The 72089-nt window shown below is 43.4% G+C and overlaps 1 protein-coding gene across 3 annotated transcripts; it reads left to right on the top strand.

Annotated features, from left to right (window-relative positions):
* Positions 1–31158: 31158 nt before the first annotated feature.
* Positions 31159–61031, top strand: LOC135879123 (mucin-5AC-like). Of its 3 annotated transcripts, XM_065404976.1 has the most exons (7): positions 31159–31347; positions 32298–32414; positions 49308–50393; positions 54485–54511; positions 56979–57058; positions 57754–57829; positions 58752–61031. In XM_065404976.1, exons 3-7 carry the CDS (start codon positions 49319–49321, stop codon positions 58766–58768), a joined length of 1275 nt encoding a protein of 424 aa, XP_065261048.1. In that variant the 5' UTR covers positions 31159–31347; positions 32298–32414; positions 49308–49318; the 3' UTR covers positions 58769–61031. The 3 variants fall into 3 exon arrangements, with proteins under 3 accessions (XP_065261048.1, XP_065261047.1, XP_065261049.1); XM_065404975.1 differs by lacking the exon at positions 32298–32414; XM_065404977.1 differs by lacking the exons at positions 32298–32414; positions 57754–57829.
* The last annotated feature ends 11058 nt before the right edge of the window (positions 61032–72089 follow it).

Raw genomic sequence — 72089 nt, 5'->3', positions numbered from 1 at the left:
TTTGGCTGAGTTCTGAATGTAGGAAGAAAAGCAACTATTTGGCCTCTATTCCATAAAGACAAATTGGAAACAGATATTACTAAATTTGGGGATTTTTAGCAGTCTAATAAGAAAAAAGATATTTTCCTGTGTGGTTTTTATTTTATTGATATGGAGGATGAGTTAGAAAAATATTAAAAGGCTTCAAAAGTGAATACCTACTGTGCTAAACTAATATATATAGTGCTGTCTCATCAAAAATGCCTCCCTTATGCCATTTTGATGGTGGTATTAAAGGCATAATCTCAGTCTCCAGGGCTGACTGAGTACTCTTCCTGGGAGAAAAGAGAGGCATTTGGCTACTAAGAAAAATAGTAATGGGTACACGCCAAGGTATCTGAACTAACCTCGACAGTCTGGCTGAGACAGAAAAGTCACCGTGTCTAAACCCTCTCTCTTAATTATATCCAGATTATGATAGGCTAAAAGTCCAGTTCACCATAGCACAGTGGAAAAGTATAGTTTAAAGATGCAAAGATTTGAAGATCTGGCAAGAGCACATTCACCTCTGGAAGGAATCGTATCCATTTCACCAAATTACTGCAGAGACTGAGACATTTTAATAGGACTCTAGTCCAGGTTTAGCCCAGTAAAAGCTACATTTTAAAATGACAAACTTAGGATAAGTAAATCCTATGCAGTTCTCATTCTGATAAAATGAAATTCATGTTGATTTTTTAAAAAACAATATAGATGCTTATTGGCTTAGTTAATCTTAATAATTGAAAGCATTGAGGCTCATGTTGGTATAATTTTCAGAATTACTAAATAACTTTTTGTTCACCATGGAAACCAGTTACTGGCAAATGTCAGGTTTGTTTTGAGCCATTTTAGATGGGTTGGTTTTTGCAGTTAACGGATATGCAATATCTGTTATGATATTAATAGAGTTTCTTCATGAAGTAATAGATAAAACTAATAACATTGTGGGGTTTTAGGACATTAATTATTAAAGTTTTAATTCCCCAAACTCCTCTTTGTTCAGAACTCCTATTGAAGTCAATGAGAATTCTGCATGTGGAGGCCTTTCAGGATCAGGCCCCTATGCATAAATTCCCTCTCTTCTGCCAATGGTGGATGGACCCTTGAAAAACACTGGAGATCTGACTGTGTTTGTTTATGTCTGACTGTGTTATAGTTTATGCCTCATTATCATTTCCAAAGGACAGTTCATTGACATTCTGCATTGCTAAGCTTTCTTTACACCAGTCCATCAGTCTGCTAGCACACACATCAAGGTTAAGAGACGTAATTTGCTGTATATCACACTAAACAGTATCAAAGATTAATGTTTTGATAAGGTGGAGAAGAAAGAGACCAGAGATAAGCAGCTTCTCAGAGGTTTGGAAATACCTATGACTTTAACTCTACTTTAAGCATGTGCTTGAATCCCATTGATTTGCTGAATCATAGTCCAGTTTGGTATGATGACTGGAAATCTGAAGATGGTTGCTCCAGATCAGGGGTGAGGAAAACTGAGGAAGCATGCACTTCTACTGCCCGTGCTGTATCTTTTCTGTGGGTAAACAGAGGCACCTTTCAAACAGCACTAAATTCACTTACAAACAAATTTGTGGCATCTGGCTATATAGAGAGCTGTCTGGCAGTATCAACAATACAGAAACTCTGTTATTGACCTGGAGAGGGGCAGCTGCAATTGACAGCTGAAGGCAGTGTTTGTACTTAGATACCACAGTGATAGGCATGGTATAAAAATCTAAAATAGATAGTTGCAAACAGGGGGCTCACCAATGGGCAGCATTCACCATTTCAACACCCGTTGCAAGAGGCGTGCTCATCCCTCATTCTAACAGGGACCACTAGTGCTTTTTACATCTGTTACTAACCACTATTTGACTTTTTGTCCTGTGAACGTTGTTCAACCGTGTTTGGGCCAATGGGGTCACCAGCGATTGACAACTGATGTCAGACACAGTAGTTCCTGTAATATAGACTCATCCCAACTGTGCAGTCACTAACAAACTCCCCTTTCTTTCTCTCTAGACAAGGTGAGCTAACCTTCTGTTTAGAGATTCTCCCGAAACAGAACTGTGTGAATGAAAGAAGAAATCATGACTTGGCAGAGAACAACAAAAAACATGAAGCTTCAAGACTTCCTGAAATGGTAGCATGTCGTTTACTGCTTATCAGTGCAGTATTCTTGCATGCTATATTCTACACAAGTGGAGGATTATTGAGTGAGAGCTTATGCTTTGCTGACAGGCTTTTTCTCCAACCAATCCTTATATGGCTTGTTGTTCCACTTACTTTTTTAGAGAAAGTTCCAGAGCCAGGTCACTGTTCCTCACTCTGGGCCTCCAAGGGTATGTCTAGATTGCAATTAGACATCCATGGCTGGCCCATGCCAGCTGACTCAAGCTTTCGGGGCTGTTTAATTGCAGTGTAGACGTTAGGGCTTGGGCTGCAGCCCCAGCTCTGGAACTGCCCCACCTCACAGGGTCACAGCCCAAGCCCAAATGTCTACACTGCAATTAAACAGTTCCTTTGCCCATGTCAGCTGACACAGGCCAGCAGTGCATTTTTAATTGCAGTGTAGACATACCCTAAGGCATACTCCAGGTGCAGACTTCATGTCTGCCATCCTTCGCTGGGACTTGGGGCTCTGCAGCCTGGCTGCCTTACACCTCCAAACCAGTGCTTCAGCCCTCACAAGCTTATACACATTCCCTCAGAGTTCCAACTCAGCACTGGCAGTCTGAGCAACTCAATTAACCCCTTCAGGGACAATATGTCAGGCAAGCAAGGAACCTCCTGAACCCAGAAACAGTCAAGTTGAAGCAGCAGTGGCAGGGGCTGGGGGCTTCTTAGGCAGCAGGGCCCACAGGGGCTGGGTGTGGGGTGGCTGGAGTGGGCTGGGTGTCAACATGGAGCCAGATGGGTCACTGCGCTCGTGTACAAAGCCTTGGCAGTGCTCACGGTGCCACCAGGTGCAGCCCCGAGCTGCTCGGCCTCCAAGCCCTGGCCATGCCCATGATCTAACTTGTGCTGGGAGTGGAGAGTGTTTGAGGAGGGGGAGGGAGCACTACCACTGCCCAGCAGCCCAGGTGTGGGCCACTTCCTGCGCCTCGGAGCCCTGGCTGGTCAACTCTTTCTCCAGGCAGCCCTGCCGGCCTCATCCCCTGCAGCCACCAATCTGTTGTCCTCAGAAATATGCTACTCTAGGCAGCTGCCCAGTCTGCCTATAGCTAGAGTAGCTTCTGTATTAGGCTAGGGGCCACATGAGACCCTTGAGCTTACTGATGCTTCAGTGGCCTAACTGATGCTCAGAACAGTTGTATCATGAACATTGAGGCTCAGTGTCTCCTCTCCAGGAACCAAGTGTCAGGCTGCTTGGGAGGTGGAGAACACATGTGAAAAAGATGTATTGTTTTCTTCTTTAAATACTTTTTGGGCAGAAGGGCCTTGGAGGAAGTCATTAAAGTTCCAGAGCCAGGTCACTGTTCCTCACTCTGGGCCTCTAAGGGTATGTCTAGATTGCAATTAGACATCCATGGCTGGCCCATGCCAGCTGACTCAAGCTTTCGGGGCTGTTTAATTGCAGTGTAGACGTTAGGGCTTGGGCTGCAGCCCCAGCTCTGGAACTGCCCCACCTCACAGGGTCATTATTCTGCTTTGAGCATCCAGAAGGGAAAGGGAAATGTTATGTATACCCTGTGTGTGTATCCTTTATAATGTGTCTAAGAAATCATCCTCCCTGGCCTGAGAAGCTTACAATCTAGAGAGAGAACACAAGATAAGGTATTGTTCTCACAAAGATATCTATTACTACTGCTTATTCCAGCAGAATGCAGGTGCTACTGCATTATTTCTTTGCATACCACTGACAGTGCATCTCAGTTCTAATCTCTCGCCCCTTGCTATTCCACCCCAGGGCTTCTCCTAAACTAGAAACTCAAGTGGTATTAAATTATGTGGTGGGTTTGTGGTGCATACAAAGACAGAATAAAACAAATCCATCAAATTCACCATCACTTGCGTCCTTAGACATGTTTCCAGAGGTGAAAAGCTAGTGTGCTAATACATTGAGTTACTGAGCCCAACAAGAGTGACTGTGTAAAAGTGGCAGTTTCTTGCTGAACCAATCTGCTATCTGCATTCATTCACAATCACAGCTGCTTGCAATAATGACTAATATAAAGTTTTACTATTTTTAAATCAGATTAGCCCTATGAAACCAACACAACTGGGAGAGGATGAGTGAGAGTCTAGTCTGGCTCTTACATCAGCAGAATTGTTAATTATGATCCAGTTGTAGATTCTTTATGTAGCCCCCTGGCCCTATTGAGGGCTAGAGAGAGACAGCTTCCAGCAGCTCACACAGACAATGAGCAGCACAGAGGCAAAAGATGAGGAACTGGAACTACCTGTGTTTGAGATGCAACCCAGCTGTGGGGGCTGAAACAGAGAAAAAGGAGAGGAGTTACCAGACCAGAGGCCTGACTGACATGCTAGGGCAACCAACTGCAGAAGTTGAACCCCGACAGCCTACACATAGCTGAAACCTGCCCAAAGATCTCCACTAGACATGGTGGACAGACATGGGGGAAGGGAGTTGGTTGCTGGGTATCAGCTTCCAGCCACAGAAAGAAGTGTAGCTCCTGAGTTGCTCTCTGCTCAGTATGGGAGAGAATTTCATATTATCTCTCAGCCAGAGATACCCCACTGCCCAGAAGCTACCCAGATCATAAGGGGTAACTGTCCCCACGCCCCATGAAATGCCTTGGCTATTGAAAGTATCAGATAGAGAGAGAAGCCAATTCTCCCAGTCTAGCAGTCACCTGCAAAGGGATAAAGCTTGCAGAGTCCGTATCTAGCAGAAGTCCCTCACTAGTTAGGCTTCCATTGCTCTGGAGGCCAAGGAAAGGCCAGGGTTTGAGACATCCAGAACCTACTCTGCTCAGTGAGAAGTCTGCCTGCTTCATAGCAAGATGACACAGCCAGTTCTTCATCCATTGTTTGCTCTCTGCACCTTCTTAGTTAGGAAAGGTCTCCTGGCTGAGGAAAGTCTGGCTCAGTGACAGTAGGTGCACAGCCTGGTGAGTGTTCATGCAGAGCTGAAAGTTTGTATAGGCATCACATTGCACACAAGCAATTGTCAGGCCTGTGACTTTTATGTACCTGTAACTGTATTTAATTTTTGGTAATACCTAAAGAGCTCCAGATATGGGGCAATGTGTATACTCCACTCACCTGAAACCTGCAGGTAAGCTCTAGGCTTGTGCTTGTTTTAAATCTCTGAGCATAGGTGCTTGAACTAGGGGTGCTGGGGGTACTGGCGCACCCCCTGGCTTGAAGTGGTTTCCATTATATACAGGGTTTACAGTATAGTTTAATGGTTCTCAGCATCCCCACTATATACATTGTTGCAGCACCCCATCTGTGTGGGATTTTGATTACTTTTTTTAGAAGGGATTTTTTATTTGGGGAGGATCTAATTGTTGTGAGTTTAATCTGTTCATTTATCTGTGCTCCTTGATTTCCCTTGCCTTTGCCTCCAATTCCAACCCTTATTCTGTCTTAATTTAACACAATAATCTGCTCATAGGCAAAGTTTTTTGTTTTTGTTTTGGATTTTTTCCTTCCTAACTCCAGGCAGTTAGTGATTGTCTTATGCCCTGAAGCACTGATATTCCTTGTACATTTTTACCCTGTATAATGTAACTGTGGATGATATTTTTAATCATTAAAATGTCTAATAATTGGTAATTCTTTTTGCAAAGCAAAGAACAAATATATATTTCAGGCTGCAACATAACAGCAAAAAGGAGTAAAATCCTTTGATTAAAAACAGAGATCAAAGTAAATCTATGCAGTAGGTACCTAAATGAAGCAAAGTATGTGTGTGAGGAGGAAGCCTTTTTTCTACAGCTGTGCATAGCTACTGCTGGTGCTAACCATTGCATTGCCATACACAGAAGCTTTTTGCTTACGATCCTAAGGCATGTCCTTTGTTTTTAACATTGTATTAATTTTATCGTTGGAATTTCTGGAAAATAAGTGGAAAGTACAGAATTCAATTACCATGTCCAGAAAACTTACAGGTCATTTTAGTTGTTCTCCCAGAGTCATGACTATATTGTTCGTTGAATAAATTTGACCCAGAGAAGAACCGATACTGTATATTACAAAAAGATGCAATTCTGCTTTGTATATATATTAATGAACAGGCACAGCTATAGATACAGCAATTATACAAGATCTTTGTCTAATTTGAAACAGTTTCCACAAGTCCAGTCATAATGCCACTAGGGTTTCTGGAACATGAAATTGTTCTCATAAGAGATGGTCAAAAATTTTCAATATTTGATGAAATTTCCAATTTCTGACTTTCAAATTTTGCACTTTGGGGAGGGGAGGGAACAGGAAATAAATGTTGAAAACAAGTTTACAGAATGTCGTCTTGTTCAAACAGCTTTACTTTTCACAGAGCGTTTTAATGGTTTAATGGACCACACTGGATATGCAGCAGTGTGGCTCAGAAAATCATTGACCATCGGTGAAATGATGAAAGGTTGCAAGGCATGTGCAAATTGACATATGTTTGCCGTGTTAATGGATCCAAAGTTTATGGCTTAGATCCATAGCTTACATAGGACTTGGCAAAAAACCGTCACAGTGATTGGCTAAGCAGGGAATTTAGAGTGTAAAGAAAGGACATAAGAGTTCTGGCACAATAGGATCTCAAGCCCTTCCTTACTGTATTCAGTTTTTCAAAATTGTGGCAATAGCAGAATTTCTTTGATTGGGGATTTCACAGATAGCTTTAGAAGGAATCTGTCACAGGTAATTTCTTTGTTAATCTAGATGCAGGTTGAGCAATCCATACCAGAAATGGTGTCCTGCTGCCTCAGTGAACCACTTAAGGGTATCATATCCTATCCTTTGAATACAGGAAAGAAAAATCACACTGTCCTAATCTTGCCTGTGTAACCTTTGAGTTGCTAAACTACCCATGACACATGGATGTTCTGAATATAATTTTAGCATGGAAGAAAATATAACAAACCCAAGATCCAGATTGCTACCAGAATGTGCAGAGCATCTGGCATTTTTAAATGTGACCTGCCAAGATTTCATAGCACAAGCAGTTTACTTTTGTTGGAAAGGCTGCATAACTGTCTAGAAAACTGAACAATGACTGAGATATGTTTCACTGCATGTCAGGGGTTAATTGTGTTCATGCTCTCTTCTGGTTTTGCCCGTGTTGTTCTGTTGTTTCCATTGCTACATGAAAATTTGAAGTGGGTGAAAGAGTTGTTCCGCTGTGACTCTGTGGCTCCTGTCTGTACCAAGAGTTTGCACTCACAACCATGTCTCATTAACAATTCTAATTTATAAAACATTAAAAATTCTAAAAGCAGATTAATCAGTTGCAACTTTCTGTGACAAATACCACAGCCCTTTTCCATGCAGAGCCACATAAAAGGACTTTGGATCAGAAATATGCATTAAATTAGGATAAAGTCTACTAACAGTTCCATGATCACCAGTGTAACAAAAATAGCACCCAGACTTTCTTATGCAATGGGTAGCCATAAATTTTGTGCATTTCCCCCAGCACATACACTATATTCTCCGTGTGGCACATTGATTTCCATTGCAATCTAGCAGCTACATTGTCTCTGGGCAGCCGTTCACTGGTCTGGGAGAATGTCCCTGCCTTGCTATCGGAACACAAAGTTATCTTCATTGTTATCTTCATTGCAGGCATAACACAGACTTGGTAGGAAAAAACATGGGGCCACATCCTCTGGACCTGCCATACTGCACTCAGTACATGGTCAGAAGACCCTGATCAGAAAAGTTCAGAGGGGTCTTTACGCCACCTTTGTGACCCCTTCCCCCAAATCGGGGGCCCAGCTGCACGGTCCAGTGCCTCGGGGTTGTCCTGACTTATGCAGGCTGAACAGGGTCCCCAAAAAGTTATTCTAGTAGCCAGGGACTTCCAAGCATAGAGTGCCTTGGCTAGGTCCCCTTTTTCTTGAACATACATCCTGAGCCAGGGACTGGGTGGGAAGTTACATCCATCCATACATACGTACTGCTACAGCACACAAGGAATCTCCAGTGGCTGAGGAAGCCTGCTTTAGGGCAGCTTTGCACTGCCAGGCCAGTACAAAGCAGCTAGAGTGGGGATGAGGATCTTGCCAGTTAATTTTTTTAAAACTGATTTTTCTCTTGAAAATCAGTTGGGTTCCATCCATGAAGAAAAAAGGATTCACAAAAGTCAATGCAAAACTTCGGACTATGCTGGATTCCGCCTTCCTTGGAGTAAACTCCCCCCTTAACCCACCCAGCAATATTGTTAACCTTTCCAGCTATACTCTTAGCCCAGCAGAAGAGTCTGTCCTATCTCGGGGCCTCTCCTTTTGTCCCTCCAGACCCACGAACATGATACAGTTCTGCGGTGACCTAGAATCCTACTTTTGACGTCTCCGACTCAAAGAATATTTCCAACATACCTCTGAACAACATACTAACCCACAGAATCCCCCCTACCAGCACTACAAAAAAAAAAAAGGATTCTGTGTGGACTCCTCCGGACGGTCGAAACAACAGACTGGACTTCTACATAGATTGCTTCTGTCAACGTGCAAAGGCTGAAATTGTGGAAAAGCAACATCACTTGCCCCATAACCTCAGCCATGCTGAACACAACGCCATCTACAGCCTCAGAAACAACTCTGACATCATAATCAAAAAGGCTGACAAAGGAGGTGCTGTCGTCATCATGAATAAATTGGAATATGACCAAGAGGCTGCTAGACAGCTCTCTAACACCACATTCTACAGGCCATTATCCTCTGATCCCACTGAGGATTACCTAAAGAAACTACACCATCTGCTAAAAAAACTCCCTGACAAAGCACAGGAACAAATCTGTACAGACACATGCCTAGAACCCCGACCAGGAGTATTCTATTTGCTACCCAAGATCCATAAACCTGGAAATCCTGGACGCCCCATCATCTCAGGCATTGGCACCCAAACATCAGGATTGTCTGGTTATGTGGACTCTCTCCTCAGACCCTACGCTACCAGCATTCCCAGCTATCTTCGAGACACCACTGACTTCCTGAGGAAACTACAATCCATCGGTGATCTTCCAGAAAACACCATCCTGGCCACTATGGATGTAGAAGCCCTCTACACCAATATTCCACACAAAGATGGACTACAAGCTATCAGGAACAGTATCCCCGATAATGTTACAGCTAACCTGGTGGCTGAACTTTGTGACTTTGTCCTCACCCACAACTATTTCACATTTGGGGACAATATATACCTTCAAGTCAGCGGCACTGCTATGGGTACCCGCGTGGCCCCACAGTATGCCAACATTTTTATGGCTGACTTAGAACAACGCTTCCTTAGCTCTCGTCCCCTAATGCCCCTACTCTACTTGCGCTACATTGATGACATCTTCATCATCTGGACCCATGGAAAAGAAGCCCTTGAGGAATTCCACCATGATTTCAATAATTTCCATCCCACCATCAACCTCAGCCTAAATCAATCCACACAAGCAGTCCATTTCCTGGACACTACTGTGCTAATAAGCGATGGTCACATAAATACCACCTTATACCGGAAACCTACTGATTGCTATACTTACCTACATGCCTCCAGCTTCCATCCAGGACACACCACACGATCCATTGTCTACAGCCAAGCTCTAAGATACAACCGCATTTGCTCCAATCCCTCAGACAGAGACAAGCACCTACAAGATCTCTATCAAGCATTCTTAAAACTACAATACCCACCTGCTGAAGTGAAAAAACAGATTGACAGAGCCAGACGAGTACCCAGAAGTCACCTCCTACAAGACAGGCCCAACAAAGAAAATAACAGAACACCACTAGCTGTCACCTTCAGCCCCCAACTAAAACCTCTCCAGCGCATCATCAAAGATCTACAACCTATCCTGAAAGATGATCCCTCACTCTCACAGATCTTGGGAGACAGACCTGTCCTTGCTTACAGACAACCCCCCCAACCTGAAGCAAATACTCACCAGCAGCCACACATCACTGAACAAAAACACTGACCCAGGAACCTATCCTTGCAACAAAGCCAGATGCCAACTCTGTCCACATATCTATTCAAGTGACATCATCATAGGACCTAATCACATCAGCCATACTATCAGGGGCTCATTCACCTGCGCATCTACCAATGTGATATATGCCATCATATGCCAGCAATGCCCCTCTGCCATGTACATTGGCCAAACCGGACAGTCTCTACGCAAAAGAATTAATGGACACAAATCTGACATCAGGAATCATAATACTCAAAAACCAGTGGGAGAACACTTTAACCTGTCTGGTCATTCAATGAGAGACCTGCGGGTGGCTATTTTACAACAGAAAAGCTTCAAAAACAGACTCCAACGAGAGACTGCTGAGCTGGAATTGATATGCAAACTAGATACAATCAACTTAGGCTTGAATAAGGACTGGGAATGGCTGAGCCTTACAAACATTGAATCTATCTCCCCATGTAAGTATTCTCACACTTCTTATCAAACTGTCTGTACTGGGCTATCTTGATTATCACTTCAAAAGTTTTTTTCTTACTTAATTGGCCTCTCAGAGTTGGTAAGACAACTCCCACTTGTTCATGCTCTCTGCATGTGTGTATATATATCTCCTCAATATATGTTCCATTCTATATGCATCTGAAGAAGTGGGCTGTAGCCCACGAAAGCTTATGCTCAAATAAATTTGTTAGTCTCTAAGGTGCCACAAGTACTCCTGTTCTTTTTGCGGATACAGACTAACACGGCTGCTACTCTGAAACCACATTTTTCAGTTGTAGGAGTAAGATCTTTCTAACTGAATGGTTTTTCCCCCCCCTAAAAATAAAAATCCAAAATGCTTTTACAACATGATGAAGGTGAAACTGAAGAGCAAAAAGATGAGCAAAATGGTTATGTGCATGAGATATTACATTTGTCGGATCTGCCATTGACTTCCCCTAGTTCCAGAGCCACATGATGGCTATATGAAGGAAATAAGCCTTCTTTATTGTAGAATTATATATATACACACACAAGGCTTTTTCAGAGCTCTAGACACATTCACCAAATAGTAAGACTGCAATAAACTAATACAATAAAAAATTCAGCACCTTCCCTGAAACCAATATGCAATGCCCTTGACTCCACATTCACAATCCCGCATCCCACCCCTCAGCTCAGCCCTCCATCTGCAAAAGCCTGAGAAAAGAGATGGGCTTTGCAGCATGCCCTGAACATCAACAAAACTGGGCGCTAAAGACCAAGGGGGAATAATTAGGGCCTGATCCAATGCCTTTTGAAGCCTCGTATTGTCTTCAATTGGCTTTGGATCAGGTCCTTAATTCATAATGAGTTATTCTGACTTTCAAGTTGTTAGTTCTGCAGAGATACTGGGCTTTAAACGATGACAGTGGGGTTAAGCTAAAGTATAACAATTGTTTAAAAGAAACTGGCTCTGACTCACTTTGTAGATCTGCAGGCATGTGGGGCCAGATTCTGGTTTGTATTCCAGCTTCTTTGCACTGCTTGAGTGGCACAGATGGGGGCAGAAAGCAAGCAGAGCTGAATTCCCTAGCTTGGGGAGCTCTCAGCTGGTGTGGAGCTGGCCCCTTCACCTCCCTCTCTCATACTTTGTCCCAGCCCAGGGGATAGGCTGAGTTTGGGTATGAACAGGGAAGTGATGTAGTCACAGCACACTGCGTTCTGGTTATGCTCAGATGGCACACGGCCATCTGATAAGGGGGATTATCAGGGAGAAGTTAAAGGAGTCTCCAAGATGCTCCAACCTGCTCCAAGGCTCAGTGTATGATCTCTGCCCCTTTAGAATCAAGGAATTGTAACCAGTTCCCTGATGGCCCTGCTTTTCTGAGATTCCTCCCTTGTTAATATTAGATCACATTAGGTCACACTATATCTATCTTTATATAATTGATACTCTTCATTCATGGACTGTCTCAGTATTAGAATGTATTTATTAAATATACTGGGACAGATTCATAAGTACGCTCCAAATGCTTTGTGGAGAGGTGCAAAAAAGGCTGAGCATGCCAATGAATCTAGCCCAATATGTTTTCTTTCAGTTAACAACTGTCTAGTACTTGCAGTGTTTAGGCTGTTACAGACTGCAGCTAGCATTGCATTTAACTACACCTTTCACATGAATCATAAAACAGATTTCCAATAGCTGTAGTATTAAATTTGTCTCCTTGAATGCAATGGAAAATGTGACTTTCATGCTTTTCTATATGTTTACAGCAGCATAAATAACACACTGATGTGAAGTGTTTTAAGTACAGCAATGGGCTACTTTAAACAAAGTAGTGAAAATATATAACTTACAGTGTCCAGTTGTTTTGATTTCTTTCAAGGGTAAGATTTCCCCTGTCTGATTTAACTTTTAACTTTGCATAACTTAAAAAAAAAATCTGTGTGTACTCTACCTCAAAGTGAAATGAAGTTCAAAGTAAGATGAAGGCTACATGATGAAAACAAGCATGAATAAAAACTATGTGGTATAGCTATTTGCTTGAATTTGTAGGGTTTATGGGTGTACCAAAATTTCAATCTTGGATTGCTATAGTGTCCAAGGGCTGTCAATTTTGTGACAAAGCAAGGTCTGAGTAGCTTCTTAAAGAAGGAGTAACTTTCAACTTACTGAGAGGATTTTTTGTTAGCTAGTACCATCTGATCCTAGTCAGAAGCCCACAAGTACAATAGTATTTTTATTACACTCCACCAGTTGTATATTGCTATGAAATGAATCATTGCTAAAAAGCCTATTCTAGAGTTGCATCACTATCATGTATTACATAAATACAGTTGGTTGATTTTTGCATACAAATGGATCACTTGTTTAATATTAAACTGTCAATGTGGTAGGTAGAAAACATTTTCTTCAAATTGATTTCCATCTTTTATAGTTGAAGGATGAATATAATTTCTTTAAAGAGTGTTTGTTTTCTGGTGTATGATATAGAGATATCTGAACATTTCCTGGCTCTTCCACACTCATGGGCCCTGGGGTATTTTGTCATAAGCACTGGTTCTAGAAATTCAAAATCATGAATGTATTAAAAGGTAGTGTTTTTGCTTAATCAAAAATGCAATCGGTGCTCTTGAATGTTCTGCTTCACTGAACCCTTCAGACACCACATATGGAACCAGTAAAGGAGTACTGTTTCTTCCCTGAAATGGGCCATGCTGTTTCATTTGAAACGACATGTGTTTCTGCTGGGTGTTCTGTGGTTCTGTCTCAACAACATTACTCAGAACTCAAATACAGCAGGTATCAGCCAAGGAGCTCTCAAGTATCTGAGGGACAAATAAATCATATTTCCATGAAACACCCATCTCTTTCAACTAGCTACATAACCATACTTTTAGACATTTAATGCTTGGAAGAAATAGTCTAAGCGGTTCACTCTTCTTAAAAATGAGAAGCCAAAGGGCTTCCAGTAAGAGCTAAATCAAAGTCACAGGAGTGAGGTTGAAGCATCTGTCTGAAATGCTCAAAAGCATCAGCATCAAACCCTTTAATTGTGTCTGTGGTTTTGGTGACCTCTAGTGTTCAATAGAGAGAATACTAGTTCAAGGTCTCAATTCCTGAGTTTTTCTTCTCGTCAAAATGAAATATAGTAACATGCCGTAGTGCTGTATCCGTGTTGGTCCCAGGATATTAGAGACACAAGGTGGGTGAGGTACTCTCTGAGTTGGTTTTCCAGGCTGGAAAGAGAGCTCTGCGTAAGCTCAAAAGCTTGTCTCTCTCACCAACAGAAGTAGGTCCAATAAAAGATATTACCTCACCCACCTTGTCTATATTGTAACATATTTTCTGATTACAGTACCATAAATCCTAATATAGTGAGAGGAAAATGTATATTTGGTATGCAGAATACATTAACTACTACATGAACTTCAGTAATTTCGCACTACAGCCTACATATATTATATTTGTGTTTTGGTTTACTTATTTTTGCTGTTTGCTGTTGTAAGGAGGTTGGGGTTTTTTATGGGGCAGAGGAAAGATATATATTTGGAAAAATATAAAGTCATCTTTTATGAAAATAAAAAATCATGGATTTCTAAAAAATCTAGTTCAAAATGTTGCCATATCCTCCTGAAGCATGTAGCGGAAAACAAATTAGACAGTGACACTTGTTTACATATAATGGTACTCACATTTATATTGTCTCTTTCATCCAAGCATCCCAAAGCGCTCCCCAAGCTTTACATACCTGGATCACTTCCCTTACTAGTGAAAGGGAGCCACTTCTGCAGTAGCAGAGAGATGCTTTCACGATCAATGCATAGCAACACTATACAACAATTCAAGATGGAATTGAAACTACAGAGGAAATGTAGGTAGGCCACATTGTTGTTAGCCAGTTGGAATTTAGCCAGGAAAATGTGGAGAGGTTAAGTCTCTTCTGTTACAAAAATATCCAGTGGTCAAGAACTCGAGATTTTAGGCATTATGACACCTCCAGCCACATAACAGTCCCTAACATAGGACCAGATTGACCTTTCCTATGGATAGAGACATAGAGAGGAAAACTCTCACCTCATGGATTTCCTTCCAAATTGTTTAATCAAATAGGGGGTGCCTCATTGGATCAAACTGCAGTTCTACCTCCAAAGCCCACAGATTCTCTGACATGACTAGAGGTAAGGGCCATCTATGCTGGCCCTGGAACCCGCAAACACTTCAGCAACATGACTCTACTGAACCCCCTTATGAAGTGATCCCTGGAATCCTCCTTAAAGTGGGGCTCCCCACTTCAGTAAAACATTAATAGCAATGAACTTTCCTTATGTGAAGGTCATCTCATAACCGCCTGCTGCATTGTTTCTGGCATTTCCCTTGGAAGCATCTGCCGCTGTCCACCCTTGGAGAAAGGATTCTGCACTAGATGGACAATCTGACAATTGTACAGTTAAAATAACAAAAAGCCAGGCAACGACAAAGATAAGGGGCCAGATCCTCAGCTGGGGTAAAATGTCACAGCTCTATTAATTACAACCGAGATACAACAACTTATACAAGTTGAGGATCTGGCCCAAGGTTCCAACTGCAATGTTAACTTAGCTGTCATGCATAATACACATCTGTCAACCTCAACAGAAGTATACTAACTCTCTTTAACAAGAAGGAGGGATAGAAAGTGGTACATATGGTGAATGCTGCTAAATTAATATCGTTGTTGGGACCTTGAAGGAAATCATGACTCCTATTAAAGTCAATAGGAGTTTTGCCATTCACTTCAATGATGTCAGGATTTCAGCCCTTACTGTTATTTTTTGACTTTGTGATTTTAACTGTGCAACCTTTGCACTGTGTTAGGGAGTGCACTGTTTTTTGGCCCATAATTTCCAAGATTGTGTTTTTGTCTTTTTAAGGAAGAAATGAACAAAGAGTAAAGAAAACAATTCCCCAAGACAAGGGTTAATGCATTTGCAAAACTTCCAAAGTCGGTCACTAGTTAATAACCAACCACCATTCAGTAAAGCTGGTTGAAAATTCTCTATCAAGGTTTTTTTTCTAATAAAACCTTGTTCTTTTAAAAACAAATTTTCAGGAAATTTTTGATTCATTCAAAATGTTTCAATTTGGGGGACAAAAGCCCCCCCAAAACTATAAATGTTACCAAAATGCAAAATAAATAAATAGTAATAAATAAAATAGATGTTTAGTTTTTTGTTGAAAAACTAGGGGATAGCTGTGAAAATTATTATTTTTGTTTCTTTTCAATTATTTCGTGGACAATATTTACCATTTTCCAACCAGCTCTACTATTTGGAATTTAAAACTTATCTGTAAGTAATGATGAAGGAAGTGGGACATAGTCTGGAGTGATAAAATAAATCCTGTGGCATAAGATGAAGAATGAGATATATTCTAGATACTGAAAATATACACTTTATATTGATGTAGGAGATGAAAGTATTTTACACTGTGTTAGCCCAAGGAGAAAGATGTTTGGATCTATATTTGGTTTAGGCTAGAATTCAAATTCAAGGCCAAACTACAACTAGGATTTTGATATTTGGTACTAAAAATCTTGCAAGATTTTGTTCCCAAATGATGGAAACCAGTTGTTCTGATGAGATTGCTATTATTTTGAGCTGTATTAAACTTTGATCTAGGAAACAGAGCCCTTCTGGTTTTGTATTCCATTCCATCTTCAATTAAAACTGCAATAAACATTACCCTAATAATTTATTAATTAGTCTCAACATTGCAGACAAGAAGTGCAGCATATAGAAGAAGTTTGAAATAAAAGTGGAAAAATATTCCATTTCATAAGAACATGGGATTGTTCAGATATGTCTCTTCTCAGATCCTTTTGAAAAAATGTGGTGACATCTGCCCACTTATATTATTAAGCTAGTGAATTAGCCACATATTTTTTTAAGTTAGCAGAAAAATGAGCCATTTTAAAATTACACTAATAGTCCTCTTCTGTCCATACAGTAACTGGCCCTATAAACCATATTTTATAGATCTTCTGTACCATAATTGTTTGTCTTTTATTTTGAAAATAGCTATAAGTGTATGATGTGGTATGAGTGTAAAAAAAAAAAAAATACAAACTGAGCTTTAATTCTACAGTGCCTCTCATTTCAGTAACCTCTCAGAGGGTTACAGGAAAACAGCCATCATCATTATGTGGCAAATGTCAGCTACCCACATTAAAAACAATGTTAACATAAGGTTTTGACGTGGCTTCACATTGAGTTTTGGTGGGTATGGCCCTGTCTACACTGGAAGTTTTATCTTTGCTAGGAAATTAATTTATTACAACAGAGGTCTGCAAATGCTTTCTGCCAATGTGGGATAAACAATTGGCTGAGTCAGTGTAGACGAGGCAAAACTGCTGTTTTAAAAACAGTAATAGAACATTTTTAAACTTGTGCCCCAAGAGGCTAATGGCCTAGCTTCAAAGGACTTTAATGTTACCGTTACTGATGAAACAACAAACAGCTCTTAGCTCGCTGAAAAACATCTTAGCATGTGTCAGAGCAAGAGAGTGCGGAGAGAGGGTGACAAGAAACCATCTGCCAGCAGTGTACACCAGGCCCAATCCATTTGCACCCTTGCAGACCATAAATGCCAAGTTAAAATCAATATGTCAGGTAAGTCCAAGCCAATTATATGAATTGATTTCTGATGTAATATGGTGATTATGGGCAGTGAATGTAAGCAATCTAGCCACAGCATTTAAATCAGTCTGCAGTTTACGTATGGGTTTAGCAAGAGAGGCAAAATAAAGTGATTTGCAATAGTCTAATAAAGAGACTATATAGTATTGGATGAGTGAACTGGTTTTATTTTAAAGTAATACGACCAGCTAGAATCTTAGCCCAAACACAAACCAGAACAATTTGCAAGGCTCAGAAACGTTAAGATAAATAGCTTGGTGCCCTACTTGATCCATGAATGTTCTGCCCTATTAGGCTTCTCCGCTACATCGAGATCACATACAATTCATGCTGGGCTCATACTATAGTAAGTCTCTGGGGAGATTGGACTTGTTGCTGTCTTTTAATATTGTGATCTTTAGTGGTTCTTTGGCATCAGAAAAACAGTACATTCTCTGGCACTTCTGACCCAGGAGCCAACTGCTATCCTCCTAAGGAGTCTAGAGAGTGTTAAAACCTTGAACTCGAGAAGCTTCTGCCTAATTCTCCCCTAAGTGAAGGGTTTGGAGGGGGGCATGGAAGGGGTAGGGTGTGGGATGTGAGGGAAGCTGACTTGCAGTAGAAGTGGATCCACAGATTCCCATGGATCCCTATGATGCATCCTCCCACCCAACCAGCTAACTGGCCTCCTTCCATTACCGCACAGCTCAAAAGGGAGCCATGTTGTTTTTGCCTATTTATCGGCACCCTAACCCCCATTCCCTGTGAGGGGCACAAAGTGAGAATTACTGTTAGTCCCATCAGCAGTAACTTACAAGTGGATTTTCATTCAATAAACCACCTTTTATCTAAAGTAGCATGCCATGGAGAGTGGCTGCTCCTCTGCTCTACCGTGGCTCAAAGCAGTAGAGGCCTGGCCCTGACAAAGTTAGAGCACTGGTATCTTCATGGCCTCTGAAAGGCAGGAGGGAATACTCAGTAGAGATGCTGCTCTACCCCTTCCACAGTTTTCAAGTTTTCTCTGCCATATTTTGTTGTTCTGAATAGAAGAGTATGTCCCCAAATTTGAAACGAGAAGCTTTCAGAACCTATCCAAGACATCCAGACTTACTGTATTATGGTTACCTTGGTGATGGTAACCTTCTGTTTGCCAGAAGCTGGGAATGGGTGACAGGGGATGGATCACTTCATGATTACCTGTTCTGTTCATTCCCTCTGGAGCACCTGGCATTGGCCACTGTCGGAAGACAGGCTACTGGGCTAGATGGACCTTTGGTCCAACCCAGTATGGCCGTTCTTATGTTCTTATGGTAACAGAACAGGGATTGCAGAATAAACGCTAAAGTTTAAATTAATTAAAATACATTAGGAAAAGGTTAAATCCAAGAGTGTTGCAGTCGTCATGAGAAAATATCCCTCAAAGATTTCTACTAAACATCTGGGAAATCTTAGCTTTAAAATAGTACAGCAGGCACAATGGAAAATCCTTGAGAGAGATGACAGCTCTGATTTCACATGTTTTTGAAATCCTGTATTTTGTTTGTTTTTCTTTGGAGTTTTGAATTTGACAGCCACGGATATCTTAAAATAAGTGACATGCTAGCTGTCAGCCTCTCCTTAACTTGGAGTCAATAGTGATTGAACCATATCAGAGCTTGGGGATGAAATGGGTACATATAAAAAAACATTCCTCCTTTTGCAAATTAGGCTTGGCACTGAATTCAAACTACTACATTCATTTTGTGAACTGAGATGAGTTGGGCCAGTTTAAGATAATCATTAGGGCAAGATCTCTGTGAGACTTTTGTTACATAAGCCAAAACTTTCACCAGGTTTGGGGGTTGGCATTGTTTTACTGAAACCAGCTTGGCAAATCTTTTGAATAACTTGAGCTATATTTCAGGCTTAGTTTTGATTGTATCTGGGCCTGTTTTCAAATCTTCCCTTTCCATGGGCAGTTGAGAAGGATCTATCATTTTGGGTGGCAGGCATGAGAAATTAGACTGTCTCACATTACTTATTAACTCTGCAAGCCAGTGACTGTCTTTTCATTACATTTGTGAGCAGTGTCTAGAACAATTGGGCACAGATCCTTGAGTGGGCACTACCGCAATACAAATAAATAATAATAATGATTTCTATATGAAACCACACCAAATCATTGGCTTCAGCTAAGTTTGGCTTTGAGTTTGGGGTAAGTTTGAATGCAAAATTCAAAGTGAAACTCATCAGGCATAACCCCAAGTTAAATGAAACAAACAAACAAACAAACAAAAAAGCATAAATGGTTCAAACCCATTGTGAACCACAGGACTGAGTTTTACACTGCTCCAGTTAGGGCTCTGTCCTTCTCTTCAAAGTGCAACATGCACAGTCTGTGTTTCCTGGAAAAGCAGAAACTTCTTATGTATGCTTAATATGGCTCATGAGGAATAAAAATGTGTCCAACCCTCATTCCAAATTGAAAGAAGAACCATATCTAAGCTCTTGGCTAGGTTTGCAACCATTTGTTGAAACTCCTTTCTTCTTCCCAAAAATCTTCCTCCAATAATTTTGCTGAAATCCCTCTTAGGGTCTTAGTGGAGCTGACAATCTCTGCTTGATCAACTCTTGTCCTTAGATCTCCTGAATCTGTTACTTCACAATGCATTCTGGGATACACTGACCCAGAGATCTCATGAACATGAAATTTGACTAGAGAAGTCAGGCAGAGCCCAGCAGGAAAAGCACCAGACCTGAGACGTAACCCAGAGTATTAAATTAATAAAGTATTTTTAGAAGAATTTGAGTGGTGCTTTAACAGAATACATTAAAACAATTTCTTAATATAATAGCCTCATGCTCTTCATGTAGAAATTATTTAATTTACAGGCACGGCTGTGAGCAGTACTCTGGGGACCTGATACTCCTCTCTTTTATGCTAGTTTCACATGAATGAAACTCCATTGACTTCAGTGGTGTCATTCCTGATTTACAATGGTGTGACTGTACTTACTATTGTTCAGTATTCTAGTTCTTTTTAAAATAATTCTCAGACAGGAACTTCTCTGGTTCACCCTTTACCATCTTCCATTTCCTTGCATGTTGGTTAAAGCAACGGCACAGAGAGAGACCTAAAATAAATGGGGCTACACGTGGGGTTATTCTCTGGTACAAAAAGTAGAGGTTGTTAAAATACATGGCAACAGTCCCCAAATCTGAAGTGGGACCTTTATTTGCCTCCAGCTCTCCTGAAGGCCCTTTTGTTTAATATGGGTTTCACAACTTAAGGCCAGCAAAGAGGGCAAGGAACCACTTCTCTCCACCTCCTGATCCCTCAGTTCTGGGTAGATTTCCAAGTGACAATCCACCTGGGAGTCGTTGCTAGTCAAACTAAACATAACTCCCTCTACATCAGAGGTGGGCAAACTATGGCTTTGAGCTCCCGGCCAGGGAGGCTAGCGCCCAGCACCTCCCCTGCTGTCCCCATCTCCCACAGCCACGCGGGCAGCACTCTGGGCTGCGGAGCTGCGGGCTCCTGCCGAGCAGAGCGGCAGCGTGTGTAGCTCCCACAGGGCGGCAAGGCTGCCAGACATGCTGTTCTGAGCAGCATGGTAAGAGGACCGGGGGGTCGGATAAGGGATGGAGGGCTCCAGGGGGCAAACAGGGGACAGGGAGTAGGGGGCGGTTGGATGGGGTGGAGGTTCTGGGGGGGCAGTCGGGGATGGGGAACAGGGGAGGTTGGATAAGTGTGGGAGTCCTGGGGGGCCTGTCAGGGGGCAGAGGTGTGGATAGGGGTCAGGGGACGGGGAACAGGGGGGTTGGATAGGCGTGGGGTCCCGGGGGGCCTGTCAGGGGCAGGGGTGTGGATCGGGGTAAGGGCAGTCAGGGGACTGGGAGCAGGGGGTTTGGATGGGGGAGGTCCCAGGGGGTGGTTAGGGGACAAGGAGCGGGGGGGATTGGATGGATCAGGGGTTCTGAGGGGGGAAGTCAGGGGGTAGGAAGTGGGAGGGGGCAGATAGGGGCCGGGGGCCAGGCACAGCCTTCCCTACCCGGTCCTCCATACAGTTTTGCAACCCCAGTGTGGCTCTTGGGCCAAAAAGTTTGCCCACCCTCCCACACAAAGGGAAGAGGGAAGCTTAGGGAACAGTGCAGAAAGCCTCAGCTTCTCTGTAGTTACTTCTGTGGGTGTCCCAAGATCTGTTTATTTCTGGAGCCAAATCCCACTGCTAGTTTCACAGGGGGGCAAACCCTGCTCTTCTATCGGAATGATTCTGAGGAAACTCAGTGTAGATATGCATGAAATTTTGTAGCCAACTATGGGGGGAAAAAACCCATGTAAAGAGTGCAAAAGAGCACAGTTTGTATGACTCAATGTGTAATAGCAGTCATCATAACCTGACCCACAGGGATTATTCTAGTGCAAAGGCAGTGGACAAGGATGGGAGTGAGGGGCTCACTTTACTCTTAAAAATGTGGTACATAGAAATCTGCCTTGCAATTACATAGCTACATACAGTACAGTTTCAAAGTTGAATGGTTGACACTTTTCTCAGTAATAAATGTCTCATTACCAATCTGCCACTAGAGGTCATTCTCCAACTCCAAATCACAACAGTAATGTAGGTGCAGCAATGTATGTGTGTTTTTTCCTTTGTATGCTGTCCAAAAGCGGCTCCCAAATCTGTCTGAACAATCTCATTTTGTTACAGAGCCAGGCAATCATTCTTCAGTTATCATAAAATGCAACCACAAATTTTGCTAAAGGGGTCTGTAGGCGTCCCTTCAAGGGGTCACCTTTGAGGCAGGTTTTTGGAGCACCATGGGGATACCTACCTGCTCTGAGGTTAAATAGACACATGTATTTTCAGGATTTTGTTGCTAAGCAAAGGAGTTCTAGTATTAATCTGTCATGTTTCATTAATAGTAAATTAATTTAAAATAAAAACAAATTCAATTACTTATTGTACAGGTTTCCCTTCACTATGGTCCAGTTTCTGAAGATATTTCTTTAGAGTTAGAGAGGAGGAGGACTCAACTATTTGGTGTCTGCTTTATAACATCCTATTGTCCATAGAGCAACCATTGAACATTCATCAGTATATCAGATCCCACAACCTAAGGTACCCTGGCGGCACCACATCTCCCCACTCTCCCCAAACAAGATTATTTTATATATTCATAGATTCCAAGGCCAGAAGAGATTATTGTGATCACCTAGTCAGACCTCCTGCATAATGCAGGCCATAGAACTTCCCCCAAACAATTCCTAGAGCAGATATTTTGGAAGAAGTTCCAAACTTGATTTAAAAGTTTTGAGTGACGGAAACTCCACCAGGACCTTTGGCAAATTGTTCCAGTGGCTAATTACTCTCACTGTTAAAAAATTTACTCCTTATTTCCAATCTGAATTTGTCCAGCTTCAACTTCCATCCATTGGAACATGTTATACCTTTCTCTGCTAGATGGGAGAGCCCATTATTAGCTATTCCTCATGTAGATACTTACAGACTGTAATCAAGTCACCCCTTAACCAATGTGGCCTTCTTCCTCGATTGTGACTTTTGGGGGATCTAATAAGGTGTTCTTCAATTATTCCCTATTATCATTCACATTTTTCTGATTAAATTCTTTCTCCCAGCTGATTGGCTCATAATTGTTTTCAGCTTTGTGAAATTGGCTCTATTAAAGTACCAGGTATATATATTACTGGTCTGAACTTTATTCTGCTTGCATGTTATAAATGTGATCAAGATAATTTGTACCTAAGCTACCATTATTTTTTAGTTCAGTGATCAGTTCCTCTCTATCTGTTAGTACAGGATCTAATAAAGAATTCCCCTGTGTTGGCTGCAACACTTTTTTGAGTTAGGAAATTGTCATCTATAATGTTTAACAATTCCAAAAATGTTTTAGTACTGGCAACATGAGACCTCTGAAGTTTTAGTCACAAAGAAGGCTACTTGTAGGGACTGGGAACAAACCACACAGCAGGGACTGAGTCCTAGGGCCTAGGCTCCTTGTGGTTGGGTGTTTTTCTTTGACTGGCTTACACTGGCAGCTCAGGCTTCAGGGATGGACTCCTAGGATGAAATAGTGACATCACTGAAGTCCATAGCAAAATTCCTATTGATTTCAATACAAACAGGTTTACACTACTGGAGAGTGGGGCCTTTGCTGTCCTATACCTCGGGCAACCAGCCTCCTTCCAGTTCCCAGGCTCTGGATCTGGGCTTGTGGCCAAAATTACTTCTGAATTGAAACTAAGTTTAGGTCAGGTGATCTAAAAGCTACTGATCTAGGCAATTTGCATTTACTTCTGGACTGTTTACAGTGTCTTAGATGGGAGGGCTGAGGAAATTGGAAGTGAGATAGGCAAATCCAGCCCACCTCAGTGTCCAGTACGGATGTTACAATCTGGTGGACTATACTCTCAGTCAAATTCCCAGTGGACAGCTATCCACATAACAATGAGTGCCCTTTATCTGACAGAGAACATCATATTACACTAGGATCTGCTACTATGGTCATTATTAAAGTAGGAAGCCGAGAATAATTCTCTGCAAAATCCCACAATAAGGGAAACCCCATCCCTGTAACATAAAAGCAAAGCAAAACGAGTGCAGTTCTATGTCATTTAGGATAGATTTTATTTGATATCAAAGATTCAACCCTTCAGTCCAAAATATTTTTTCTCAGGTGGCTCTTTGAAAAAAATTCCTCGAAAGAATAGTGGTGAAAGCAAAGAAGTTAGGTCTAAAGATATCACATGAAAAGTCAAAGCCAATGCCTAAGTGTGTTGAAAAGGCAAAGATATCCCTACCCAAATCTCAGGCGGCATTGGTGTGCATTGTACACTTCAAATACGTGACTAGTATCACTGCAAGGGACTCTCAACATCAGTTAGAGATCCAACATAGAATTGGACTTGCGACTGCTGCTTTCATGACATTCAGACACATCTGGAGAAACAAAGGTATTACCATGTAGTGTAAAATAAAATTGCTGCAGTCTTTTGTTGTTAGCCTCTTGCTGTATGCATGGGAGACATGGATGATAAGCAAACAGGACATTAAGAGGCTTTCTGCCTTTGAATTGAAATGCTGCAGGCAATGCATGTTAGCTATATCTCCTGCAGGACAAATGAAGAGATAATCGCCTGAATTTACAGCATAACTGGAGTGACACCTGACTTTGACTCCCTCGGGGAACTGATGGGTGGGATCCCCTGGGAGAATAACATGAGGGGCAAAGGAGTCCAGGAGAGCTGGCTGTATTTTAAAGAATCCTTATTGAGGTTTCAGGAACAAACCATCCCGATGTGTAGAAAGAATGGTAAATATGGCAGGCGACCAGCTTGGCTGAACAGGGAAATCCTTGCTGATCTTAAACACAAAAAAGAAGCTTTCAAGAAGTGGAAGATTGGACAAATGACCAGGGAGGAGTATAAAAATATTACTCAGGCATGCAGGAGTGAAATCAGGAAGGCCAAATCGCACTTGGAGTTGCAGCTAGCAAGAGATGTTAAGAGTAACAAGAAGGGTTTCTTCAGGTATGTTAGCAACAAGAAGAAAGTCAAGGAAAGTGTGGGCCCCTTACTGAATGAGGGAGGCAACCTAGTGACAGAGGATGTGGAAAAAACTAATGTACTCAATGATTTTTTTGCCTCTGTCTTCACGAACAAGGTCAGCTCCCAGACTACTGCACTGGGCAGCACAGCATGGGGAGGAGGAGACCAGCCCTCTGTGGAGAAAGAAGTGGTTCGGGACTATTTAGAAAAACTGGACGAGCACAAATCCATGGGGCCAGATGCGCAGCATCCGAGGGTGCTAAAGGAGTTGGTGGATGTGATTGCAGAGCCATTGGCCATTATCTTTGAAAACTCATGGTGATCGGGGGAGGTTCTGGATGACTGGAAAAAGGCTAATGTAGTGCCCATCTTTTAATAAAGGAAGAAGGAGGATCCAGGGAACTACAGGCCAGTCAGCCTCACCTCAGTCCCTGGAAAAATCATGGAGCAGGTCCTCAAGGAATCAATTCTGAAGCACTTAGAGGAGAAGAAAGTGATCAGGAACAGTCAGCATGGATTCACCAAGGGTGTCATGCCTGACTAACCTAATTGCCTTCTATGAGGAGATAACTGCGTATGTGGATGAGGGGAAAGCAGTGGATGTGTTATTCTTTGACTTAAGCAAAGCTTTTGATACGGTCTCCCACAGTATTCTTGCCAGCAAGTTAAAGAAGTATGAGCTGGATGAATGGACTATAAGGTGGATAGAAAGCTGGCTAGATCGTCGGGCTCAACGGGTAGTAATCAATGGCTCCATGTCTAGTTGGCAGCTGGTATCAAGCAGAGTGCCCCAAGGGTCGGTCCTGGGGCCGGTTTTGTTCAATATCTTCATTAATGATCTGGAGGATGGCGTGGAATGCACTCTCAGCAAGTTTGCAGATGACACTAAACTGGGAGGAGTGGTAGATACGCTGGAGGGTAGGGATAGGATACAGAGGGACCTAGACAAATTAGAGGATTGGGCCAAAAGAAACCTGATGAGGTTCAACAAGGACAAGTGCAGAGTCCTGCATTTAGGACTGAAGAATCCCATGCACCGCTACAGACTTGGGACTGAATGGCTAGGCAGCAGTTCTGCAGAAAAGGACCTAGGGGTTACAGTGGACGAGAAGCTGGATATGAGTCAACAGTGTGCCCTTGTTGCCAAGAAGGCTAACGGCATTTTGGGCTGTATAAGTAGGGGCATTGCCAGCAGATCGAGGGACGTGATCATTCCCCTCTATTCGACATTGGTAAGGCCTCATCTGGAGTACTGTGTCCAGTTTTGGGCCCCACACTACAAGAAGGATGTGGAAAAATTGGAAAGTGTCCAGCGGAGGGCAACAAAAATGATTAGGGGGCTGGAGCACATGACTTATAAGGAGAGGCTGAGGGAACTGGGATTGTTTAGTCTGTAGAAGAGAAGAATGAGGGGGGATTTGATAGTTGCTTTCAACTACCTGAAAGGGGGTTCCAAAGAGGATGGATCTAGACTGTTCTCAGTGGTATCAGATGACAGAACATGGAGTAATGGTCTCAAGTTGCAGTGGGGGAGGTTTAGGTTGGATATTAGGAAAAACTTTTTCACTAGGAGGGTGGCGAAGCACTGGAATGGGTTACCTAGAGAGGTGGTGGAATCTCCTTCCTTAGAGGTTTTTAAGGTCAGGCTTGACAAAGCCTTGGCTGGGATGATTTAGTTGGGAATTGGTCCTGCTTTGAGCAGGGGGTTGGACTAGATGACCTCCCGAGGTCCCTTCCAACCCTGATATTCTATGATTCTATGATCAAGATGATCAAACAAAGAAAACTTCAGTTTGTGGGACATGTGGGTTGAAGGAGCGGAGGAAGATTGCCAAAGCAAGTGTTGTAGGGGCTGGAGCCAGTGGCTGGAGATGCCCAAAGGGGGCACTCAATGTGGCTGACTGTGGGATGTGGGATGGTGTGTTTCTCACAGCTGTGTGAAGTCTGCCAAACGTGAAGGAAGACTGCTGGCCAATGACTCTCAGGTATTGTGTGTGTTGCTCATTGCGATGTGAGTCTATGGTACTTTGCACTATGAGATAATGTACACCTCTACCTCGATATAACGCAACCCGATATAACACGAATTCGGATATAACACGGTAAAGCAGTGCTCCAGGGGGTGGGGCTGCGCACTCCGGTGGATCAAAGCAAGTTCAATATAACGCGGTTTCACCTATAACGCGGTAAGATTTTTTGGCTCCCAAGGACAGCGTTATATCGAGGTAGAGGTGTATGTGCGTATGTGTTCCTTGAAACAGGAGTGCTAGAAATGCAGCAGTGTTCTATTCCTTTTAAATATATTGTGCCAAAGTGGAGGAAAATTATGAGTAAACAAAACAAAATAAAAACCACTTTGGAAGAAAGGAGATGCAGAAGGGCCCTGCACATGTGGAGGAAGGTTTATACAGTAGCATCCCATGGCATAAGCACCAGCCCCACCCCTCTGTGGCTCCTACATGGAATCTGAGCACCGTGGAGCTAGGTGCTAGCTAAGTGGATAGGGGGTGTAGTCATAAGACAGTCTCTAGGGTTTTTTTTTTTTTCTTGGGCAGCTCGGAGCAGAGATAACACCATAGCTTGACAAACTATCCAGAAGGTATGGTGGGTAGCAGGTGAAAGAAAAAACAGTGGCAGCGTGCCAGGGTAGACTGCTGTTCTGTCTGTGTGGTAGGGGTATTTTAGGGGAAACACATGCTGAGATCCACAAAAACTGGTTTTATTTTCCCTCATGGATCCTCAGCCTCTGCAAGAAGAGATGTCTATGCCCCTGCTGAGCATTCCATTCTGCCCCCAAATGTTCCTGGAGGGGATGATGTGACAAGCAATGACTCAAAAAAGTCTATGCAGTGATATGGATCAGTGTTTCATTTCACACAGGCCATCAGACCCACCAAGGAATCTGGCTCAAAAAAGGGAGCATATGTCCATTAATGCTGCTCATGGCCATGGTGTCCAATTGCTGGGAGAGATTTTTGTTATGGAACAGTGGGCATGAACATCTTACACAGGAGACTATCTCAACAAACAGTTTTGATCTTTGTGGATACCAGGGCTTTCATAGCATTACAACTGGAGATTCTATTATATTTAAACTTCAGTGAACAGCCTACTTCTTTGTGTCTTTCTGCACTTTTTCTGTATTCCCCTATGTTTGGATACATATTTTATTCCTATGTTTTCTCTCTTCATTTATATTTGGATGTTTTCTAAGTTCACAATAGGGAAATTGTTAAGCTGTAATAAAGTTAAAAAACACTAACCTGCTGGAGACTAATTAACTATAGATTTAGTGCATACTGGAAATTTTCTGGATGATTTGATTGCCATTTATTTTAATTATAGTAAAACCTTTTTAAGTGACCACTCGGGCAACAAAAATAGCTTGTGGCGGTCTTCTAATAAAACCTGAGCAGAACATATCCCATTATATCTGCAGATGTTTTGGAGCTGCCTCTTAAGACAGGAGGTTACCTAAAAAGAGTGGTCTTGTGTACTGGCTTCACAGTAGTTATCTAAAATCAAGCATAAACAAAATATAAACTAAAATGAAAGTGGTTTCTAATTTATGTACTTAGTTATTTGTACATTCATATTTTAGCTGTTGTCTTATGTCTAAACAGAAAATTTCAATGATGGTATTTTAAAAATACTAAATAGATCTATGTCTCATGTTATGTTAGCACTTAAAAATTTAACCTCAATATACTAAACTGTGGCTGAAATTTTCAAACTTTGTTCCCAGTGTTAGGTTCCTTAGTCTGAAAAATCTGCCGCTATTATTTAAAAGCAGATAATTACTTATAATGCTCTAGATGCAAGGACTCTGAAGGCAGATAGTTGAGTTATGACTATCTAATGTCCTCTGTTTTATTTTAAAAAATACAGACACATGTGCCAGGATGTCTCACTGCAGAGCTGGTGTTCTGACCTGAAAGAAATGACCTCAACACAAAAAGAGCAGTTGAGCACCAATAGTTATTTTGGATGCTAGAGAAGCTTGTTCTCCATTGAAAAGTTCTGATCATGTGATAGTACTGGAATCACAATGCCTGCTGGGATTCACAGACCTGCCCAGATTCGTTTTACCTAGGTTTGTTCGTTAACCAGAGTTACACACTGGAACAATGCAGACAAAGGTGACACTTTCCACTATTTAGTGGCATGGTTCCTTAGTGAGGAAAGAATAGGAATAAAGGCATGAGGTGGATTTATGCATTATTGAACTCCTCATTTATCCCATTTCTGCAAAGAGATTCATAGGAACACAGGGGTCCTTCCACACAGATTTCTTTTCAGGATCAGTGCCTGCTTTTAGCTTAGTCAATACACTCATGTACGGGGGTCACGTGTTCTTTACACGGGACAACACTGGTGTCAGGATGAAGTGCACATTTCAGTCATGTGTTTTGCTTCCAGTTTTATGATTATTATAAACCAAGCCTCCTCCTGCTGAATCCCCTGCCCATCACAAATGCCCAATGACATCAGCTGGAGCTCTAAGGCCCTAAATCCTACAAATCACTTAAGCATGTGCTTAATTTTGGGCACACAGATCAATTTGTGACCCTGTTAGTCCCACCGGTGAACATTTACTTTCATGAATAGTCCCAGTGAAGACAATGGATGCTACTTGTGTGGCTAACTTCTTACGAGTGGGAATAAGGGGCTTGCAGTCTGACCCATAATTAACCACGTTGATTACAATGGGACTGCTTATGTGCTTAAAGTTAAGCACATGCTCAAGTGCTTTACTGGATAGGGGCCTAAGTATGCCAGGAATACAAGGTCAGACACACCCTCTAATTCATCTTGCACTTGTGACCAGTTATTTACATAAGGATTTGTAACTGCTCAATAGAAGTTTACATATTTGAAAGTTTTATGTGTAAGAAATTTAATGAACATTAGCATTTTTGCACTAATTTTCCATGTAACTCTGATACATGAATCTCTTATGAAATTGTACATGTAAAGAATGAGATCCTGCAAAGTAATCTTGGTGGGAGGAGACTCCTAGTTCGTGTTCTGACTTCGGCTGGACTTTGCCAATTAGCAAGTGGTAATGATTACTTGAAGGATGAGGCCCTTAAATAGTATCACATACTGTAGAGGTAGCATTTTATGAGACGCCAAATAATCACTGAGACACAATTGCTTTTCTGTTCTGCATTTTGTAGCTGTTTGTTTTCATCCACTCTCACTTTATCAGTCCAAAACAGGAGCTCACAAGTAAGAGTCTCCAGCACAGTTCACGTGCAATTTTCAGAAATGACGTGAAGGAACATTTCTTGGAACATCTAATCCTGCATCACACATTTTTACTGGTAGTTGTTCCTAATGGCACTGAATACTTTTTTGTACCCTTTCCCCCAAGAGATCTTGGAGTCATTGTGGATAGTTCTCTGAAAATATCCACTCAATGTGCAGCGGCAGTCAAAAAAGCGAACAGAATGCTGGGAATAATTAAGAAAGGGATAGATAATAGGACAAAAAATATCATGTTGCCTCTATATAAATCCATGGTATGCCCACATCTTGAATACTATGTGCAGATGTGGTCGCCCCATCTCAAAAAAGATATATTGGAATTGGAAAAGGTTCAGAAAATGGCAACAAAAATTATTAGAGGTATGGAACGGCTTCCGTATGAGGAGAGATTAATAAGACTGGGACTTTTCAGCTTGGAAAAGAGACGGCTAAGGGGAGATATGATTGAGGTCTATAAAATTATGACTTGTGTAGAGAAAGTAGATAAGGAAGTGTTTACTACTTCTCATAACACAAGAACTAAGGGTCACCAAATGAAATTAATAGGCAGCAGGTTTAAAACAAATAAAAGGAAGTATTTCTTCACACAACACAACCTGTGGAACTCCTTGCCAGAGGATGTTGTGAAGGCCAAGATCATAACAGAGTTAAAAAAAGAACCTATTAATTATTTTCATGAAATGCGGAATATTTTGGAAGGGACTGTGGTCCAGTGATTAGCGCAAGGGACTGCAATTGTCTTGTTGTATGATCTTCAAAACATTTTACCTCCTTGGGCCCCAGTTTTCCCATCCTTAAAATGAGGCTAATTATACATATCCATAATTATAAAGTGCTTTGAGATCTATGGATAAACATCACTCGGTAAGTGTTAAATATCATTATATGGTCCTTATAATTTAAGCATTACTAAATGACTACACGGCTCAGAACCTGTTTTTACATGTGATTTTGCCATTCAGTTGGTAGCTTTATAACTCTCATAGGCTCTGCACAGTTCACTTTGAAATTCAGTGTATGAAATTGACTTCTGAAAGTTTCATATCCTGCATGATGTGTTAGCCATTTTCAGCAGATAATTTATTACTTGGCCTGCTTCTTATTGGCTGATTAGAACCTCAGGAAGCCACAGGGGCAGTGAGATAGCGAGTTTAGTCTGTTGCCTGTGGGTATAGAATCACACATAGCTTGCTGGTTGGAGGGAACAAAGCAAGGAGTTTTGGTTTGTTTTCTGGGTGTTTTTCTCTGTGGTTAGAAATGAAGATGTGCAAAACTATACTTCCTTGTATTCTATTATTTTCAGGTGAGTGAACATTTTTGTTCTTTTTACTTCTTTTCTTGTCAGTTACAAATCGCTTTTGCTTCAACTTGTCTCCTGATTTTATGTAGACATACCTAGATCCCTATTACATATGAGTTAAATATCAATAACATACTGATGTTTAACTGCTATGTATTAATATATTGTATTACTAGAACTATTGCTGCATATATAAGTAAGTGCATGTCATTTAGATATGAAGCACTTGTCTTCATGTTCCAAGAGCTTTGTCCCCCCCACTAAATTGTAAATCCCAAAGTGCTGTTGATCACAGTAGTGGGAGTTGTAGTCTCTTGCTGTGAAAAACCATGGTCTCTCCCTTTGTGAGCTTTCATGACTTTTTCCAACATCCTTACTACTGGTGTTATTAGGACTTGCTATTTTGGGAGTTTGCAAGGAGTATTTGGTGGGGGGAGGAGGGAGGCAGTGGCCCTGCCCTAAGCCATGTCTAATGAAAGAGTTTTAAATGCAATGCTCAAAACGTGATTGTATTTGGTGCAACTGAAAATTAAGTAGCCTTTATCCCCTGAATTTTAATCAAGTTTTTGCCTCCTTGATTTGATAGGGCAAGATCCTTCCATATGCTGTGTTGGTGCATATGAGGTGGAAAGGGAGCTTACTTTCCACCTCTTCCCTCACCCTACAAATGCAGTAGTATTGCAGGAACTCTACTTAGCCCTCTGATAGATGCTAGGAGGGGAGGGTGTCCGGCTGATGCACCAGACTAGCACATGGGAATATGGTCTCCTTTTTAGTGCACATACTGCACTCGAGCACGTGCTAGCTGAGAGTTCATGCTGTTCCTTTTCAAAGGAGTAGGCAGGTGCACCCAATTACACCTCCTTCAGGACTACCCCATGGAATTGTGTTCTGGCTAGCAGGATACTTGTGAAACAAGATGTGTGTGCCAGCACTCTTACCCTCCTTTGCAGCACTGACAGGACAATATTTTGCTCTAACTACTGAACAACATAAACAGACTGCAAATGGGTGTAGCATATTCTGAATCTGGAGATCCACAACTGTTATCTGGTATCTCAACTAGGGAGGTAAGTCCTTGCCTTCCCTTATTGCAATCTCATAGACACACCACTGTGGTCACCTTTTGATTAACTCTGTGAGTTATAAATGTGATATCTGAGGATCCTGAAATAGCTCAGGAAGAACTTTCTAAATGGGAAGACATCTCAGGCAAGGCAATAGGAGTTGATTAGCATGTACACTAGAGGATGCTATTTTTTTTACTTAACTGTCTATCCAAGAAACTTTGCTGCAACAACCTAGCCCCATAAGCCATTTCAGAATGTATAATTCATGTGTGGGACTTCACTTACCGCCATAAAGCATGGTTTGTTTTGTTTTTAATATCACGACTTAAATATTTTTAAGATGCATCCACATAATGTTGCAGCAATTTACAAAATTCCTTCCCTTCCATCACACTGGTATCCATTAAAAAGTCATATTAATGGGTTTGAGGCTTTTTGTTTTGTTTTTGTCATGAAAAAAGTTATACAGTACTTATTGACAAAGGAGAACAGTTCTGAATGTAATCATATGTTTGAAAGTGTAGAAAGATTTGGGGAAAGGGGTATTGTACATTAACCAATGTTTCCTAATTATATTGTACATATACTAACATAATTTTTCTCTGTTCCACCAAATGGGTGAGAAATAAACTAAGCTGTCTTCTGTGGCACATGTATATTTCATCAGTCACTTTATCTCAGAAGTTGAGTGCATTAACTGGAATCACTGCCCTCTGTCAGATTCCCATGTTGGAGTCAATGCTTCTGGTTTGGGAGGGTGACACTAAAATGGAGAAATTGACAAGATTCATAAAAAAACCCAGCACCACAAAAAGCCTGTAATGTATTGTCCAATGGGAATTTTTCCTTCTAGAAATCACTTTCACGTTGTTTTCTTGCACATTTTCCCCAGTAGAGGTGAAAAGTATGTTACCTAGCCTTATTAATGGAAATAGCACCTTGGCTACACTCTAGTAGTAATTTTGATGTCAGAATATTGAGAAGTAAACCTAAATGTACCTAAGATTTTATTTAAAAATGTATATTTGTTATTTCATTCTGTAACTGACTGGCAGAGTTCTGTTCTGAACTTCTGCCACTGAATGACTTTGTTGCCTTGGACAAGTCATTTAAACTTTCTGTCTGGGCCTGATTATCAACTTCCTTATACCAGTTTAGCTCCACTGACTCCAATGGAGATTTAAACTTGTGTAAATAAGAGAAAAATCAATCCCTCAACTACTACAGTGATAAGCATGGCACATAGACCTTCTCCGTTAATTACACCATCATAAAATGGAGTAATGACGTTTGCCCAACTTTTTTAAAGTCTTTGAGTTCTAGCTAATCTACTGTAACTGTCTCAGAGGTTTCTATAGCACCTATGACTACAGTATTTAAGAAACTCACCACATGAAAAGTACTAGATGAATGTAAACTATTATTAATTTGTGAGAAATATTTTGAGTACTTACTTAGCTTTAGAAGTGACATGCACCAAAACAGGAATCTGATTGTGGTCCCTGAATTTCCCCAAACATGGCAATACTTGTCAATAGCTCCAATGTTTGCAATGTTTACAATAAAAGTGGAAAAAGATGTAATTTATTATGTACAAAGAGTGGAAGTGAACTAAGATAACTTGCAGTATCAAGTTGTGATATTACCACAATGATGGCTAGATACCAGACACTGTTTTGTCTTATTGCTTAATTTTCCATTAGTTTGTAATAATGCACTGCACATATAATTCAGAGATATTGCCATGACTGAAGCATGCTAAAATGTAACAAAGCTCTCCCCAATATTTAAACTCAATGCTATGCCAATATGTGATATACATCAATATATTTTAAATTACATCCAAAAAACTATATTAAAGGAGCATTAAAATTGTAATGTCAAGCACTCAAAAATTAGGAAATACCAGAGTTCAGGTTACCTGCGCAACCTTAATTTAATTTAATTACATGATAACATACCCTTTTCCCCCTACCTCATTTAGTGAATGAGAAGTTACGCAATATTTCTTTTCATCGTCTTCATTGAATGTGTGGCCATTATTTAAATGCACTCCATTCAAAGCCTGCACTGAGCACAAAATGAATTTCCATAGGGACTTTTCTGTGGTACTCATCATTATAGTATCAGCGTGAATTTATTTTCACAACACCCCTGTGAGATTAATACCCCTGTTTTACACATGGGGAACTGAGCGATTAAGGCCAAAATTGTCAAGTACCCACCAATTTTGGGTCCCCAGCTTGAGATACCTAGGACTTGATTTTTCAAAGTACTTAGCATTATATAGCACTTTATATGTTCTAAGCACCGCTCCCATTGACTTCAGCTGTGGTCATAAGTGCTCAGCACTTCTGCAAATCAGACCCCATGAGTCACATTGGGCACCCAGAAAATGAGGAACACACTATTAGTGACCACCTGTGAAAAAATTAGTTTAAATGACTTCTCGAGCATCACATAGGAAGACAGGGATAGAATCCAATTCTCTAGGGTGGTATTCAGCTTCCTTAGCTATGAGACCATCTTTTCTCTTCTGGTAATCTCCTGCTTCATTCACCTTCCCAATTCTGCAACAAGAGGCCAGGGTGTTACAGACAACAGCTTCATTCACTATACAGCTCTGATTCATCTTCTGCTCCCCTCCCAACTCCTTCTCCCTTCCCCTCTCTGCTCCTATCTGACCCCCCCTGGTCCTGACCCACTACCTCTCGGTGCATATATGCCCCTCCAGATCCCTTCCCTCTGCTCCTGTCTACCCTCATCAGCTCCTGACCACCTGCCCCTCTGCTTCTTCCCACCTCTGGCCCCTGCAACCTGCTTTTCAGCCCCCACAGCATTCCTCACCCTTCTTCACTATTCCATTCAGGCCCATCTCCTTCTCTTCCACTCTGCTTGCTTACCATCAGGGGAAGCATTAAGGCTGTGCTTTCATTAGGAAAAAAGATGTGTTCTTAACTTGAGCTCACTAACTTGAGAGATAAAATTCTAGGGAAGACACAAGTTTTTACTGTTTTTACACGTTAACAGGTCGAGTTAAAGACTAGAACCTCACCTAGTAATCATAACTTCTCTTGGATATATAGCATAACTTTTAGAAAGGGATCTAGTCTTCATTTAAAGGAAAGGGATAGAAAATAAGACAGAAAATATAACACCGCTATATAAATCCATTGTGCATCCACACCTTGAATACTGTGTGCAGTTCTGGGCACCCCATCTCAAAAAGGACATAGAAGAACTGGGAAAGGTTCAGAAAAGGGCAACAAAGATGATTGAGAGTATGGAATGGCTTCCATTTGAGGCAAAACTAAAAAAATTAGGGCCGTTCAGCTTAGAAAAGAGACGACTAAGGCGGGATATGGCAGAGGTCTATAAAATTATTAATGGTGTGGAAAAAGTGAAAAGAGAAGTGTCATTTACCCTTTCCCACAATACAAAAGCCAGGGGTCACCTGATGAAATTCATAAGATGCAGGTTTAATACAAACAAGAGGAAGTACTTTTTCACATAACACACAGTTAACCTGTGGAACCCATTACCATGTGTTGTTGAGATGGCCAAAAGTATAACTGGCTTCAAAAAAGAACTAGATAAATTCATGGAAATAGATCCATCAATGGCTATAGGTCAAGATGGTCAAGGATGCAACCCCAAGCTTGGGAAGAACTTAAATCTCTGACTGCCAGAAGACGGGAGGAGACGGGGGTTATCATTCAACTGCCCTGTTCTGTATACTCTCCCTGAAGCTTTGGTACTGGCCACTGTCATAGGCAGGATACGGGGCTAGATGGACCATTGATCTGACTCAGTATGGCAATTCTTACGAGAATCTACCATTTCTAGACATTTGGTTTTAAGGTAATGTTTCCAGAGTAAATAAAGCACTGTTCTCTTGTTGAATTTGCACCAAGAGGGCCCGAAGGTCAGCACACTGCCTATGCACCACTTTGATCTTCTAAATATGCCTTAGGTGGCACTTAAGTGGGGTGTTGGCCTTTTGCTGGCCCTCTGCACTGGGGTGAAATTCACTCTGAAAGAGTAGCCCAGACTTAGGCCTTGTCTACACTACGAGAGTACTTCGATTTTAGTTAATTCGACTATGTGGAATCGATATTACTAAGTCGAACGTGTGTGTCCACACTAAGGACAGTAATTCGACTTTGTGAGACTTTGTGAGTCCACACTAACGGGGCAAGCGTCGACATTGGAAGCGGTGCACTGTGGGCAGCTATCCCACAGTTCCCGCAGTCCCCGCTGCCCATTGGAATTCTGGGTCGAGCCCCAAATGCCTTCTGGGTAAAAAAATGTGTCGAGGGTGCTTTTGGGCGCCTGTCGTCATCCGTCCGTCACTCACGCCCTCCCTCCCTCCCTCCCTGAAAGCGCCGGTGGGAAATCAGTTCGCGCGCTTTTCTGATTACTGACAGCGCGGACGCCACAGCAGTGCGAGCATGGATCCCGCTGCGACCATCGCTGCAGTTGTGGCAGTTCTCAACGCCTCGCAGCTTCTCCTCCACCTGTACCAGAGGCAGCTGCAGATCAATCATGAGAGGAGGCTACGGCACCACCGTGACGGCATGAAGTCGGACACTAGCTCCGACCTCTCTGAGAACATGAGACCCAGCGCCCAGGACATCTCGCTGTCACTGGGTCTTGTTGATACTGTTGAACGGCGATTCTGGGCCCGTGAAACAAGCACAGAATGGTGGGACCACATAGTGCTGCAGGTCTGGGATGAATCCCAGTGGCTGCGCAACTTTCGCATGCGGAAGGGGACTTTCCTCGAACTGTGTGAGTTGCTGTCCCCTGCCCTGAAGCGAAAGGACACCCGGATGCGGGCAGCCCTGACTGTCCAGAAGCGAGTGGCCATAGCCCTCTGGAAGCTCGCAACGCCAGACAGCTACCGGTCCGTCGCTAACCACTTTGGTGTGGGCAAGTCTACCGTGGGGGTTGCTGTTATGCAAGTAGCCAGGGCAATCGTCAAGCTACTGCTATCTAAGGTAGTGACCCTGGGAAACGTGGAGCTCATCAGAGATGGCTTTGCCGAGATGGGATTCCCAAACTGCGGTGGGGCTATAGATGGGACTCACATCCCTATCCTGGCACCGGACCAACAGGCCAGCCAGTACATCAACAGAAAGGGGTACTTTTCCATGGTGCTGCAAGCACTGGTGGACCATCGGGGACGTTTTACCAATATCTACGTTGGATGGCCTGGCAAGGTTCATGACGCTAGGGTGTTCAGGAACTCTGGTCTGTATAGACGGCTGCAGGAAGGTCTTTACTTCCCGGACCACAAAGTAACTGTTGGGGATGTGGAGATGCCTACAGTCATCCTCGGGGACCCTGCATACCCGCTAATGCCCTGGCTCATGAAGCCCTACACTGGCGCACTGGACTCAGGGAAAGAACTATTCAACTACCGGCTCAGCAAGTGCAGAATGGTGGTGGAGTGTGCTTTTGGCCGTCTCAAGGGGAGATGGAGAAGCCTACTCACTCGCTGTGATCTCAGCGAGACCAATATCCCCATTGTGATAGCTGCTTGCTGTGTGCTCCACAATTTGTGTGAGAGCAAGGGGGAGACCTTTATGGCGGGGTGGGAGCTTGAGGCAAATAGCCTGGCTTCTGATTACGTCCAGCCAGACAGCCGGGCGATTAGAAGATCCCAGCGGGACGCGCTGTGCATCAGGGAGGCTTTGAAAGCCAGGTTCCTGACTGAGCAGGGTCTCCAGTGACTGTTCACTTTGTGGACACAGATACTGAACCTGCCCCCGTTTCTTTACCCAGTTACTGTTGACTATCCTTCCAAGTTACATACCCCCTTCCCCACCTTCCCAACAAATAAAATCTGTTCCGTTTTGTTACTGAACAAGGTTCTCTTTCTTACTGTTTTCGCGGGAATGTTTTAAACCGGGGACGCAGACTGTGGTGGGGGGCTGGTTTATTGTTTTGATGCAAATGATGCTTCTAAACTCCGGGAATGACAGGCTCCGCAGTGCTGGATTGGTTGTTTCAACGCAGCCTGCCAGCAGTCCTGGGCGGGACTGCATGTATGTGTCGGCCAAGTGACTTTCTGGCAGGGGGCGGAGGGTAACAGATCCCCTGCTGCGTGGCTCTGTGATCCAGGATAAGGACCGCGGCAGAAGATCTGTAACTGCCCTCCCCCGCCACAAAGTCACAGATCAACCCCCTCGCACCCCAGAACATGAAAACCGCCTCCCAGACTGACCAGGGTAACTGGTGACTGTACTGTGTATGTGTCCTGATGCTGGACCTGCCCCCGCCTCTGTAGCCTGCTACAGGTGACTGTCCTGTCCAAGTAACAAACCCCTTCCCCCCCTTCAGACAGAATCCCCTCTAAAAGACACTCTCGGAAACAGTACTTAACAGAAACAGATGTTTTATTATGAACCGCACATGAAAAGGGGGGGAGGAAACTTGGACGTGGGCTATTGTGAGATGGGTAGGAAAGGGCTTTTCAAACTTTGGAACGAGAGCCTTCCATTGCTGCAGCAGTGTGCAGGGGCCGACTGAAAGTTTTAACGGCCCTTGCCGCCCCTCCTTCTTTGGACTTTTGGTGAGGGGGGTGTGGGACTTGGTGGCGGGGGAGGGCGGTTAGAGATAGACAGCAGCAGGGCTCTGTCCTCCTGCCTCCGGTCTTGCAGAACATCCACTAGGCGCCGGAGCGTCTCCGTTTGCTCCCTCATTAGTCCAAGCAGGGTTCGAGTAGCCTGCTGGTCCTCCTGGCGCCACCTCTCCTCCCGTTCCATGACTGCTCTGTGCATTTGTGACAAGTTCTCCCTCCACTGTGTCGTCTGGGCTGCCTGCTCTCGTGAGCACTCCATAAGTTCATAAAACATGTCTTCACGCGTCTTTCTCTTCCTTCTCCTAATCTGCGCTAGCCTCTGGGAGTGTGATGCCAGGCTGGGTTGGGAGACAGTCGCAGATGTGTCTGTGGGAATGGGAAAAAGGGAGTAAATTCCTGAGACAGATAAATGAAGTTGCTAACAAAGAACATAGTCTTTCTCTGTGAACAACACCATGCACTGGACCTTTCACATGCGCACACAGGACAAGGTCGAATTTTCGGCCCTCGCCTTCAGTGCCTGGGGTCTTGCAGTTGCGATCAGAGAAGCGTGGCAGGACACCTCTACTTTTGTTGCAGGAAAACATGGTAAGCCGTAGACTTGTGGCAGCTTAAAAATGTAATAGTAGCACTGGGCTCCTTTCGCACTGAATGCAAGGCCACTCTCTGCTGGCAGCAATCAGGGAAGCATGAGCTCTGCCCCTGTCCCACCACCTCGCGGCTGTCCCCGGGAAAGATCACTGTATGCTGCCCCTCTGCCGCCTCCACCGCGTGGCTGTAAAGCAGTCCCAATACTAACATTCCCCTCCCTAATTTAAAGCAGGGCGTCATGTGCGATATAACTCTAATGAGGATCTCGGAGAGCGAGAGGGGAAGAATGCTTCGGGAGACCATGCAGAGGCCAGGGCCGTATGCCGCCATGCTGTGCCGTGCCATGATCCCAGACTACTTACTGGACTCATGGCGTGGGAACGTGTGTTACCACGGTGGACCAGTTATGTTAAAATTACATGTTTAGATGTTTAAAGCACTCACTGCTTGATCCTTCCCCTGATTCGGTGTCCGGGGTAACGGCTGTGGATGGTTGGTAGGGGATCTCGGTAAGGGTGATGAAGAGCTCCTGGCTGTCGGGGAAATCAGTGGTGCAAGCGCTGTCGACTGCCTCGTCCTCCTCATCTCCTTCCTCATCTTCCCCGTCCGCTAACATTTCCGACGAGGAACCGGCCGTGGACAGTATCCCATCCTCTGAGTCCACGGTCACTGGTGGGGTAGTGGTGGCGGCCGCACCTAGGATGGAATGCAGTGCCTCGTAGAAACGTGATGTGTGGGGCTGGGATCCGGAGCGTCGGTTTGCCTCTTTGGTTTTTTGGTAGCCTTGTCTCAGCTCCTTGATTTTCACGCGGCACTGCGTTGCATCCCGGCTGTATCCTCTCTCTGCCATGGCTTTAGAGATCTTCTCGTAGATCTTTGCATTCCTTCTTTTGGAGCGCAGCTCTGAAAGCACGGACTCATCGCCCCACACAGCGATGAGATCCAAGACTTCCCGATCAGTCCATGCTGGGGCCCTCTTTCTATTAGATTGCACGGCCATCTCTGCTGGAGAGCTCTGCATCGTTGCCAGTGCTGCTGAGCTCTCCACGCTGTCCAAACAGAAAATGAGATTCAAACTGCCCAGACAGGAAAAGGAATTCAAATTTTCCCGGGGCTTTTCCTGTGTGGCTGGTCAGAGCATCCGAGCTCGAAGTGCTGTCCAGAGCGTCAACAGAGTGGTGCACTGTGGGATAGCTCCCGGAGCTATTACCGTCGATTTCCATCCACACCTAGCCTAATTCGATATTGCCATTTCGAATTTAGCGCTACTCCTCTCGTTTTCGAGGAGTACAGAAGTCGAATTTAAGACAGCTCTATGTCGAATTAAATAGCTTCGTGGTGTGGACGGGTGCGGGGTTAATTCGATGTAACGGCGCTAAATTCGATATAAACTCCTAGTGTAGACCAGGCCTTAGAGAACATACACTATTTATCTGAAGAGTGCTGTAACTTTAATTATTAAATGCAGACACCAATAACTTAACACCTTTACAGCTAACTGATGTACCAGTCTGTTGTCTGAATGTTCTTCTTATTTAATATTTATATTATAATAGCTCACAGAGATGCCTATCAGGCTTGGTCCTTGCTATGATAGATTCTGTACATATACAGACATAGATCATAAAATTTTTGGAGTGAGGATAGTGTCTAAGAATGGCATATTTTTAGTAAGGGGAATGCTCATTGCTTTCTGTTCTCTCCTCATACAGAATGAGCACCACCTTGTGCAAAGGGCCAGCATGAGACCTATGCGCTATTGAAGTCCTACATATGCCCTAATTTGAGGCCTTCTGTTGCTGGCTCTTTGCCCAGAGAGGAATTTCACCCACATCCTATATTAAACTAATTAATTTGTTTTAACAAGGGCACTATATTCTCTCTCCCTTCCACTCTTTCTGGTTCCCTCAGTCATGTGACTGTCTGTAAATAAATCTGTGCAGTGCTTCTGCAAGTTTCTTGAGCATTTGGTTGTTAAATTCATTGGAATGGATTTCCATAGGAAACATGCTTCTTCCAAAAGCTGCAAAGGCAATTAAATTGCAGAGGGGGAGACCTGGGTTCAGTCTGGGTTTTGTTTCAGAGAATCCATGTTAAAACAAAACAGCACAACAAAAACTAAATGACAACTGAAGCCTGTGGAACAGTTTGATATCCTCCGGGGGAAGAATCCTACCAAAAACTAGCACTGTAACATCAAAGTCTAGAAAGGAGGATTTTAAAAAAACAGTGGGGAAACTAATTAAAAAAACTCTAAAGTCTAAAACTAAACTAAAATCCGTAGACTCAGGATGGATGCCACTAAACATACTATAACAGAGTCACAAAGGACATGCCCACTCCTAAACAACAAAAGGAGGAGGAAGGCAAGGAAAAAGCCCACTATGTTTAAGCTATCGATCTATGGTGTTTGTATGACACTTATTACCATAGTATCTGAGCATCTTAGAATCTTCTATGTGTTTTTTCTCACAACATTCCTGTGAGGTAGGGAAGTGTCATTACCCAGGGAGATCAGGTAACTCCAGTGTCTGTCTTTAGGAAATACAGCAAATGCTCGCTCTTTGAAAAAGTCTTTCCACCAAGAAAGTGCTTGATCACAGTCTATAAGAACATATGTAGGGAACAAATATTTGATAATGGGATCTCCAATCTAGCAGACAAAGGTATAATAAGATCTAATGATCGGAAGCTGAAGTTATAAAAATTCAGACTGGAATAGGGTGTACATTTTTAGCAGTGAGGGTAATTAACCATTGGAACAATTTTGCAAAGGCTGTGGAGGATTCTCCATCACTGGCAATTTTTAAAATTAAGACTGGATGTTTTTAAAAAGTTATGTTTTAGTTCAAAAGGATTTTTTTGGGGGGAAGGGGGAAATTCTAAGGCCTGTGTTACACAGGAGATCAGACTGGATCAGTGGTTCTCAAACTATTGTACTGGTGACCCCTTTCACATAGCAAGCCTCTGAGTGCAACCCCCCTTATAAATTAAAAACACTTGTTTATATATTTAACACCATTATAAATGCTAGAGACAAAGCGGGGTTTGCGGTGGAGGCTGGCAGCTATGATCCCCCCCCATGTAATAACCTCACAACCCCCTGAGGGGTCCCGACCCTCGGTTTGAGAACCCCTGGACTAGATGATCACAGTTGTCCCTTCTGGCCTTAGAATCTATGAATAAGAATGCTCACAACACCAATCCCCTTATGTACTCTTAATCCCTACCAATCAAAATAAAAAATTCTGTCCCAAGCAGTTTTGACCCCCAAAAGGGAGAAGTGTCAATGACTCCATGAAATCTATCAGGGCTTTGTTATGGCTATTGATTTTACGTGGTAGGCACTTAGTTTTTATACTGCTGCCTATTACCATAGTATCTAAGATAAAAAGTTCCCCAGTTTAGAGATGGGGATCTGAGGCCCAGAGGTCCAGATCAAAGGTATTTAGGCACTGATCTGCCGCTTTAGGTGCCTAAGTCATGCTGGCACCATAGCATATAGCTGGGTCTAGCGGTGCTGGGGCACAATGCTTCTTGGAGACAGTAAGGCAGATGGGCTCCAGCTACAGCCTTCAAAAGGGGCCAGCCTGTGCTTCTGCCTATATCAATGCAGATCTGCTGGTTGTGGCAGAAGGTGGAGGAAGACATTACATAAGAACATAAGAATGGCCGTACTGGGTCAGACCAAAGGTCCATCTAGCCCAGTATCCTGTCTACCGACAGTGGCCAATGCCAGGTGCCCCAGAGGGAGTGAACCTAACAGGTAATGATCAAGTGATCTCTCTCCTGCCATCCATCTCCACCCTCTGACAAACAGAGGCTAGGGACACCATTCCTTACCCATCATGGCTAATAGCCATTAATGGACTTAACCTCCATGAATTTATCCAGTTCTCTTTTAAATAAGAGAGTTTAACCAAATAAGTTTTTATCATGTTTATAAGTAAAATACATGGCGACAGTTGAAGATCATCAATGACAAAACTCCTGTTGACTTTACTAGGGGCAGGATTTCACCCCAGGTAGACATTTAACTATTTCAAACATAGATTGATTTAATTTTTCATGCAGTGATGCCAGGTGAATCTTTCTCATCGCATTACTCACTATAGATAACATTGTATTTGATGTACATTATATATGCATTGTTTTACTTGTCTTCCTATACAATATCTTTTATATTTGACTGCCATTTCAATAACAAAATATAATAACTTACCACGACACTCTTTTTCTACTTCTTTTCCCTCATTATGTTTTTTGTTCTCTCTCTGAGTATGTCTACACTACGGGATTAATCCGAATTTATATAATTCGAATTTGGGAAACAGATTGTATAAATTCGATTGTTTGCGGCCACACTAAGCACATTAATTCGGCGGTGTGCGTCCATGTACCGGGGCTAGCATCGATTTCTGGAGCGTTGCACTGTGGGTAGCTATCCCACAGCTATCCCATAGTTCCCGCAGTCTCCTCCGCCCATTGGAATTCTGGGTTGAGATCCCAATGCATGATGGGGCCAAAAACATTGTCGCGGGTGGTTCTGGGCATATCCTCCCCCCTCTCCAGGAAGCAACGGCAGACAACCGTTTCGCGCCTTTTTCCTGGGTGAACAGTGCAGACGCCATACCACGGCAAGCATGGAGCCCGCTCAACTCAAGACAGCAGTCATGAACATTGTAAATACCTCGCGCCTTATCGTGCAGTTTATGCTGAACAAGAACCTGGAAAACCAGGCGGCGAGGAGCAGGCTACAGCAGCGCGGCGACGAGAGTGATGAGGATATGGACATGGAATTCTATCGAACCGCGGGACCCAGTGCTTTGGAGATCATGCTGTTAATGGGGCAGGTTATAGGCATGGAACGCCGATTCTGGGCCCGGGAAACAAGCACAGACTGGTGGGACTGCATAGTGTTGCAGGTGTGGGACGATTCCCAGTGGCTGCGGAACTTTCGCATGCGTAAGGGCACTTTCATGGAACTTTGTGACTTGCTTTCCCCTGCCCTGAAGCGCCAGAATACCAGGATGAGAGCAGCCCTCACAGTTGAGAAGTGAGTGGCAATAGCCCTGTGGAAGCTTGCAACGCCAGACAGCTATCGGTCAGTCGGGAATCAATTTGGAGTGGGCAAATCTACTGTGGGGGCTGCTGTGATGCAAGTAGCCAAAGCAATCACTGAGGTGCTGCTACACAAGCTAGTGACTCTGGGAGATGTGCAGGTCATAGTGGATGGCTTTGCTGCAATGGGATTCCCTAACTGTGGTGGGGTGATAGATGGAACCCACATCCCTATCTTGGCACCGGAGCACCAGGGTACCCAGTACATAAACCGCAAGGGGTACTTTTCAATGGTGCTGCAAGCACTTGTGGATCACAAGGGACGTTTCACCAACATCAACGCGGGCTGGCCGGGAAGGGTTCATGATGCTCGCGTCTTCAGGAACACTACTCTGTTTAAAGGGCTGCAGCAAGGGACTTACTTCCCGGACCAGAAAATGACCGTTGGGGATGTTGAAATGCCAATAGTTATTCTTGGAGACCCAGCCTACCCCTTAATGCCATGGCTCATGAAGCCATACACAGGCAGCCTGGACAGGAGTCAGGAGCTGTTTAACTACAGGCTGAGCAAGTGCAGAATGGTGGTAGAATGTGCATTTGGCCATTTAAAAGGTCGCTGGCGATCGCTACTAACTCGCTCTGACCTCAGCCAAAGAAATCTCCCCACTGTTATTTCTGCTTGCTGTGTGCTCCACAATCTCTGTGAAAGTAAGGGGGAGACCTTTATGGCAGGGTGGGAGGCTGAGGCAAATCGCCTGGCTGCTGATTACGCGCAGCCAGACACCAGGGCGATTAGAAGAACACACCAGGAAGCGCTGTGCATCAGAGAAGCTCTGAAAACCAGTTTCATGACTGGCCAGGCTACAGTGTGAAATTTCTGTTTGTTTCTCCCTTCATGAAAACCAGCCCCCTTTATTGACTCATTCATTCTCTGTAAGCAACCCACCCTCCCCCTTCCCCCAGCTTTCTTTCAAAGGAAATAAAGTCACTATCGTTTAAAAATCATGTATTCTTTATTAAGTGATTATAAACATAGGGAGAGAACCAAGAAGGTAATCTGGGTGAGGTTTGGGAGGAGGATAGGAGGGAAGTAAAAGGCCACTGAATAAATTCAATATAATGACAGCCTTTTGGTTGGGCTGTCCATTGGGGTGGAGTGGGAGGGTGCACGGAGCCTCCCCCCCCCCCGCGTTCTTACACGTCTGGGTGAGGGGGATATGGAACATGGTGAGGGGGGAGGGAGGTTATACAGCGGCTGCAGCGGCACTCTGTCATCCTCCTGCTGCTGTTCCTGAAGCTCCACCAGACGCCGGAGCATGTCCGTTTGCTCACGCAGCAGCCCCAGCGTTGCAGCCTGCCACCTCTCATCTCGAGCGTCCCTCAAGACCTCACGTTCACTGGCATCTTTCCTAAATTTAGATACAGTGTCCTTCCACTCATTCAAATGAGCTCTTTCATTGCGGGTGGATTCCATTATTTCTGTGAACATGTCGTCTCGCGTCCTCTTTCTACGCCGCCTTATCTGAGATAGCCTTCGGGACGGAGGAGGGAGGCTTGAAAAATTTGCAGCTGCTGGAGGGAGGGTTGAAAGAAAGGAGAGAAGTTTTTAAACTGATACATTTTACAGAACAATGCTTATACTCTTTCATGGTGAAAAACACTATTCACATTACATAGCACATGTGATTTCAGTACAAGGTCGCATTTTCCATCTTAATATTGAGTGCCTGTGGCTTTGGTGTTAGAGATCACAGACGCAGGTCCGGGCAACAGAATTCAGCTTGCAGGCAGCCATGGTAAGCCATTGTCTTTCGGCTTCTGCGCCCTCCTTTCCCACATACCAAGCAAAGCCTGTTGACTGCTGCGGTTTTCCTGTTAACCTTCAGCAGCAGAAAACAAACTAACCCCCCCACCATCCAATTCTCTGGGATGATCGCTTTATCCCTCCCCCCACCATGTGGCAGGTATCAGGGAAGATCCCTGCAGAAACCAAACTAACCCCCCCGCCCCCCCTCCCGCCATGAATTCCCTGGGATGATCAATGTACCCCTCCCCCCACCGCGTGGCAGGTATCAGGGAAGATCCCTGCAGAAACCAAACTAACCCCCCCGCCCCCCCCCGCCATGAATTCCCTGGGATGATCAATGTACCCCTCCCCCGACCGCGTGGCTGGTAACAGGGAAGATCCCTGCTAGCCAAACGCGAAAAGCTCAGGGCTAATTCCCCCCCCCCCCTGTGCTTGGCTAACTGCAGGGAAGGATTTCTTTTCAGCCACAGGCAAACAGCCCAGTAGGAACGGCCACCTCTGTCCCCTTAATTAAGTTCCCGTATTTCAACCAGGTTAACATGAGCGATATCACTCTCCTGAGGATTACACAGCAAGATAAAGAACGGATGTTGCTTGAATGCCAGCAAACACCGGGACCATACGCTGCCAGGCTTTGTCAGGCAATGATACCAGATTACTTGCTGCAAGCATGGCGTGGTCAAGTATCCTACCATGGAGGACGGAATAAGGCTGCACTGCCCAGAAACCTTGTGGCAAGGCTTTTGGAGTACCTCCAGGAGAGCTTCATGGAGATGTCCCTGGAGGATTTCCGCTCCATCCCCAGACACGTTAACAGACTTTTCCAGTAGCTGTACTGGCCGCGAATGCATCCCAAGTCCTCAGGGCAAATTAATCATTAAAAAACGCTTGCTTTTAAACCATGTTTTATATTTTAAAAGGTAAACTCACCTGAGGTCCCTTCCATGGGGTCATGGTCTTGGCTACTGGCTTGGGAGGCTTGGGAGGGTACTTCAGTCAGGCTGAGAAAAAGATCCTGGCTGTTGGGGAGAACGGAGTGCTGGGTGCTCTCTGCAAGCTCGTCCTCCTCCTCCTCCTCCTCCTCCTCCTCTTCCCCATCCGCAGAATCCTCAGGTGTAGCTGATGAGACTATCCCCGACCCGGAATCCACGGTCACAGGTGGGGTAGTGGTGGCGGCCCCCCCAGAATTGCATGCAGCTCGGCGTAGAAGCGGCATGTCCGCGGCTCTGACCCGGAGCGACCGTTTGCCTCCTTTGTTTTTTGATAGGCTTGTCTGAGCTCCTTGACTTTCACGCGGCACTGATCTGAGTCCCTATTGTGGCCTCTCTCCATCATGCCCTTGGAGATTTTTTTCAAAAGTTTTGGCATTTCGTGTTTTCGAACGAAGTTCTGCTAGCACTGAATCCTCTCCCCATATAGCGATCAGATCCAGTACCTCCCGTGCGGTCCATGCTGGTGCTCTTTTTCGATTATCAGCCTGCATGGTTACCTGTGCTGATGAGCTGAGGTATCTGTGGTATCTGTGGTCACCTGTGCTCTCCACGCTGGGCAAACAGGAAATGAAATTCAAATTTTCCTGGGGCTTTTCCTGTCTACCTGGCCAGTGCATGCAAGTTCAGATTGCTGTCCAGAGCGGTCACAATGGTGCACTCTGGGACAGCTCCCGGAGGCCAATACCATCGAATTGCGGCCACACTAACCCTAATTCGAATTGACAAAATCGATTTTGGCGCTACTCCGCTCGTCGGGGTGGAGTACAGAAATCGATTTTAAGAGCCCTTTATTTCGAAATAAATTGCTCCGCTGTGTGGACGGGTGCAGGGTTAATTCGATTTAACACTGCTAAATCCGAATTAAAGTCATAGTGTAGACCAGGCCTAAGTCTCTCTATTTCAATGTAGTCCAATGTTTGTTTTCCCTCTGGTTAACTTTTCCTTCCTTCTACTTACGTAAATTTCTCTCTTCTTTCATCCCTTTTCTGTTCTTCATAAAGAGGAACCCCCTTGTGCATACACTGAATGAGGCAGGGGGTCTTGTGGAAATAGTAATGTGTGATTAAAGTGTGTATCATGCTGCTTACACGCAAGGAAGATGAATTCAAGTTGGACAGGCAACCTGACTTCTGGTATTTCCTAACTTTTACAAGCTTGACTTTGCACCTTTAACATTCTTTTAACATAGATTTTTGTATGTAGTTTCCTATACTCTTAAAAGCCCAAACAAACAAACAACAATAACAAAACTATCGTGTGGAACAATACTGACCCTCCTATTTGTCATTAGCAGGGTTGTAACCTTTAGGGCCACAGCATAGAACTCTAAAATATGAACTAATGGAATAACTGGTAGCAGTAATAGGTTGTTATCTTCTATGTGAACCAGCCACTAGATGGGATCAGACACGCACTTTGCCAGTGGGTTTTACAGCTATTTGCTAGAGAGCAATGGAATGATGACGTAAGGAAATCCTGGGTTCTAGTCAGAGGTTTATAACTCAGCCAGATTTAGGCAGATTTTCATAGGAAGGGCAAAAGGCACAACCCCAAAACCAGGGTGAATCTATTCCAAATATCAAGTCCTTGCACCAAAGCATGGAGGTGCTAGCCCATCTAGGAGAAAAGGATGTAAGAATATTTTTCACAGGGGTAAAATGTTGCTTAAATGGGTAAACCAATTTAGCTGAAACTTTCCAAAAAACTCAGCCTGAATCATTTAAGTTTGGCAAAGTTATAAGCAGCTGAAACCAGAGTCTTATAAGGAAAGTGTCAGATAGAGTTAATAAAAGGAGGTGCTACCAGCCCCACCAGTGATAAATAATTTTTTTCTTTTAATATTATGTATCCACAAGGTTTAGTAGTCATGATGGCAGCGGCAGAGACGACTGTCCCAGACGTGACGGGGAAGACAGTGGCGCCCGTCACGGTGGTGACCGTCCCAAACACGATGGGGGAGACGGTGGCGCCCGTCACGGTGGTGACTGTCCCAAACACGATGGGGGAGACGGTGGCGCCCATCACGGTGGTGACCATCCCAAACACGATGGGGAAGACGGTGGCGCCTGTCACAGAGGCGACTGTTCCAGACAAGATGGGGGAGACGGTGGTGCCTGTCACGGTGGTGACCGTCCCAAACACGACGGGGGAGATGGTGGCGCCCGTCATAAAGGTGACCGTCCCAGACACGCCGGGGAAGACGGTGGCGCCCGTCACGGAGGCTACCATCATGGAGGCGACCCTCACAGACACACCGGGGAAGACGGTGGCGCCTGTCACAGAGGCGACCGTTCCAGACAAGATGGGGGAGACAGTGGTGCCCGTCACGGTGGTGACCGTCCCAAACACGATGGGGGAGACGGTGGCGCCCGTCACGGTGGTGACCGTCCCAAACACGATGGGGGAGACGGTGGTGCCCGTCATAAAGGTGACCGTCCCAGACACGCCGGGGAAGACAGTGGCACCCGTCATGGAGGCTACCATCACGGAGGCAACCCTCACAGACACACCGGGGAAGACGGTGGCGCCTGTCACAGAGGCGACCGTTCCAGACAAGATGGGGGAGACGGTGGCGCCCGCCACGGAGGCGACCGTCCCAGACAAGTTGGGGGAGACAGTGGGGCCCGTCACAAAGGCGAACGTCCAAGACACGCTGAGGAAGATATCGGTGCTGCCCATCATGTACGCAACCGTCACGGAGGCAGCGGAAGAGATGGTGGTGCCCGTCACGGAGGCGACCGTCCTAGGCATGACGATGGCCATAGTGCTTGGACATAAAAAAATCTCAACTTCAGGGCTGCCATCAGTAAAAAGCTTCTCAAGTTCTACAATGAAAATAAGTAGAGAATCAACGTTCTTTTTCAAGTCTACTGCTAAACAACTAACTTTGGAGGACAAGAAGTTAGTCAGATCAACCTCTACCAACCTGACTTTTGGGCCAGGTCTGTTTTTTTAATTCATTATTTCCTTACAATGTTGATTCCATTCTCCCCTCACTGTGCATATACTAGTCCTGTTACGGCACTATTTTCTGCTCTCCTTGCCACTCCTCCAGTGATGGACTCTTGCAGATTTCCCCCTCAAAGCAGATTTCTCCCTCAAAGTCACATTGCTTAGACAGAATTTTCTTTGCCCATTCATCCTTGCTAGTGCAATGGAGATGGTACAAGGCTCCTTTTCTTAACTGCTGTTAAGACCTGCTGCTTAAATCACCATCCAAGAAGGTGCCATGGAGTTAAAATGCCTGCACTTCAGTCTTAGAGATTCAGCAAAGATCTTGCTATCCCCAGTTTCAGAAAATGCAGGGCTCAGTCCAGGTTTAAGCTAAGCAGTCCTTTGCGGCCTGATGCAGCTGCTGTTATATCGAGGTAATTTTGGCCAGAGTGTACTTGCTGGCCAAAGAGCTAATAATGCCTCAGTGATTTGATTTAAGGAAGTAACTGCAGTATTATAAACCTCATTGAGACTGAGTTAACATTACTGGTTAAATTACTTTAACATTGTTGGACTAAATTTTTCAAATATTAATATTTTGATTACAACCCCCTGAAAATTTCAGACAAATGTTTATTGACTCTTTTGGAGGGGGTTGGGGGGGTTGACCAGCCATAGACTAGTATGACATTTTTCTATTTCTAAAAAAACACACCAAAAAAACAAAATTTAAACATTAAAGAAGTAGAATTTTTAATTGCTCATTTTCAGTGGCTTTTCAATCAGTCCTATTTTTAAAATTGTTTTAATTCTCTAATTTTAGAATAGTTAGGGAAAAATACCCCCATCCTGCCAGCATGCAGGAGGAAAAAGCCAGGTACATGGATGGGCGGGGTAGGGGGAGGTATGCGAGAGAGAGGGAGAACTATAAATGGTATTCCCATTCCATGTGTATGTTCAAGAGTTCAAAACTTTTTGCCATTTTGAATCAGGATGAAAAGTTGAAATCTTAAAAATGTTATGAACCAAAAATTTGATATTTTTTTTCAGTTAAAGTCAAAATGTTACATTTTGGTCTTTTTTTTACCTCTTTAAAACTCTAATTAGCTTACATTTCAAAATGAACATTTTGAAGCTGGAAGACAAGAAATTTTCATTTCATTAAACATTTTGACAATTTTGATTTTTTTTTTCCGTCTCCATTTTTTGGAGTAGGGAAATTTGTTGAAACAGACCCTGTTTTGCAAACAGTTTCTGTTCCAGCATTTCAGGAATTCTTCAACAACAAAAATTTGTCTAAAAATTCCCAACCAGCTCTAGTGTGTGTGCATTCTCTCTTTCTCCCTTATCACAACCCGAGGAAGCAAATATGACGGAAATATGAACGAGTATAACCTAGGCACAGACATCTACCTTAGTGTACAGATAGCCTAAAGCAATATTTCTGAGCGTTGTGAACTGCCTCTTTCAGCTCTTCGGTGGGTTAGCTCAGATGCTCAATATTGATAATTTAAATACTAAGCTTTTAACTTGTTTCATCACCAAACAAAGAGAGGGACAAGGACTGCTCAGCCTAATGTGAGGGACATGTCCGTTTGGTGCCATGAATGGGTGTCACTGGAGATATTACCAGCATTTGTCTCCAGATTTATCCATGGAGCCAAAAGGCCAGAAGTGGAGTGGATTCCAAACAGAATCCCACACCTCACTGAAGGGAGCCAATCCTGCAGAGCTAGCAGAATGTTCACACCTCACCAAGGAAAAGCCAGTTCTACAGGTCTAGCGGTGCATCCAAGCCTGTCCCTAATCAGACTGACTCCCAAAGCATACTTGGTCTGCTTTCATGGTGGATGTGAGGCCAGGCAGCTTTCTGGCAGTTTCTCCTCCCTCTATGCAGATTCAGGCAGACATCACTGTGTTGATTATATTCTGGTCAAATGTTCAAGCTTCTCTGTGCAACCATCAATTTTAAAAATGAAAATGTAGAATCTAAGCCAACACAGGAATTTAGTAATGAGCCCTCAGCCTGTGCCTCTTGTGTCTAGCCCTTAATCTGGCTCACAGAAGGCAGGAGATAGCAGCAGAAGCAGCAGTGTCCAACTGTCAGGGTAGGTGAGGGGCTAATGGGGGAGACACAGGAGCTATGGAAAGCAGCAAGAGCTATTTGTGAGGAATAGATGGGTTACTGAGGGGAACTAAGGAGAGGAAGCAGGAGCTGTGGAGAGGGAGCAGGAATGATGGGGAGCAGAAACCATTGGGGACAGGAGATAGGAAGTGAGCTAAGAGGGGACATGAGCTAAGGGAGGAGTAGGAGTTTCTGTGTGGGAAATGATCTAGTGGGAGAACAGAATAGGGGTGAATGGGGCTAATGTCATTGTGCAGTTACTCTGCCAGGTTCACTCCAATAACCCACAGACTCCATCCTGCCCATGAACTGTGATCACTTGGTTATCCTTGGCTCTCCACAAAGCTGCTTCTGAGGTCCTCCCCCATCTTCTGAGTGATGTAAGAAATAAAGTCCTGCCTCCCCAAACCTGTTCCTGCTGCTTTAGCAGGGCCGGCTCCAAGTTTTTTGCCGCCCCAAGCAAAAAAAATTTCACACACCCTCCGGCCCCGCCCCAACTCTGCCCCTTCCCTGCCCCATTCCAACCCCTTCCCCAAATCCCCGGCCCCACCTCCTCCCCCTGGCGTGCCGCATTTCCCCTCCTACCCCTCCCTCCCAGGCTTGCCTGGGAGGGAGGGGGGAGAAGCGGAGCGGCGATGCGCTCAGGGAGGAGGCGGAGGTGGAGCGGAGGTGAGCTGGGGGGGGAAGCGGTTCCTCTGCTCCCCCCCAGGGTTACTTCCTGCGGCCCTCCCCACACCCCCCACCGCCGCAGCGCACCTCCACTCCGCCTGCTCCCCTGAGCACGCTGCCACCGCTCCACTTCTCCCCCCTCCCTCCCAGGCTTGCCGCAAAACAGCTGATTTGCGCGGCAAGCCTGGGAGGGAGGGGGGAGAAGCGGTGCAGCGGCGCGCTCGGGGGAGGAGGCGGAGGTGGAGCAGAGGTGAGCTGGGGGGGAGGCGGTTCCTCTGCCCCCTCCCCCCGGGTTACTTCCTGCGGCCCTCCCCGCGCCCCCCACCATCGCAGCTCACCTCCACTCAGGGCCGGCTCCCGGCTTTTTGCGCTCCAAGTAAAAAAAAAAAAAAAAAAAAAAAAAAGGGAGCCGGAGTGCCGCCCCTTGGAAAGTGCCACCCCAAGCACATGCTTGGCGCGCTGATGCCTAGAGCCGGCCCTGTGCTTTAGGGGGAACCTTGTAAGGGGAATCTGGTGTCAAACCAATGCCTTTCACAAGCACTAATGCCACAATTTTTATTGAAGTTTTACATAAAACAATTTACATAAAATCACAGAGCTTCACAACACTTGAGAGCTATGCTCTTGTCATGGCATGGCCTCAAGGTCAGAGTTTGATGGTTTTTTGTGGTGTATTATTCTCCTCCAACAGCTGTTAGAGCTATTCTGCTTGCCCTGCAGATGGCTGCTGGATTTCCTTCCCCTATGCCAGTTGTCTGCTCTGTGCTTCTCACTGCAACACACACCTGAGCCAGAGAGTGGAGTAACCAGAAGAAAGTCAGGAAGGAGAAGTGACATCAAGCCGCACCCTCGTGGTCCTCTCCAACTCAACCCACACTGTCAGGATCCACCTTACCTTATTAGTAACAGATTATTATTAATAGTTATTTGTATTACAGTGGAGCTTAAGGCTACTGTCAGGATTGGGGCCTCATTGCACTAAGTGCTGTATGAACATGTAAGAAGAAACAGTCCCTGCCCCAAAGAGCTTACAGTCTAGACAAAAGAGAGATGTAGGGAGGGGGAAATGGGATGCAGGATACAAGCAAAATGGTCAGAGTGAATATAAGCATGCAGTAATTAATAGCTGGAAGGAAAATTACTAACTGTGACAGATAAGAACTTGCATATTGTTATTTGTTTCTGGTAGCGCCCACATCATGCTAGATGCTGTACAAGCGCAAAAGAAGGCTAGGCCCCTGCCTCCAAAAAGCCTATTTCCCCCTCCAAATTAAATTTGTTGTTTTGCTTTGTTTTTTTCCATAGAGAAAGAACAGCAAACATCTGGACTAGGTATGTCAACAACTTTAATATGTATATTTCCACTTTCCAATAGGCCACCCCTTTCTTTCTCGTTGCTGGGTTTATTTTACCATTGCTAGTTTTGAAGACCAGACATTATATTGCATGCCCACAATGGCCTGAAAAGAACTGCACCTATAAAGGAAATTTTAAAGGACTTTTTATTTAAGCGCAAACCTTAATATTATTGTTGTATATTCATCTGACTAATAATAATGCATTGTGCTATATTAGTAGTTAGTATCCACTGAAGTACTATTGATTTATTTTTATTTTAATAATAACTTCAATATCTTTCAGAGTGGAAATAAATTTGTTAGTCTCTAAGGTGCCACAATGACTCCTCATTGTTTTTTCAATATCTTTTTTTCTCACTAAGTACCCTAATTCCAATGATAATGTTACTCCTTGTAAACCAAGACTGGGGTTAAGTATGGGAGAGTGTGGTGAGTGGCTAGGAGAGACAAAACAAAGGAAAACTTTACAATTACTTTACAAACGTACTTTTTGGTTTTGTGGCTAGCAATAGTTATTAGTGTGTTTCCCCCCCCCCGCTATATGATGTTTTTTCATTTAACTCCTTAAAGAGAACTTTTTGCTGAGGTTTTACAGTACTCAGATGCCTTAAGCAAAGATTCTTGAGTTTTTTTCATAGTGTGGACCACCTTTTAACAAAGGAATTGTTTCATGGAACCTCTCCCCTCCACAATTACATAACATCTCTGTGGCTACTACAGCAGTTGCTTATACAGAAATAAACAAGGGTTTTACATATTGTAGTTGTCTTATCAGGCTGAAGTGAGGAAGAGGAGCCAACAATATGTGACTAGCCAGCTCCCTGTGGTCCAACAGTTGGGAATCTCTGCCTTGTATTGTAAACCTTCTGTAAATGGTTACATTCAGGAATTTATTGATTTGGCTAGACTTCTTGTTGAAAAGACAAACACTCAGTCAAAATTATACCATTTCATTACATGACCTGAATTTTTGGCTTTTAAAGACACATCTATTGTGATGGATTTTTGGGGGTCAGATCCCATGAGGTGGTACTAAGCACCCTCAACTCCCAGCACTTCACAAGAGGGATAAATACCAGGGAGGGAGAGGAGTTATTTAAGTTAAGGGCCAATGTTGACACAAAAATAAATGGATATAAACTGGCCATCAACAAGTTTAGGTTTGATATTAGATGAAGGTTTCTAACTATCAGAGGAGTGAAGTTCTGGAACAGCCTTCCAAGGGGAGCACTGGGGGCAAAAAACCTAACTGGCTTCAAGACTGCGTTTGATAAGTTTGTAGAGGGATCCAGTGATAAGACTGCCTACACTGGCATGTAGCCTATCTGTGACTGCTAGCAGCAAATATCCCCAACGCCTGATGACGAGGCACTACATTGGGAGGGCTCTGAGTTACTTCAGAGAATTCTTTCCCAGGTGTCTGGCCACTGGGTCTTGCCAAAATGCTCAGGGTCCAACTAACCAGCATATCTGGGGTCCGGAAGAAATTTTCCCTTAGATCAGATTGGCAGAAATCCTGTTTTGTTTTAGAAAAAACAACGAGGAGCCCTTGTGGCACCTTAGAGACTAACAAATTTATTTGGGCATTAGCTTTCGTGGGCTAGAACCCACTTCATCAGATGCATGGAGTGTAAAATACAGTAGCAGGTATAAATACTGAAAAAGCCTGTTCTTATTTGACTAACAGCCCAAGAAGTTCAGATAATCATAGTACTAACACCTGAATACAGGCTGCTTATCTGAACCAAATCCAAAGGTATAATTTTCAAGCTTCCCCTATCACTGTTTGTGATACCTTATTGCTCAAGGAATTAATCATAGACTCACAGACTTTAAGGCCAGAAGGGACCATCATGATCATCTAGTCTGACACACTGCACATTGCAGGCCACAGAACCCCACCCACCCACTCCTGTAATAAACCCCTAACCTCTGACTGAGTTATTGAAGTCCTCAAATCATGATTTAAAGACTTAAAGTTACAGAGACTCCATCATTTACACTAGTTTAAATCTGCAAGTGGTCCATGCCCATGCTGCAGAAGATGGCAAAAAACAACAAAACCCAAGTTTTGGAATCAAATCATGTGTATTCCAAACATTTTCCAAGGCAGGTCAAAAAGTTTGGAGCTCCGTGAGTGTCTTCATATAAAACATAGACCTATCGTTTGGGAAAATGTTTCTAAACTTAGTGCTGTCCTTCATGAAGTTCAACAGACACTTAGAGGAGGTTAGGGGTTAGTTGTCCTGAGCTGAATTGCTACTTTCTGTGCTCATCAAGATTTTTTTTTTAATTTTGCACTTTCATTTTTGAAGATTGAGATTTCACTGTATTTATATAACTGTTCTCTCTTGTGTCATTATATCCTGCCAAAGGATGTATTTGTTTGTTCCCTTTCTTGATGATTCACAGTAACTGATGCTATTTGTTTGCTTATTCAGTGATAGGACTCAGCATTTTCTTTGGGATGCTCCTTATTATTGTCATCATTGTTTGTTGCTGTAGGTGGAAGAAGTCAAGAGTAAGTGTAAACTTTTTTATATTTATTATTCTTATATTTTTGTTATTATATTATTCTTATTTTTTAATTTCTTCAGTGATCTCTCAGATTTGCAGTGATCGTTTAATGGGGTTTCACCCACTGCTTGATCTCCCTGTGAGAGTCTGCCAGTGGATGACATCCGTAATCCTTTTAGGATATACATATTTTCCTGATACCTTGATTATACTCCAGTCCTGGCCAATGCCAGCCTCTTCTGGAGTAATGCTGGTCCTCAATTTGCAATGCTATCCCTTTCTGAGATACTTTTCTGTCACCAGTGGGTTCTGCACCAGCAAAGGACAGTCCATCTGAAAATGTCACTGACCCTAAGTGAACATAGCCTATCCAGTTTCGATTGTGCTTTATAATTGACTGACTATAGGCAAGACGCATGGAAAGTTAATAATATGTTGGCACATTAATATTTCAAGCCATTTATCTGTAACCTTAATATTAAAAAATAAATTAATGCTTACTGAAATGTTAAAGCGTGAACAATTTTAACATGCAATGATATGACTGAAACTGATCAGTATGAGGAAAATAGATTACAGAGATTAAAAATAAGACCAACAGATCGTTTATTATTATTTATTATAATAATATTTCCATTTGGTTTCTACAGCTTGAATGTGTACAGCAGTGATGTTAACATATTTCTATTTTCTGTATAGAAAAGCTCATTTGACTTGAACTCAGTAGAAGCAACTATTCCCTTAAATACCATTGAAACAAAAGAACCAAGCTCAGGTAGAGTGTCCTTGGTTTCGTTCTGTTCTTTTAAATGGCCACTAAAATGGAGGGTTTAGGAGAGTACTCTTTATGATTGAGCATATACAATCTACTTGCGGCTTTACTCTCACTCTGTGAACCTACATACTAGAGCTGTGTGCTTCACAGGAATCCATGCCAACATTTTCTTCAGTTTCAACCAATATAGTTTCACACCCCAAAAGTATCATTTTGAAAAAAAACCCTCAATCTCCAAACAAGACTCAATCAAAGCCATTTGCTACAGCATTAGAACCATGCAATACCATGACCTGTGGGACTCAGCTTCACTTCTGAACCATGGTTTATGGTCCTTATTTTTTATTTGACTATATTATACACTACAGTGGGGTGTGTTAACCATCTTAGAGAAATTGGAAAGGGTCCAGAGAAGAGCAACAAGAATGATTAAAGGTCTTGAGAACATGACCTATGAAGGAAGGCTGAAATAATTGGGTTTGTTTAGTTTGGAAAAGAGAAGACTGAGAGGGGACATGATAGCAGTTTTCAGGTATCTAAAAGGGTGTCATAAGGAGGAGGGAGAAAACTTGTTCACCTTAGCCTCTAAGGATAGAACAAGAAGCAATGGGCTTAAACTGCAGCAAGGGAGGTCTAGGTTGGACATTAGGAAAAAGTTCCTAACTGTCAGGGTGGTTAAACACTGGAATAAATTGCCTAGGGAGGTTGTGGAATCTCCATCTCTGGAGATATTTAAGAGTAGGTTAGATAAATGTCTATCAGGGATGGTCTAGACAGTATTTGGTCCTGCCATGCGGGCAGGGGACTGGACTCGATGACCTCTCGAGGTCCCTTCCAGTCCTAGAATCTATGAATCTATGAATCTTATTCTTAATTCATGTGAATTTTTACTGTTTCCTGTTTTTCTTTGTATCATTTTCAGGTGGGGAGAAGAAATGAAAGCACTCTCGCTTAATAGCCATTCAAGAAGATCTCACAAAAAGAACTAATATGGCTGAATCACCAGAGAAATTAAAATGGATTGAAATTCAAAGAGATCCACTGGCACTCTCAGTAGTGTAATCTTCTTTTTAAATGGCACATTTTGGAGTGTTCCTGAATCTAGTCATAGTAATAAGCAGATATTCATTGGTGCTGGCTGCTACAAATCTTTATTCATTGCCTGTTCCTTTTTGGTTGTGGAAAAAAGCTCGCCTTACTTTAATATAGTTATCTAAGGGCCACATTCCACCATTTAGGCACAAATCTGCACCAGCATATGAGGAACTGGGAGAGGCATAATCCCTCTCCCAGCTCTCTAGCATTCAGAAGAAACATGCCATGGCCCTTCCTCTTCCTGCCCCTGCCTGCTTCCTTGAGAGGATTTGTGGCCCTTAGGGTGCACAGCAGGAAGGAGTCACGGAGGGGGGCAGTCTTTGTGCTTCCCTGAGTATAGGGACTGGGGTCTTTCTGGGCCCTTATGTGGAGTTCCTAAGAAATGAGGGGAAAACTACTTATGCCTCCTGCTCCCACCAATTCATCCGTCCAAAAGCCTGTGAAAATCTAGCCCTTAATTCTTTGTACATAGCTTGTTTTATAATAAATGACCTAAGTAAAAGTGAGTCTCAGCACAGTGTATTTCTATTAAATGCAAAAATGATGCTGATGCACTGTTAAGATTGAAATGTTATGCTCACTAAAATCAGAAAATGTAGAGTTAAGGGACCAGAGCCTCAGCTGGTGCAAACTGACAGCTTCCTTGGCTTCATTGGAGCCATATTGATTGACACCAGCTGAAGATCTGGCCCCAGGTTTCCAGAGACACTTTTGCACAGTAGGGTTTTTTATCATCTAATCATAACACTTATATATGCAATAACACAAAATGTTGTATTTGTTCATAGAGTGTTATAAAAGAATGTGTAGTTTTAACATGGAAGCCTACAATCCTGTATACCATGTTTACAGTTTTACAAACACAATGTAAGAACACAATGCAGCTTATTTCCTTGGTATGAAGTTATTTGCTAAATAGTGTTATTTCAATCAGGGTTGTATGATCCTAGACGGAATAACCCTTTTCAAATATATGGGCCTGTCTGCTTCTCCTCTCACATCTGTATAAATCAAGAATTTCTCCACCGGAGCTAATGAAGATACACCTGTGCAAAAACTAGTATAAATGCATAATCAGGCCCCTAAATGTGCAAGCTTTAAATTGGAAACTCTTTAGAGTAGGAATTGTGGTTTTCTTTTATCTCATTCAGCCCCTGTGCTTAAAAATAACAATAATCAATAAAAAGGTGACAGTTAAGGTTGGGAATCTTGAATTTCCTGAATTTCATAGTACAATCTAAGGGCCTTGTTCCACTACCCTACTCTGAGTGGGTAGCACTTATCTACTTACTGATGTCAATGGAACGACTCATGTGAGTAAGTACTATGCAATGTGAGTGCAGAATCCAGCACTTAGTAGTCGCACACTTTAGTCTCAGTATACTATGTAAAGTTGGCATATTAATAAAGTGGCAAGGTGAGGCAGCATGACCCAGTGGGTGTGGTACTAACCCAGCATTTGGGAGAGCTAGATTCAATTCCCTGTTCTACCACAGACTTCCTGGGTGGCCTATAGTCAAGCTAATTAGTCTCTCTAGGCCTCAGTTCCCCGTATATAAAACAGGAATAATAGCAATTCCTTATCTCACAAGGATGTTGTGAGGATAAATACATTAAAGATTGAGGTGCTCAGGTAACAGGTGCTTTTGCAAGTACCCTATCCAGAAAATCTAATAATAGGTTTTGGCCTGTTTCCAAATCTGCTCAGGCATGATATCTTCCTTCTTAATAATAATATGGACTTGAGTTATATCAGCCTTCAACCAGTAATCGACCTTCTATGAGGATGCAAAATCTAAAGCATGAGGGGAAGAGAAGATGAAACCTAATTCAGCACCATTGAGGGCAAAGGGAATTTTACTATTGACTTCAGTGGATCAGGATAAGACTGATAACACAGACGGGTAATTGAAAATGTAGGCCACTTTTTTTCCTATGTGTTTAACGAATGGGAGCTAAAATCTTCCTTTTGTGTAAACATGATCTGAGTTAAGGATGAGCTTATTACAAGAATTCTGTTTCACTCCAGTCTTACTAAGAATTGCAATTATAATTACATTTTCATTTCCACAAAAAGAATAATAAACTCCGAATTTTGGAAGAGCAATCTATCATTTTGTTTTGCTTGTTATAGACATAGTCTGCAGATTTCAGGGTATTTTGTTAAAGAAATGTCATAGTTAATTTGGATTAATTGAAAGTTAAGCATATGCTTAAGTGCTTTACTAGATTTGATTGCCCTGTATGGTCCTATAGAGCTGGTGGAACGTTGCAGAAGCAGGCTCACAGAATATTCCAATTCAAGGCAATGGGATTACTCTATATAAATTAAGCATATGCATCAGTGAACATGGATTTAGTGGTGTATTGTGCTATGGCTGCACTGCCAAAAAAGTACAATGCACTTTCCCTGTACCTTTTAATCAGAGTAGCAATCTATGATAGGCCTTTCTCAGCAATATCAAGGAATATTTTCATTACCGCCTTACAGTCAATGGACAAATACTGCACATTTATGTTTGTTTTTTATTCTAATCAAAATCTCACTATACTTTATGCTGCATTTGAAAGAAAATACTAGACTGTGCTGTAGTTTGCTAATAATCTGTATAAGTATAGTTCAAATCTGCATTCTGAAAAAAGCCTTGGGCCCAAACATTCTATGTCAGGTACTGACTATGGTCCAGATGTCTATTCATTCATATTAGCTAACAGGGCCGGCTCCAGGCATCAGCTCAGCAAGCAGGTGCTTGGGGCAGCCAAGGGGAAGGGGCGGCACGTCGAGCTCTTTGGCGGCGGGTCCCTCGGTCCCTCTCGGAGGGAAGGATCTGCCGCCGAATTGCCGCTGAAGAAGAAAGCTGCGTGGTGGAGCTGCCGCCGATCGCGATCACGGCTTTTTTCTTTTTTTTCCGCCGCTTGGGGCTGCAAAAACCCTGGAGCCGGCCCTGTTAGCTAATATTACTAATCACATATGTCTGTTAACAAAAGTGAAGAAATGTTTTTAAAACTTCTTTTTGCTGGTGCCAATATGACTTAAGGAATGAACATGTATCCAAGAAGGTAGTGCAAGAAATATATATACTACATAAGTAATAATGTTGGGGATTTTACATTTGTAATTATATTTCACATGATTTAAAAATTGCACTATACTCAGCTATGATGCTATGGAAATTATAAATAATAATTTAAAATAGCTGTATTAAAGCACTCCTCTATATTAGTTTAAAATGCCTTTGGGGGAGAAGGAGCTAAAACAATTATACATCTTACACTGATATCACTATAAATGCCTTCTAACAGAAGTTGATGTCAATAGAACTACTATGCATTGTGGTACTTCCATTGACAGGCTAAGAAGATCAGTGGGTCCTTTGGACACATTGATAATGTCAGAGAATCACAACATTGTTATGGAGTGAAATCCTGGCCCCACTGAAATCAATAGACTTTTGCCATTGGCTCCAAAGGGGCCAGAATGCCACCCTTGCTCCCCTTTGCAATATCTGTGTACAGCAAAATTCTTTGGCATGACTGCCCTCATATAACTGGCTTCACTAAAGTTGAGGTGGCGTGGAGTGCAACAAAGACACATCAAAAGGTAGACAAAAGAAAATAACAGGGACTGACTCTTGATAAAGTATCTGGTCGGATCAGACAATGGACTGGTACATAGCCATCATTTTTTTTTAAGTGCACAGTGTACCAGGTACTTCTCTTTGTGTAGGAGTATATCATAGTACACGGTACTGTGCTTTGAGGGAGCAATGCTTTTTTATGCAAAGTCATCCTCCAGTCTGTTAACGTTCACTTTATCAGGTTCACTTCTCTTTTCCTTTCCCTTCATGCCCTCTTGAACATGCCAGCTGCAGACTCACCACTGCCCAACTGTCTAAAGCAGCCTAACACTGGAAAATGGAAAAAAAGGAGTCTTGTGGATGGGAAGTGGTGAGGAGGGGGTGAAGGGGAATTTCAGGGCTCAGAGGCTCAGAGGATTAGTAATTGCAGAAGTTAGTTTATTTGTTTAGACTGGCAGTGGGTGAAAGTCTCTGCCACGCTATCACAAGACCGTTCAGGCCTGTATGAAATGAGTTTCTCTTCCTCCAGTTCCCAGTGGATGATTGTCAGAAAACACTAACAGAACTGGAATTGCTTGGCTCTCCCTGCAGGCAGGGGTGCAGGAACAATTTGTATAGTGAGGGTGCTGGGAGCCATTTAACCAAACTGTAAACCTTGTATATAATGGAAACCACTTCAAGCCAGGGGGTGCAGCAGCACCCCTAGTTCCAGCACCTGTGCCTGCCGAGAGGCTGACTATCAAATAAGCGTGGAAATTACAATAGCTTCTTGCCGCACTGAGGTTGCTCTTAGAAAGAGTTAACACACAACAGTGGGACAGTGTGAGACAAATTTGACTTGCTTTTTTTCTAGAAGCCATCTGCAATCAAGGAGTACACATGTTCTTTTGATACAGAATTTCATCAATAGGCATTGATAAGAGAATGTTGTACATCTTCTATTGAGAGAAGATTTCAGTACCTTAGGATTTCAGTCTGGTTACCTTTCAAGTGCACTAAATTCACTTCCAGCCAAATTCTGTTCTCAGCTCCCCCAGTTTAAATTGGGAGTTACCCCTATTGAAGTCAATGGCCTTGGATAACCACTCTTTCCAAGATGCGTGCCAATGTAGTGACTAGGGGAGGATACAGGGAGCTGTGGCTCTCAGATGCAGTCCTCCCAGCCCGAGCACAAGAGCAAGAAGTGTCCTACTTTAACTTAGCCTGCTGGTGTAAGGTCCCCATGCAGAGCTCATGCCCACTCCTTTCCCTCAGCCCTCCTGCTTTTCCCGCTTATGCTGGTGTGGGAAGGGTGTCTTGCATGGGAGGCAGCACAGCTCTATGCCAGCAGCGATTCTCCTTCACACTGGAATTCCACTGGAATCTCTGACTGGTTTAAAACCATTTTGCATAGCAGCAAAGTGGCCTTAGTGGACCAGGTAATCTGGGCCAATTTCAGTGGAAATTACTCCAGATTTACACCAGATGTGCCAGAGAGCAGAGTTTAGTGCAGGGGTTGGCAATCTTTCAATTTATTCACTCTAATTTAAGGTTTCGCAGGCCAGTAATACATTTGAACGTTTTTAGAAGGTCTCTTTCTATAAGTCTATAATATATAACTAAAATATTGTTGTATGTAAAGTAAATAAGGTTTTTTAAATGTTTAAGAAGCTTCATTTAAAATTAAATTAAAATGCAGAGCCCCCCGGACCAGTGGCCAGGACCTGGGCAGTGTGAGTGCCACTGAAAATCAGCTCGCGTGCCACCTTTGGCACGTGTGCCATAGGTTGCCTACCCCGATCTAACTTCTTACCGCACCTGGATGGTTCTTGGAGGTCTCACATCTGTGTAATGACCAGGTCTAAATCTGCTTCACTTACAATATAGCTAAAGGAGACATTGTTGAAAATGCAATTTGCTCATTCTGTTACGATGGAGGGCTCCATCCTCATCTCAGACACTATACCTGTGTGCTCAGCAATATCGAACTGTTCCAGACGTTCACAAAACCGTGGCTAAACACACATACAGTGAGTTATTTCAACCCAAGGAGCCCTTTCTTTCTACCATGCTTCATCTCATCCACACCACTAATCAAAATTTAATTCAGAGAGAAATATTTATTCAGGAAAAGAAATGTGAGGCAGTGATGACGTGCTGCCACCGAGCACCACCACCAATGTGTGTGTGGAGAGGGGTAAGGGGGGGGAAGGAAATAACTTCCTCTTACTTATGTTGCACAGGACTTGAACCTAGTTGGGAATCTCTGAAGGAGCATGCCGCTAGAGCTACTATTAAACACCTCTTCACGTCAGCAGCAGGATAAAATCCTGTAATATTCCTGAAATGAATGGCATGCCTCCCTAAAGCAGCACCACAAGAAACACTTCGTTAAGTTACAGATCACATGCCCACTGCTGACTTTCCTCAGAACCCATTATTTGCCAGTGTTTGAGCAAAGCTCTGCTTTCAAATCTGCATAGTGGGTCTGGACTCCAGTATTCTTCTCATCTTTCATCTTCTTCACTGACATCAATCTCTGAAGGGAACATAGGGAAAGCAGCATTCCAGAGCCGATGTGGTATTTGTTATGGAGGTCTGAAAGCAGATTTTGTTGCAGAGGCCTGTCCCTGACGCAGCATGCTTCCCATGGTGGTGCAGCTTGCCACGGCGCATACAGGGCCTGGTCAAGACAGCACAAAACACATGGACCTCAATACAACCAGTAGGAGTTGAGACAGCTGGTCACAGAGCCACCTTCTCAGTAAATTAGTGTAATCAGGCATATGATTGCGGAAATTCCCATCAGAGTATGTGAAATGAAAAGGTGTTTTTTCCCCCCATTGAGACAGCATCTGTACATCCACTTGCTCCAGCTGTATTACATCTGGTTCATCTGCTGACTGTAGCCCCAAAACCCCAGACTGAGCCTGATGAAGAATTTAAATGGCGGAATCACATACTAATTTTTCTGCTTTGTTTCAAGCACTAAACCAGAGGTAGGCAACCTATGCCGAAGGCGGCACGCGATCTGATTTTCAGTGGCACTCACGCTGCCTAGGTCCTGGCCACCGGTCCGGGGGGCTCTGTATTATAATTTAATTTTACATGAAGCTTCTTAAACATTTTAAAAACCTTATTTACTTTACATACAACAATAGTTTAGTTATATATTATAGACTTATAGAAAGAGACCTTCTAAAAATGTTAAAATGTATTACTGGCACGCAAAACCTTAAATTAGAGTGAATAAATGAAGACTCGGCACACCACTTCTGAAAGGTTGCCGACCCCTGATCTAGAGAGAGATCCTCCCCTTTACTTTGAGTGACACCTGTACACTGCCCTGGGCCATAAAAACACTGCAGCCAGATGGCAAAGAACTTCTCTGGTGCAGGCCCTGCTTAGGGCTTCCAAACGCATCCCTACACTGCCTGAACTGAGGCCCTGGAGCAGGAGGCATGCTAGGATGAGGCTGGAGGCATGAGACAGCATGTCAAGGGAACCCCCGTACACTGAGCACTATGGAGATTCTGTGCTATTCCAAGCTGTGGGGCAGCCTCTGCTGCTCTAATACACCAGGAAATTCACCAACTCCTTCTACAGCTCCAAACTGGGAGGGCACAGTGTGACTTAAAGCCACCGTTGTCCTCTAGCTAGGTTGTCAGTTCTAATGCAGTACAGCCTCTCCCCCTCATCTTTACAGTCACATTGCTGAGCATTTTTATTAAATTGTGGTTGTACACCATCATTTCTTATTTGGCCCCATTCCTGAAGTTGATATTTAGACAAAACTCTCCTTGACGTTTATGGTTTTAGGCCTGAGTAAGGACTGTAGGACAGGCAGTGGTAGTGAGAGCTTGCCCAGCAGTGGGTCTGTACCTATCACTGGAAAAACTTCCTCATGGGATGAGTCTGAGAGGATAAGTTTGTATTAACAATCATAGACTTTAAAGCCAGATGGGACCATCATCTAGTCTGACACATTGCAGGCCACAGAACTTCACCCACCCACTCCTATAATAAACCCAAAACCTCTGGCTGAGTTATTGAAGTCTCAAATCATGATTTAAAGACTTCAAATTACAGAGAATCCTCCATTTAAACTAGTTTAAATCTGCAAGTGACACATGCCCCATGCTGGAGAGGAAGGTGAAAATCACTCAGGGTCTCTGCCAATCTGACCCATGGCAAAAGTCCTTCCTGACCCCAAATATGGTGATTAGTTAGACCCTGATAATTTTGGCAATACCCAACAGCTAGACTGAATTCTCTGCAGTAACTTAGAGCCCTCTGCATCTACTGTCCCATCACTGGCCATTGGGGATATTTGCTACTAGCAATCACAGATCGGCTACATGCCCTTGTAGGCAGTCTCATCATACCCAAAACTCATCAAGCTCAGTCGTGAATCAAGTTAGGTTTTTTAACCCCCACTACTCCTCTTGGAAGGCTGTTCTAGAACTTTACTCCTCTGATGGTTCGAAACTTCATCCAATATCAAGCTTAAATTTGTTGATGGCTAGTTTATATCCATTTGTTCTTATGTCAGCATTGGCACTTAACTTAAACAACTCCTCTCTCTCCTTGTTATTTATCCTTCTGATGTATTTTTAGAGAGCAATCATATCTCCCCTCAGCTTTTGTTTGGTTAAGCTAAACAAGCCAAGCTCTTTGAGTTCCCTCTCATAAGTTAGGTTTCCATTCTTCTGATCATCCTAGTAGCTCTTCTCTGCACCTGTTCCAGTTTGAAGTCATCTTTCTTAAACATGGGAGACCAGAATTGCATGCAGTATCCCAGATGAGGTCTCACCAGTGCCTTGTATAATGGTACTGATACTTCCCTATCTCTACTGGAAATACCTTGCCTGATGCATCCTAGGAGTGCATTAATCTTTTTCACAACCACATCACATTGGCAGTTCATAGTCATCCTGTGATCAACCAATATACCCAGGTCTTTCTCCTCCTCTGTCACTTCCAACTAAGTGCCAGGTTTATAGCAAAAATTATTGTTGTTAGTCCCTAATCTTGCACTATTAAATTTCATCCCATTTCTATCACTCCAGTTTTCAAGGTCATCCAGATACTCTTGTATGATATTCTGGTCCGCCTCCATATTGGCAATACCGTCCAACTGTTCTGGTTGATACTAATTGAGATGACAGTTTTTGTGACGTGGCCACATCTAACAGACTAAAACCACCAAATCTTTTTTATGCAGGCTAATTTATAGCCATGACTTTCAGTTAGGAGCCAACTTGACTGGGTTTTGGAATGATGGATTCGGTATAATACTGCCAATATCTGAAGTTGCCAGGTTCATGCTTTGGTGCATTTTTAAGTGTCCTAATTCTGAAAAACCTACCAATCCTTTAAAACAAGAGCTACAGTACTGTCAGCATCCCAGCTTCTCAGCTGGCTAACCCATCAGCATAGATTCCTCCTTAAAAAAATTAAGTGCACAATGATAATACAACTTCCACAAACATGTCTGCTCTGCTCTTGTGAGCAAGCAGACTAGTGAAATATACTCAACTCCTGCTCTCCGACGGCATGTAGCTAAACACTCTGCCTGTTCATGCCAACAGAGCCCACAGGAACAGTAGAGTGGTGGAGAAGAACCTCCAAACCAAAAGAAAGCTGGTTGTTTAATTTCAGGTTTGGGAGCCCTGCAGCGTAGGGGATAGCTCCAAAGTAGTTCACTAAGGCTCTTGCAGAGATATAGATCAGAACTATACAGAGTGTCACATGGCCTGTTTATGGAAAGAACATTTGTCCATATCTCATAAAACAGACTCAAACTGGGAATGACAAAATCAAGCTATGGTTGTGCAAAAATAACAACTGAGGTTGGGCAAAAAGAAACCTAAGCAAAGAAGAAAACTTTTTTTCCCTGCTAGTGCCAAGTAAATGCTGTATGTTAGTGGAGTTCTAACAGAACAATTTCGCTGTATCCAAATGAAAGAGCAATAAGATGTCTTGCTTGCAAGCCTTTTTAGCCATTTATCTGTCATTTATCTGTCATGGGGTCTAGAATTCATGAATAGAAGTGTAAAAATACCAAAATTACACACTATGATACATCTACCAAAATTATATACTCTGATCAGTGTCACTCATTCACTACATCTTGGTGGTGACGTGATCCTATCAGACATCTGTTTTAAAACCCAATTATGCCTGAGTTTTCACAAAAAAGGTCATTCCTACAGCTGCTCCTTTCATGTCTAGACTGCTCCAGTGTTGTCTACTTCTTGCTCATAGTTATTTGAAATATGTACCTCTCTGTGTACAGTGGGAAGTCATTGACAACAATCTGTCATAGCATTGCAGTAAGCAAGTGCTATTTAGAGATTCTCTAATTCAAAGGTGTCCATAATGTGTTACTTCCTTGCACAGGTTACCCTCATGGCTATTTTGTGTGTAGGGAAGAGAGCAGCATAGGTGGGCAAGAAATACATGGAGCTCTGTGCTCCATCCCCAATATGCCAGCCAGTACAACTGAACCATTGTGGAAGGGGAGGTTAACTCTATTAGAAAGAAGACTGATGCAGCTTACTTCCCCTCCTCTGCCCCTGGAATAAGGGGAAAGCTGAGGACAAATTGTGAATCTCTGAGTCACTATGTGCTGCTCCTTACTTAGGCTGGATAGCAATGTGACAACTCAGCCCTAGAGAAAAATGAATCTAGGTATTTAGGTAGGAAAAGAAATAATAGTGCATAATTCCTGCATAATATTAGAATGCCAAGAGCATCATATTGTTCTCTTCAAACTAATTTGCAATAATTTATTCACCAAACACAACACACAAATTCAGCAGCCGCTCTATTTTCCATCTTCCTGTCTCCATATTTCTTAGCAGCTCATCCCTTTCCTGTTTTTCTCACCAGAGAACACTCTTTTATATCCTGGCCAGTTAAGGCCCAGCACAGAGGATACAAGAGCAGGTGAGATGGAGGAAGGAGTAAGAATGACTGGAAAACATGGGGAGTGAGTACGGACAGAACTATGACTATATTGTAATCTCTCTTCCTCCCCCTCCCTCCACATTCTATGCAATGCCTAGGGCCCTACCAAATTCACGGTCCATATTGGTCAATTTCAAAGTCATGGGATTTTTTAAATGGTAAATTTCGTGATTTCAGCGATTTCAATCGGAAATTTCATGGTGTTGTAATTGTAGAGGACCTGACCCAAAAAGGAGTTGTGGGAAGAGGGGTTGAAAGGTTATTGTAGGGGGCGTTACAGTATTGCTACTTTACTTCTGCACTGCTGCTGGTCGTGGCGCTGCCTTCAGAGCTGGGTGATTGGACAGCAGTGGCTGCTGGCTGGGAGACCAGCTCTGAAGACAGAGCCACTGCCAGCAGCAGCGCAGAAGTAAGGGTAGCATGATATGGTACGCTGCCCAGCTCTGAAGTCAGCACAGAAGTAAGGGTGGCAATACCGTGACCCCCTAAAATAACCTTGTGACCCCCCTGCAATTCCCTTTTGGGTCAGGACCCCCAATTTGAGAAACGCTGGTATCCCCCCAGGAAATCTGTATAGCAGGGGTAGGCAACCGATGGCACGCGTGCCGAAGGCGGCACGCGAGCTGATTTTCAGTGGCACTCACACTGCCCGGGTCCTGGCCACCAGTCCAGGGGGCTCTGCATTTTAATTTAATTTTAAATGAAGCTTCTTAAACATTTTAAAAACCTTATTTACTTTACATACAACAATAGTTTAGTTATATATATTATAGACTTATAGAAAGAGACCTTCTAAAAACGTTAAAATGTATTACTGGCACGCGAAACCTTAAATTAGAGCAAATAAATGAAGCCTCGGCACACCACTTCTGAAAGGTTGCCGACCCCTGCTGTATAGTGTAGGTTAAAAGCACACAAAAGACCAGATTTCAGGGTGTGTGACGCATTTTTCATGCCCGTGAATTTGGTAGGGCCCTAGCAATGCCACATCCAATACTAGGGCGATGGGAGCCACACAAAAACCTGAATAGATAGATACCTTAGGCAGGGCAGAGAGGGAACATTAGCTAAACTTTTACTAACTTTGAAAGTGATATAAGTTCTGCTTATTTTGAGGACTGGGTGAAGAATCCAGTCAGTTCTTATTTTATCTCAGGCAGGCAATGTATCCATACCTGAAACAGAGGATTGCTTTAGAATTGCTCCTTGTGCGAAACACAAGAACCAGGGAGAATTGTAGACTCTATGCATGGTGAGGGAATGTACATAGGTGTAGTTGCAGCCATTGCTGAGGTGAAGCTCAGCCCTGCTTCCTAATCAAGTTGGTACCCAACTGGCAAATCTAGTTTTATGAGAGCATATCTGCTTTGCAGAGAATTTTCAGTTTCCTGTCAGTAAAACAAATTATGTACATTTTAATGAAACCTTCAGAGTTACAGAGGCTGTCACTATGCATGCTGTAGCTATGCCGATATATGCCAAATTCAGAAAACCACAAAAATGCTGAAGCTGTATATGTGGTTTGACCAGGGTGCTAACTGAAGGAAGTGGATGTACCAATAGGTCTTCAGTGCTAGTGTAAGCTTTGCCTTTACCACAAAAAACAAATTAATTTGGATTCAATGTTAAAAATAAAAATGTCACCACTACATTGGCTCATTTGAATTCAGAATGAGCTGTCAGTGGAAAATGTGAGCTTCTGAAATGCCCTTATCCTTTTCCATGGCACAGCATGAAACCTTGTAATCTACAAGGTGTCACAGATGAACAATACAATATAAGTTTGTGTCATTTTAGTTATACAAACTGTATGACCAAAACGCTTTCCAGAGTTAAATGACACAGCTACAGAGCGGGAATCTATCCGCTCAGCTTTTATTTATTACTTTAAAAGGTACAGTACAGAATGGGCATGACAAAAAAGATATGTTTTCAAAGGAGATAAGTTTATTTGCTCAGGACAGGCATGGGGTATAAAAGCAGTGTGATGGGGTGTTCACTTCACACTCGCCTAGGAATAGAGTAACCATATTTCACAAAGGGAAAATGGACACCACGCAGGGCTAGCCCAAGCCAATTGTCCCCTGCCCACCTGAGTCCCCCTTCCCCCTACCTGAGTCACTGGCCCAAGCCCTGCCTCCCCCACGTGCAGGGCTCTTGTCCGAGTCCAGCCTCTCCCCCGCATGACTGGCATCACTGCTCACTCGAACCCTGCCTCTCTCCCACGTGGCTGGCTGTTGTTGCTCCCCTGAAATCTGTTCCCCCTCCCTCTCAGGGCTGGCTGCCACTTGTCCCCCTCCCACGCATGCTCCTTTGCGCCCCACTAGGGATGCGTGCCCCACTTTTTTGACAAATCCCCACTTTTGCCAAAACAGGATGTATGGTCACCCTACTTAGGAAGGGTTAATGAGGCTGAGAGGGGCCAATTAAGCGGATAGGCTACACCTGAGGGGAATTAGGTGGCCTAAGTAACCCCCTGATTGATGATAGAGCACAGCTGAGAAGGAACAGGCAGTGCTAGTTTAAAGCCCGGAAGTTGGCAGGAGAAAATAGCAGCAGTGAGGGAGCTTGTAAACACTCTCTGGCTGTTAGACAAGGAAACCCAGGGGAGAGTATAAACCCCAGGGGATCCAGGC

Source organism: Emys orbicularis, chromosome 5 (assembly GCF_028017835.1).
Source record: "Emys orbicularis isolate rEmyOrb1 chromosome 5, rEmyOrb1.hap1, whole genome shotgun sequence".
NCBI lineage: Eukaryota > Metazoa > Chordata > Testudines > Emydidae > Emys > Emys orbicularis.
The sequence above is the reverse complement of the archived record's forward strand: the minus strand, read 5'-3'. Positions and strand labels throughout refer to the sequence as shown.

Bases quoted from the DNA above. Each gene is read 5' to 3' on its own strand.
- LOC135879123 (XM_065404975.1), top strand. From the start codon at position 31,302: ATGAAGATGTGCAAAACTATACTTCCTTGTATTCTATTATTTTCAG. The intron at 31,348-49,307 runs GTGAGTGAACAT...TGTATCCACAAG, and splicing joins TTGTATTCTATTATTTTCAG to GTTTAGTAGTCATGATGGCA. The intron at 54,512-56,978 runs GTATGTCAACAA...TTGCTTATTCAG, and splicing joins ACAGCAAACATCTGGACTAG to TGATAGGACTCAGCATTTTC.